Raw genomic sequence first — 72,089 nt, forward strand, 5'->3', positions numbered from 1 at the left:
ATTATGAATTTGCATCTCATTATATGTGAGGCCGAGTGGTTCTCTGTCATCGATTTGTGTCAAGCCTTCTATGCCATTGCATGAGGATAGTCAGTTTATCTTTGCTTTCCACTTCAGCAGCCATGTCTTAGCATCTTGTCGAGTCCCACAAGGATACATGGAGAATCCCTCAATCTTTATTCAGATACTCAAAACGAATCTAAACTCCTTGGTGATACCCTATCACTTCGTCCTAATCCAGTATATTGATGACCTATTGGTGGCGTCCAATACACAGTAGGCTTGCAAACAAGACACAATTGCATTGCTGAACCACTTAGCTGAGAAAGAAAATAAAGTCTCCCTGACCAAATTACAATTTTGCAAGAAAGAAGGCCTGTATCTAAGACTTCATGTTGAGAAAGGAGCAAGGAAGGTGTCACAAGAGAGGATCTCTGAGAATGATTCTGCCAACCACCCAGAAAGAAGTCAGAATGTTCTTAGAAATTGTAGGCTAATGTCGATAGTGGATTTTCAACTTTTCCCCAATGGTCAAGACTTTCCAGAGGCTTACACGCAAGGACGTATCAGATCTGGTACAATGGGATGACAACTGCATGCATGCCTTCTCAGAGCTGAGAGGTTGTTTCTGTGGCACCCTGGCCCTGGGAATGCCTGGTTATTATAAATGTTTTGCAGTGAGAGAGGGGGCTGTGCTCTTTTAGTGCTAATCCAGATGCATGACAATAGTCGTAGACCTATGGCTTATTTTTCTGCCATACTTATTTTTCTGCTATACTTGACCCTATAGCTGCTGCTTTGACTGGATGTCTTAAAGTTGTTCCTTCCACTAGTGCTAGCATTGAGCAGTGTGAGAGTATTGTTATTGGTCACCCCTTGACAATTTTCATACCCCGCTCAGTTGCGGTGCAGATAAACTGTACTCAGACACTTCACCTTATGAATAGTCGACTTACCAAACATGAACGTAGTGCCAAAAATGTATCCCTTAGGAGATGTACTGTACTAAATCCTGCTACCCTAGTTCCCCTTCCTGGGAACAAAACATTTGAAGGTGAAGTACAGCATGAATGCCTTGATGTTACTGAACTATGAACCAAGCTGAAACCTGACATACAAGATGTGTCACTACCTGAATCAGATTAGGTGCTGTTTGTTGGTGGCTCAGATTAGGTGCTGTTTGTTGGTGGCTCTTGTTTACGAGACCATGAGGAAAACCTGAGAGCTGCCAAAGCAGTCTGTACTGTCTGAGGTGTGGTTGAAGCTTCCTGGCTTCAAGGAGTATTTTTAGCACACGTTTCAGAATTGATTGATCTTATTAAAGCATGCTGTGTTTTTTACCAGCTGAAGGTGACAATTTTCACCAATAGTCAGTATAGCTTTAGTGTGATTCATGAATTTGGCCAGTTTTGGTCCCAATGCGAATTCATTACCTCTTCTGTGTCAGCTACCAGCAATGGTGAGAGTGTGAGAAACTTGTTAAAGGCTCTGCAACTGCTTGCCACAATTGCTGTGGTAACGTGCCACTCACAGACAAGGTACTGATAATGTGACAGTAACAATTATGAAGATGAAGCTGTAAGGTACTGTGCATTGAATTCATTTTGGGTGACATAAATTGCAATCTGTTGTTGTCCACAGTTTATTCCTGGGGGGAAATTAAAAGGATAGAGGAAGAAGTGCCCAAAGCAGAAAAGCAATGTTGGGTAAGAACAGTTTGTGTGAAAAGAGCTGAGGATTACATTTGTGTTTCAGGAGAAGGAAGACCTCTGTTACCAGATAGCTTTTTACCTCCAATGGCGAGACATTGACATGGCCCTGCACATTTAGGGAGAGAAGCCATGGTGTGTCTTTTCAGACAGACATGGTTGAAACCTAGATTCATATTGAAAGTTGTGTCACAGATGTATTGTGTGCCAACAGCAGAATGTAGGAAGAAGGACAGCAGTAACACTAAGTCACATAGGGAAATTAGAAGGACCCTTCAACAGGATCCAATTAGACTTCATTGAGATGCCCATCTGCAATGGATTGAGATATGTTCTAGTGATTGTGTGCATGTTTTCATAATGGGTGGAATCTTACACAACTAGGAGAAATGATAGTCTTAAAGTGGCCAAATTAGTGTTGAGGGAGTTTATATCATATTTTGGGTTCCCGACTTCTTTGGAGTTAGACCGAGGAACTCATTTTAACAATGAGGTCCTGAAGATGATATGTGCAGCACTACAAGTTGAACAGAGGCTCCACTTCAGTTACAGACCAGAGGTTTCTGGAATTGTGGAGCAAGTGAACAGCACTTTGAAATCCAAATTGGCAAATGTGTGTGCATCAACATCTCTGAAATGGCCTGACTCTTTGCCTCTTGTGTCGATGAGCCTACGCAGTAATCTGGATAGGAGAACAGGACTGTCGCCCCATGAAATCATTATGAGCATGCCTATTAGACTGCCGGCTGTGCTGTAAATGTGTTTGTGAACATTGCAAATGACATGATTCTTGATTACTGTAAGCGACTGGCTGATTTTTATTTATTTATTTAAAAAGTTTTGTATAGCACGAACAAGACCCCGAAGGGTATCAGATCGCTTCACAGTAATGGAAGAGGAGAACAAGGTAAAAAGGGAACATTGTAACGGCAGTAAAAGAAGATAACAATAATAAACTAATAAAAATATACAAGGATGTGCACAAGCATTACTAGGTACGGTAAAGTAGACAATACTGGGGAATACAGTTGTTGAAGAAAAAAGACAACCAATGGTTATTTATGGCAGGAACCTGTTCATTAGGAGTATTATGATGTGGTACTTTCTGTGTCTCATCAGTTTGGAGAGGCTACAGCCCCTCCTCAACAGGAGCAGTGCAATGACCTCAGTCCCTGTGACTGGATAATTCTGAAGAAGCATGGCGCAAGTCATGTTTGGAAACTAGATGGTGTGGCCCCTGCCAGTTGATTCTGATCACCACGACAGCTCTGCAGTGCAGAGGTCTCCCTAACTGGGTACACACTGCCCATACTTGCAGAGTCCCTTGTCCCCTTGATGATATAACAGCACCTGTCCCTGATGTGCCGGTGGTTACAGTGAGGCAGAGGGAGCAGGTTATTCAAGCTGTTGGGGTTCAGCCAACTGCTGGGACAGTACTTGTTTGGCCTGAGGGGGGTCAGAGAGTCAACAGTAGAAGTTGGTACAGGATGGTCTCATCCAGTAGTTTTGATTGCGTCAGATTCAAACCCTTGCCCAGGGCCTAGTGTAATAGCATTGCGAGTTGTACCTGGAGACCAGTGACCAAGAGGACTGGAGAGAGGGATACATTGTTTGCCTGAAGTGCATATACCACACACTATCACAGAAGATACTGAAGGATTTGGCTAAAGTAACAGTGATGAAGAAGGGACAAAAGTAAGGAGACCAAAGAGTGCTAGAGTGCCCTATCGGAGGTACTCCTCACCTGAATGGACTTGCCTAGCCGTGAATGACTGGGAGAGAAAAATGTTCACCTTTTGCTATAACAATTCACATCCAATTGAGCCTCCTTGAACTGAACTTTGTGGCTGAATTGAGTTTTGAAATTGGGTTGCCACTAAATATACTTAGTCAATTTATCCTGGATATGATCATTAGTGGGTTTGACCTTAGCATTAAATAGAAATAACTTAATAGATTTTGCTCAAACTACTAAAAAGAGTTCTAAGGCACAAGTTGGTGAAGGAGCCTAAGGTTGTCCCTTATAAGAACACGGAGTAGGGCTAAGGAAGTCTCACGAAGATCATTGTACATAATTTGCTGGTTAAGACATTTGAACTTTGCTTCGCTATCTGTGCAAGTGGAAAAGAACTGCAAGGACTGTGCTGCAATCTTTTAGTTAATGGTCTGTCACTATAAAACTCATGGAGCCTAACGCAAACTCTATTAAATACAAACACATGTGTGCAGGAGTATTTGCTGTTGCTGTAAGGCAATAGTACTAGTTGCCTTACTTATAATTTTAAATTTACCAAATCATTTACTGGTAGAAGAGTCTAAGTCTACACGTGCCCCTTTCTACTGACAATACTTTACCCACAATACATGAGAAAGAGTTACATATAGATGTTTCTAAAGGGGATTACTTATTGAATGTTCATTTCAAAGCTGTTTTCTGAATATGTTGACACTATGGATGCTAGAGACTGTTATGTGTGTATGCATTTACCGGCGTCAATTACTGAGGGGATAACATATTACCATCTTTCCTTGACATATGTAGTTACCTGTAGCTTATTTCTGAGCTTATTTTATGGAAAGGGTAATTTCCAGTACTCTTATTTGAATCATGACTTGGTCTTTTCATTAGTTCCTGTGCTGAAGTACTTGAATCGACTGCTTGATGTGATAGTGAGAAATTTATTTAGACCCATGCTGACACTGTATGCGCTTATGCACACAGACATAATCTGACTTGTGTCTTAACAGATATAGAAAAGACATTCATAAATTCAGTAGGAGTGACTTACTGGTTAAAGCATTAAATCATTCAAAAGTGCCACAATGAGCTAAAGATGAAAGTGAACACAGATTAGTTGGAAACATGGCAGCATTTGCTCTACATAGGCAACATAAAGGGAAACAATGCCTGTGGAAATCGACAACTGACAAAAATTTCGTAGGGACTATTAAATGTGACCATACACTAAATTAGGGAATTGCAAGCGCGCTACTCACCCATGAGGGTCTCAAGACACTGGGGGACGGGGGGGATACGCAGATCTGTGTAGCCGGAGAGCCAGGTCTTGAGGGTCTTCCTGAAGGTGTTCAGGGAGGGGGCACGTCAGATTTTTGCTGGTAGCTCGTTCCAGGTCCTGGTTGCAATGTGAAGTAGTGTGGCTCACTGGTTAGAGGCGGCAGACCCGAGAGCAGAGGACGGCCCGGGACCAGGGTTCGATTCCCGACGCGGCAGGTTTCTGGACCAGGGTCAGCGGACTCGATAATTCTCTCGCCTCGGAGCCCACTCTGATCAGCGTTCACACTCGGCAACTCTGGGCATTAGCTTGCCTCATCTTCACTAACGGCCCCACCAGACCGCCGGGGATGCCTGGTCTCACCCTGGAGATACCCATTAAGGGACCATCTCTCAGGGAAGCCAGGAAGGGTTTCGCAGCGGTCGCAGCGCGGAGGTACCCCTTCGGGAGTGATTCCAGCGCTATATAAGCACACAATGAATTAATTAATTAATGTGAGAGAAGGATCTTCCACCTGCTCTGGCTCTGTGGATGACATGGGTTACGGCCAGTGCGAGCTTGGAAGATCGGAGGTTTCTTTGGGTACGTGAAAGTTGATTCTATTGTTGAGGTGTTTGGGTCCATTGTTGTGTAGGCATTTGTAGGCGTGAGTGAGGATTCTGAAAGTTACTCTTTTCTCCACGGGGAGCCAGTGGAGACTTCGTAGGTGTTGGCTAATGTGTTCGTGTCGGGGAATGCCGAGGACAAGTCTTGCAGCGGTGTTCTGGATTGTCTGGAGTTTGCGGAGTAGGGACTTGTTGATGCCGGCATGGAATGTGTTTCCATAGTCCAGTCTGCTGGTGATGAGTGCGTGGGTGACTGTCTTCCTTGACTCAGGGGGGATCCACTTGAATGTCTTGTGGAGGACAAGGAGGGTGTTGAAGCAGGTGGAGGTGACGGTCGGTTCATGGTGAGTGATGAGTCGAGTGCGATGCATAGGTTCTTGGTGTGTTCTGAGCGAGTAGGTGGGCTTCCGAGGGTGATTGGCCACCAGGTGCTGTCCCATACAGAAGGGGTGGTACCGAGGACAAGGACTGCCATCTTCTTGGCATTGAGCTTCAACCAGCTGTTGGTCATCCAGACTGCAACACCTTGCATTCCTTTCTGGAAGTTGAGTTTGGCAGTGATGGGTTCTTTGGTGAGGGAGAGGATGAGCTGGGTGTTGTCGGCGTAGGATACAATGTTGAGGCTGTGTTGTCGGACGATTGCTGCAAGGGGGCCATGTAGATGTTGAAGAGGGTGGGGCTCAGTGATGAACCCTGGGGAACTCTGCAGGTGATTTTCGTGGGTTGGAGAGGAAGGGTGGGAGTCTGATCCTTTGACTTCTTCCGGTGAGGAATGATCGGATCCAAGTCCAGGGCTGTTCCTTGTATGCCTGCGACGTGTAGTCTGGCGACTAGTGTGCGGTGGGAGACGGTGTAAAAGGCCGCTGATAGGTCGAGTAGGATGAGGGCTGTGGAGTGGCCTTGGTCCCGGAGGGTGTGGATGGTTTCTGTGGCAGGGAATTGGGCGTTCTCAGTGCTGTGGTTGCTTCGGAACCCGGATTGGGCCGGGTTGAGGACAGCGTTCTCTTCAATGAATCGTGTCAGTTTCCTATTGAATATTTTCTCCGCAACTTTGGCTGTGAGGTCGGTGGGGTCATCAGTGGGCTTCTTGTGCAAGGTTCTGACTTCTACATGCTTACAGTAGTCTGGGAAGGTGCCTGTTTTGAAGGTGGTGTTGATGGTGCATGGTAGTTCGGGTGCGATGGCAGCCGTGGCTTTGTAGTAAATGTGAGGGGGGCAGGGGTCAGTGGGGACCCCTGAGTGGATGCTTTTCATGGTCAAGGCGATGTATTCAGATGTGATTGGTCTCCAGTTGGAGATGATGGGCTGGCTGGTGTTTCTGGGGGACGGGGCGTCTGTGGCACCTGGTGGATGGTCGCTGAAATTTTCATAGAGGTTTTGGATCTTGAAGTGGAAATAGGTCCCAAGCTTGTCGCAGAGGTCTTTCGAGGGGGTGATGTCTGTGGCTTCACTAAATGGGTTGGTGAATTCTCGAATGACACTGAAAAGTTCCTTGGAGTTGGAGTTGGCCAGCATTTTGTTGCGGTTGAAGTTCCTCTTGGTGACTCTGATCTGGTTGTGGTAGTCCGTCATGGCGTCCTTATAGGTGGTGTGGTTTTCGGTTGTCATGGTGTTTCTCCAGTTCTTCTCCAGGTGTCTGCAGGTGCACCTGGCTTCTTGGAGAGTGGTGGTGAACCAGGCGACTTTACTGAGGCGATGTCTGTTGGGGTTGCGAAGCGGGCGAGCTCGTCTGCTCAGTTGGAGATCAAGGTGTGGAGTTCTCTGGCTGCGTCATTTGCGTCGTTTGCGTCGGGTTCCTAGGTGTGGTTGTCTCGGGTGAGGGTTAGAGGAGCCTAGCTAACCCTACACCCAAAGGGAACAGTCCAGACCAAACTGTCAGGCCAGGTCCTCCATGGACTAGAAACAAGCATCCTAGGACTGGTTTTCAACCCTCATCAGCCAGGATTACTTGCCTCCATTGACATGGAGAGCAGGGGACCTACATCTGTCCATACTCATCCAACTCGGGGTGACAAATGCAAAAAGAACAATTGATGGGCAGAATGCAGAACAATGTCATACATTCACCCCAGTACAGAAATCTGGGCCTAAATCCATCAGTTTTTTGCTCACCATGCCATTCCAGGTTGGAACCAGCTATATGCAAATCCGTCTTTACCCTGCACCCAATGGGAACCGTCCAGCCGGAACTGCAAGGCCAGGTTCTCCCTGGACTGGAAACAAGCATCCTAGGACCAGTTTCAGGCTTTCAGCCCTCATTAGCCGGGATAGCTTGAGTCCAGTGGCTTGGAGTATTTAAAGAAAACGGTGGTTCAAATTTGGCCTAATTAGGTCCTGAAAAACGAGACGGATTACTTAAATTTGATATTGAATTAGTCTGGGTGCAAAATATGTAGGGCAGCATGTGAAATTTTAATCATTTCATATTTTCAACATGTAGATATACGTTTAGGTGCTCACATAAGTGATGTGGCATGGAGAGCACGGGACCCACGTCTGGGCATACCCGTCCCACTAGGGGTGAGAGATGCAAAAAGAAGAATTGATGGACAGAATGCAGCACAATGTCATACATTCACCCCAGTACAGAGATCTGGGCCTAAGCCATCGTTTTTTTGCTCACCATGCCATTCCAGATGGACGCAGCCATATGCAAATCAGTCTTGACCCTGCGCCCAATTTTAACAGTCCAGCCCCAACTGCAAGGCCAGGTCCTCCCTGGACTGGAAACCCGCATCCTAGGTCCAGTTTCAGTCTTTCAGCCCTCATCAGCCAGGATAGCTTGACTCCAGTGGCATGGAGAGCACAGGAACCACGTCTGGGCATACCCACCCCACTCGGGGTGACAAATGCAAAATGAACAATTGATGGACAGAATGCAGAACAATGTCATACATTCAACCCAGTACAGAGATCTAGACGTAAATCAATCGTTTTTTTGCTCACCGTGCCATTCCAGTTTGGACCCAGACATATGCAAATCAGTCTTGACCTGCGCCCAATGGGAACAGTCCAGCCCGAAAAGTTTCAACGCTCTGTCCATCATCTCCTTGTGTTTGTTTTGATCACCCTAAGTTGGCAGTGTATGCCCAGACATGGGTCACTTGCTCACTTTTCCACAGGATTCAAGCTAGCATGGCTTATTAAGGGTGTTACCCAGAATCCGGTCTAAGGATGTTTGTTTCCAGTTCAGAGAAGAACTGGCTTGGCAGTTCGGGCTTGACTGTTCCCATGAACCACAGGGTCAAGACTGATTTGCATATGGCTGGGTCTGAACTGAGGTGGCAAAGTGAGCTTAAGAATGATGATGGATTCAAACCAGATCTGTGACTGTCTGAAATGTTTCAGCACTCTGGCCATCATCTCCTTGTGTTTGCTTTGTTTTCCGTAAGTTGGCAGGGTATGCCGAGACGTGGGTCCCTTGCTTACTTTGCCACTGGATTCAAGCTAGCCTGGCTGATGAAGGGTGTTACCCCGAAACCAGTCCCATGATGCTTGTTTCCAGTTCAGGGAAGACCTGACTTGGCAGTTCGGGCTGAACTGTTCCCATGAGGTACAGGGTCAAGACTGATTTGCATATGCTGGGTCTGAACTGAGGTGGCAAAGTGAGCTAAAGAATGAAGATGGATTAAACTCAGATATGTGACTGGGGGTAAGTGTCTGAAAAGTTTCAGCGCCCCGTCCATCATCTCCTTGTGTTTGCTTTCTTTGTCCTAAGTTGGCAGGGTATGCCCACATGTGGGTCCCTTGCTCACTTTGCCACTGGATTTAAGCTAGCCTGTCTGATAAAAGGTGTTACCCAGAAACCGGTCCCAGGATGCTTGTTTCCGTTTCAGAGAAGACCTGGCTTGGCAGTTCAGGCTGGACTGTTCCCATGAGGCACAGGGTCAAGAACATATGGATGGGTCTGAACTGAGGTGGCAAATTGTGCTAAAGAATGATGATGGATTCAACTCAGACCTGTGACTCGGGGTGAGTGTCTAAAAAGTTTTAGCACTCCATCCATCATCTCCTTGTGTTTGATTTATACCATTAACATTGGTAAGGATAAAACAACTCTCCCATCTACTTCCTAGACTCACATGGAAAAATCTAACACTGGCCCTGCGAATGGCCATCTCTGTGGTGCTGGAGGAGGAGCGGCAGGCTCTGCTCAGACCACTGATCTACCTAATATCATTCAAGCCATTTAAACCTTGCAAACAGCTGTGGAAACCAAATTGGCAAGTTGCGCATAGATGTGGCACTACTCCACCAAGACCTCAGAAATGCTACAGCCCAGATCACGGAGCCTGAATCATGAATTTCCAGAGTAGAGGACAAGGTCACATCCCTCAAGGCTCAGGTCAATGGCCTTCTTTCTTGCACATCAGAGCTGCACAATTGAGCCAAAGACTCTGTGAACCGATCTCGGTGCACAATGTACGTGTGATTGGCATACCAGAAGGGACTGAGCCCCAAGAAGCTTCTAACTTCCTGTAGACATGGATTAAGTCCTAGATGCTGACTGACAAACTATGCACCTGGTTCACAAATGAGAGTGCCCGCTGCACTCTGATTCCGAAACCTCCTCCGGGCGCCTCTCTGAGACTGATGATTACACAGATCCGAAACTTCAGAAACAGGGATGTGATTTTGAGAGAGGCCCTCTCCCGACCAGACCTTAGCAGTGGAGATGCCAAAGCTCTCCTCTTTCCCCGCTACACTAGGGAAGTGCAACAATTGCACCATTCGTACACTTAGATCAAACAAAGACTCAGGGTGATGGGACTCCAATTTCATCTCCTGTTCTCAGCCATGCTGCGTGTGATTCATGCCAATAAGTCATATATTTTTGAGACTCCAGAGTCTGCTTGACTATGGCTCACAGAGGAACAACCCCTACTTGCTCATGCCGGGGCTTTGCCTTGGAGAACTGGGAATGCAGAGCTAACTATACACACACTGCCACCTAAACCATGAAGATACCACACCTGCTCCCACAAGGGACACCTCCACAATCTCTCCACATCAACCACCAGGTCTCCTCCGGTACGGTAGCCCTCGCTCTCCTTGTTGCACCCCCCCTACAGCCTTCGCAGGAGGGGAGCAGGAGATCAACATTGAGACTTTTCAGGATACAACACCCTTATTACCCAAAAAGATCCTGCCTGAGTCAGATTTTTCACAAAGTCCAGCAGTGTGATGCTTTCATTGTTGAAAGATTCGGGGATTTCGGCATATTTTGTCTGTTGTGCACTGTATCACTTAACCCAGTGCCTACCATCCATCCGTTCCTGTTGGAGGGAACCATCATGAATGATTCCCTTCCATAATTGTAATTTACTCAAAATTTTTCCTTTTTTGGGCGACAGATGCTTCAGGGTGGAAGTATGGGGTGGGAGTTGTGGGGGGTAAGATTTTGATGCAAAGCTGATATTGTTGCTTAGACTGTTTCTGTCAATTTGCTTTAATACTTGTTTTGCATTTTCAGGTATAAACCGATGCACATTCACATCCTAAGCTCTGAGACACACATCATGGTTAGTTCCCTTTTGTTACGCAGTATATCAATGCTCCCGTCCTCAAACCAAAGAAGGTGTCTTCCTTTGCCTCCCTCTCATTTTGCACTTTACTTCTATTTGCCCCCATGATGACATCTCTTCACATTTTGTCCTGGAACATCAACAGCCTCCTGGACCTGGTGAAGCACACTGCAGTTCAGATCTTTACCCACCACTTCCTCCCTGCAGTTCTCATGCTCCAACAGAAACATCTCCTGGGTAATCATTGCCCCTTCCAAGTACATAAAGGTTATGATAGGGTCTTCGATGCAGGATTTTCGTGTGGATCTCGCAAAGTGGCCATCCTGCTTCATCAATCCTTTTCCCTCACACTCTCCCAGGAAATTTGTGACCACCAGGGCCACTTCCTAGCTCTCCCAGGGAAGGTCAGCTTCTCAACCTGGTGAGCATTTACGCTGCACCCACGGCTCATACTACCTTTATTTGGAGATCTATCTAAGATACTCTTAGACCTCCAACAGGGTTTGCCATAATAGGTTGGGATTTTAATGCGTTCCCTGTCACAAAGCTGATACTACCGGAACTTCCTCGGTATCCAGGTGTTCTAGGGTCCGTCGCCTTTCTGATTGGACTACGGAAGTAGGACTCTGCGATGCATGGAGAACCTGGCACCTGAGACCTCACTTTGGTGGCATGGTCCAAGCACTATACTCCAACCCTACTGCATGGGTTCAAATTAACAGAGTCCTCTCCCATGCTTTCCCTTCAAGCAGAGGGACCAGACAGGGTTGCCCCATGTCCCCGCTCCTTTTTGCACTTGCGGTTGAGCCACTAGCAAAGCTCATCCTTGTAGGTGTGCAGATCCAACAATGGAAATGAAACGACGGTCACGACAATTGCATAGCCTTATAATGATGTTCTGCTTTACTTAGCGAATCCAGCACAGTGTGAGCCCACTGTCTCAGCTGCTTGTGTTCGTTTGAAGCAGCATCTAGTCTTAGAGTACTCCCCTGTAAGTCTGTACTGGTGCACCTGGCCCTTTCCTGAGACAGTTTTGATTCGCAGGATAGCATACCCTCCGTCGTCTTACCTTTAAGTACCTAGGCATCTGGGTCACATTACACCCCGAAATTGCATGGTCTCTCAACATTGAGCCCCTCACGCGGGAATCTCAAGCTGATCTCATTAAAAGGTATACTCTTCTGTTAAGTATAGTGGGATGTATTGCCCTATATAAAATGATGATACTGCCTTGTTTTCTCTACATCCTTCAAAACTGGCAGCTCTTGTTTCCAAACCCACAATAGGATTGGAGCCTCCTTTTTGTGGCATGGTTCCAGGACCTGCATTGCATTGTTTATTGCCAATGGGGATCCTAGAATGGCATGCAGGGAATGGCCAAACTCTACCTGTATCATCTAGCTTCACATTTCCTGGTTCTCCATGACTGGTTTGACAAGGAATGGTAAGACCCCACATATTGTATATAGCTCAGCACTAAGGGATTCCCTTAACGTTTATCCAATGTATATGGTTCGCCCTTCCCTCACTCCACACCCTTAGTGACTAACTGGCTTTTAAGTCTTAGAGGGCAGTTCTTCACTGCACCCGCTGCGATGCCAAGTTACGCAACAGACCCTTCCCTGGAATCGTACTTGGTTGGGGAAGGTGGTGTCTGTGTGGGATTTTGGGCGGGGGTACTTAATCCGGATTTCCCAGCTTGAAGATGTCTGGTTGGGGACAGACATGAGATCAAGAACTTAAAACTATGCGTGCATTGTCTGACACACAATTTTATAAATATCTTCAATTGGAACAAGGACTTCAGCCCTATCTTTCTCAGGCTGCCATAATCCCCAAATTCAGCCCACTGTAGGCTAAGGTCCAGATGGGTGACTTGGCAAAGGAGGGGTCTTCAAAATATATCAAACCTTGATAATTAAGACACCGGGTACCTCGGATCACCTCAGAGCCTGATGGGAGGAATTGGTAGGACCTCTTGAAGATGATGACTGGCGCAATGCCCTGATGGCAACAAGGACTATCTTGATCTCTTCCAGCCTATGCCTAGTCCAAATGTACTACTTCTACAGGGCTTTTCTCTCCCTAGCTCGGCTGTATCAGGCAGCAAACCATTCCCTGAGCCCCCTTGCCCTCAATGCCCTTGATGTGGTGACACTCCTGCCAACTTCTACTATGTGGTCTGGCAATGCCCCATAGTTCAGGGATTATGTTCTGCAGTGGTGGGAGAATTAACTGAAGTGCTGGGTTGTGTGGTCCCACTTTTTTGTCTAATGCTTCTGCTGTGTGTCCTTGAGGGCTCATGGGGTGCGAGGGCAGACTGGTTATTCCTAAGGACAGCTCTTATGGTTGCCAAATGTGACATTGCTGCCTAATGGAAGTCCCCTTCTTCACCTACCCTTTAACAATGTCATCAGGGGTGGATTGATGTGCCCTGCAGGAGAAACTAGTTTATGAAGCCTGAGGTTGCCCCCTTAAGCATAGCCGAGTATAGGGGAAGTGGTTGGGTCAATTAATCTATGGCACTGTTCAAGAGTGGGGATGCCACTGTTATTGTTGCTTTGCAATTGCACTATGTGATTTTCTTTACTGAATATGTGGGGTATTATACATGACCTTTCTGAGCAAATAGTGGTATACTTCTGCACGATACATATAGAAATCATATTTTTAGTGCTGAAAGGTACAGTTTGTATTAAGAGTAGAGGTGTTAAAAGGGGTGTAAAGAATGCAAAGGGTCTCAAATATGATAAATAAGAAGGGGTTGATAATTGATGTGAAGAAATAAGAATTACAGAGGTTTCCCCTGTACTGTGAGGAGAGTTCTCCTCCATCACCCAGTCCTAAATAATATAAATAAAAACACCACAAGACAAACTTGCTTTGTGGATTCCAACCAAGTTTTTTTCAAACAAAATCAATGGGCATGACTGGGGAAAAGGCATCTATGTTTTGCTACCATCAACATATAAGTTAGCTGGGTATTAACTCCTAAATTGTATCTGACTGGGTGTGTTAAAAGATAAAACAGTGAAGAGCATGATTTGTTGGACAGGTTGACCAAAGTCTATAATAATTAGTTGTTCACAAGCTAGTGATTTATCAAGGTCTCTGTTTCAAGTTTCTGCTCCATGCACTCGGATCGATTTTACATTGGTGTTAAAAAGCCTGATCTTGGTATGCAGCGTTAGGTCATTGGAGCGCCAGATCTCCTTTGCTGAAATAAGTGAGCCTTGCTATGCCAATTCTTGTCTTGACGCCAGTGTCTGTGCCGCCCTGCTTGTCTATGACACTGCCCAGGTAGATGAAACCCTCAAGTTACTCTAGTGCATTGTCTGCAAGAGTGATTGCATTTGAGCTGGATGTGTTAGCCTTCAAGATCTTGGATTTTTTCCCTGTGGATGTTGAGGCCAAGTTGTGCTGATGTGCCTGCCACTTTGTCGGTCTTCTCTTGCATTTGCAGATAAGCATTCAAGAGTAGGGCCAGGTCATCTGCAAAGTCCAGGTCGTCGAGCTGCATCCAAGGTGTCCATTGGAACCCATTTCTTCTCCTTGCTGTGGATGTCTTCATGATCCAGTCTATGGCCAGCAGGATGAGAAAAGGTGAGAGCAAATATCCCTGGTGGACTCTGGTCCTCACTTTGAAGACGTCAATGAGTTGTCCTCCATGGACTATCTTGCAGGTCATTCTCTCGTAAGAGTTCCTGATTATTCTTATGAGTTTATCTGGCACACTGTAGAGGCAGAGGAGTTTACAAATGGTCTCTCTGTCCATGCTGTCACATGCCTTCTCATAGTCGATAAAGTTGACATAGAGGGAGGAGTTCCCTTCCATTAAGTGTTTAATGAAAATGCACAGTGTTGCCATCTTGTCTGTGCAGGATCTATCATTGTGGAAGCCAGTTTGCTGGTCTCGTAACTGAGCATCAACATGTTTGTTCATTCTGTTCAGGATGACTCTGTTGAACACTTTGCCTGGGGTTGATAGAAGAGTTACCCAACTGTAGTTTGCACAGTTAGAAGGTCACCTTTCTTGGGGATCTTGATCCAATATCCCTCCTTCCAGTGTGACTGCACCTTTTCCTCTTCCCAGATCCTTCCACACATGGGGTAGAGAATGTCTACTGTAGATTCAATATTTGTCTTCAGTGCCTCTGCAGGAATGTTGTCAGGTCCTGCTGTCTTCCCATTTATCAGATGTTTGATGGCTTGCCTTAGTTATTCCTTGGTTGGTCTGCTGCAGTCGATTGGCAAGTCCTTGTCAGCTGGCTGTATGTATGGTGGGCTCTACTGCATGGGTTGGTTCAGCGGTTCTATCAAAGTGCTCCACCGATCTTTGTTGTTGGCCTTTGTTACCCATGATTGTCTTCCAGCTTTGTCATTAACATATCTTTCTGGCTTGATGTATCTGCCAGAGAGTTTCCTTGTAATGTTGTAACATTCTATCAAGTTTCTAAGGCTTGCTGCTTCCTTGGCTTCTGTGGCAAGACCATACATAAATCTTCACTTGACTGCTCTTGAGCTTATGTTTGCTTCCTCGTTGGTTTAGGTGTATTTCTCTTGAGCTTTTGCTTTTACTGCTATTGTTTAGCTGGTGTTGACTACAGCTTTCCTTTCCTTTCCTGCTTGGATTTTGCTGAGAATCTCGGTGGAGATCCATACTTTATGCTAGTGTTTCATGGGAACCAGTACCTCCCGGCAGGTTGAGGTCACTGTTTATTTGTTCTTCTCCCATTGGCTTTCTAATGGGTCTCTGTAATCATCTAGTTCTTACAGGATTTGAAACTTGTTACTGAGGTATTGACCACACATTGGTGCATTTTGTAGAAGAGTGGTGTTATATCGCTGTTGTTGGTTCTTTGGCTTAATCTGTAGTTTCTTCAGCCTAAGCTGTAGCCTGGCCATGACAAGGTGATGGTCTGATGCCACGTCTGCTCCTCTCATTACTTTCACATCCTGTAGGGACCTTCAGAACCTCTTGGTAATTATTCTCTGTTGAATGATCTGGTGACACCCACGTTGCCCTGTGTATTCTTTTGTGTGGGAATACACTACTGCCTATCACCATACTTTTCAGGGCAGAGAGATCTGAGAGCCTTTCACCATTCTTGTTCATGTCGCCAAAGCCATTGTTGCCCATGACTTCTTCGTACCCAGGGTTGACTGTCATTGAGGTCCCCCATCAGTATAGTGATGTCTCTCTCAAGGCATTTCTCCTGGATTGACTTGAGTCTGTTGTAAAACTGTACTTTTTCCTCTTCTTTTCTGCCATATATAGGTGCATAGCACTGGATAGCATTCATGTTGGTCCTCTTTTTCTTCGTGCAAAGGGTCGCAGTGATGATTCTGGGACCTTGGGCTTCACATGTTTGATGTTTGATGTTTGGGGGTTTTTGTATAGCGCTCTGTCACTCCAGGGAGTATCCTGGCGCTTTTGACTTCATGGCTGACAGATTATCAGATGTTTTTATCTGCGTTCAAGTTGTTATGTACAGTTAGACCAGAGTTTTGCATTTTGATTCTGACAATCCGTAGATCCAGGTTTTTAAAGATTTTTTGAAGATCTGTTCTGATGTGATTAGGCATCCAATCAAAGCTCTCACTAATGCCAAGGAGGGCAAGGTTGTATTTTTTCATCTCCACTGCCACATGGGCTGTCTTGCCTATCTTGTCCTTGTTTCATGTCTGATGGTGATGGTCTTTGTCGAAAGCAGGTGGATCAGCTTTGTAGCTTCCAGGGATCTCTGCCTTTCACTACAAGTGTGTCATAGCTCTATTGGAAGGAGAATCCTCTCTCCCTAATGCCTGGATGTCTTTTCATTGATGTTTTTGTAGCTAAGAATTTTTTAGATGGTGTCGTTGGTAGCTCCATGCATAACCCTTCTCCTTTCGCAACTGGGATGGAGATTGTCCATGGCGGAGTTACTACCAGGAAAGCATAGCCACCTATGAATATGCTCAGGCATTGTATGAGTGTTATCATACACTTTTTTGATTCCCATTCCTTATTATATGGATCACAAGTTTTTCAGAAGATGAATCTTTTGAAGCCTGCTATCCGTGATAAGTTTCCACACATTCCAATGACCTACATGATTTTAGGATGGAGAGCACACCAAGGAGACGCATTATGTATCATGATGGCGGTGGGAACCGATGATTACCTAAGGGCATAATTAGGATTTGTTTATGCACCCCGTGTTCCTGCACAGACCAAAATGCACCACATTGTGCATTTCGGTTCGTATAGGAACGGGCTTTTGCATTACCATAGTGCTGCCTTTCTAAGGCTCACCGCAAGAAAATAAAGTTCTAGGAGCGGGATGCAAGGCATGTAAGGGTAATGGGTTGAAAACGGTATTAATACTCAGGTATCAACTGTGATACCTGAGTGTTGAATTTGTAATCCATTTAATAATAATTAACATATTTTTAAAATAATGAATGTAAATGATTTTAAAAAGATCAAATTACAGTTTTAGGAGTGATATGCAAGGGATATAGGGGTAATGGGGGTAAGTATATTAATACTCAAATATCAACTGTGATTCCTGTGTAATCATTAAACAAATTGTTATAACATGTTTAGAGTTATACATTTTAACACCTTCAATGCTACAGCAATTCCCCATCTGTGCTGAGGAATCTTAAACACCATGGATCATGACGAGCTCAGCTCGTCATGGGCACACACGCAGTGTACTGCATGATGAGCTGAGCTCGTCATGAGCATTGAAGGGGCTAAATTAAAACTGAAAAAGCACATGGAGAAGGCGATTGTTTGTAACAGTAGTACAACAGGATTTAAAAAAAAACAGTTTTAGTGATTTTAATTTTACATTTAAAAACAAGTTTTTTTGTAATAAATATATTATTCGAATTTTAATTTTTTATTAAAAATATTCAACAAATACAATAAAATATAGTTTATTTTCTTAAAACATAAAACATACTTTAAATTTTGGTTAAACGTATATATTTATAAAATTAAAACATTTTCCAACTGTTTCCAATTGACTTCAATGAAAGAAATCGTCCTTTTTATTTTTTATTTTTCCAGCTTAACGTAAACTGTTCAGTGTCTGTTTCTACAGTTAGTGGAGCATTGCACTCAAGAGCGATAGAAAGGAGGAACTGGGGTCAGATAAGAGCAATTTAATATACTTTTTTTACCATATTAGTGTCTATATATATTGTAAGAGGAGATGAGGGTGATAAATAGACGTTCTCTATTAAAGAAATGTATGTTATGTGAGTTTTAATCAGTTTTACATCCACATAGAGTTTATTTTTGTAGGCGGACAAATGGATAGTTGTTTTTTTCCACGAGAGGTTTTAAAAACAATGCTAACAAATCATGTCTCAGACTTATTTATACATATTTGAATTAAAAGCAACATTTATTTTTTTGTGTCTTTGTTTTATAGTTCTTCACTTATGGAAGAAGAAGACTACATCTTTGAAGAAAACATTCTGGATTTTTAGATCGGTTTCCAGTTTATCTATTGATTTCATTTTGAAAAAATGCAATCATTTTTACATTTTTCAAAACAACATTTGAGTATTTTGCTTCTTGGATTATCTTATTTGTGGATTTTTGAAGAATGGAACGGGAAAATAGATTTTCTATAAAGGTTTTCTAAATGGGTATTTTTTTGATTTTTGCTCATCCATTTGGATTGTTGGATTATTTGAGATTCTTGGTAAGAAGTTTCATAAAATAAGAGATGACAAAAGAACAGAGATACAGATTGGGACTCAGACAATTCTTTAGTTAAAAAAACACTTTGATTTGTTTGTATAGTCAAAAAAAGAAAAGAGTAATTTTAGAGAGTGTTAGTTGATGTTAGTAGTGTAAAATGTATTCAATATTGTCAAGGTAGTCTGAATCTTTCATCAATTGAAACTGATGAATCTATGCCAATAGTCTTTCAGACATCTCTTTACATTTTTTAAAACCCGATGATTCAGACTACTTTACAATGATTGCACCATCCTCATTCCTGAAAACTTGGTTCTTTATTCACAATTTCCAGGAAATTATAGAGGTTGGAGTCAGTTTTTTCTATTGAGTTGTTCAATGAATTATGCCAACCCTCAATGGCATTCTTGGCTTTTGCACCTTCTTTATGCAGGTTAAGTAACAGTACCACCATTCCATAGGGAAACTTGGTTTCCTTCTATGATCTGACCTGTTTAGATGGCAAATTCATGTATCTTCAAAGTGACTAAGATGTGTAGCCAATTTTTCCACACTATGTGAAACATTTTCTGGTTATATAATTGAAGTGTAGAAGTCTTCCACACAATCAGAAGGTACAACAAAACAATGCTGTTAGTTTTTTTTAGCTCATATTGCAGTTTACTACTTGACATATAATCCTCAGCTAAGAATGTTTTTATAATTTTTCGCCAATATACCCGGGAAAACTGAAAAAACATCCACAAATTTGTGTTGGGATATATTTTATTACTTGTAGTTGTTCACTGTTTTAGACTGTACAACTGATAAAGTAACAATTCAGTGTAAGTTGAGGATTATTTGTCATGAAATAAAGCATAATCTAATAGAATAGTTGTGTTGTTAATGTTTGCATGAATAGTTTAAATTTGGGTGAATGGATAAGGAATTGATTTAAAACATTCATCCATCATCCAAATTTCATCATTCTCCAGGGTTACTGTGTTATGTAGTGTACTAAAGATTAGTATCTGTTTTAGAGGGTTCTCATTGTCGTAGAGTAGAAAAGGTTCATTAGTAAAAGAAACAGTAAGTTGAGGGGAATGTTAATGTCAAAATAGATATGATGAGTTATTCTTTGGAGATTACTCCCTGTTAAATTACAATGTCGAATAAGAGGAAATTAAGGGGCTTATTATGATTTTGGTAGTCCTCCTGCCCACCTGCTGCACCGTCAGGAGGACCGTCAAGCCTGTTGAGTGCCTGCCTGCAGGATTACAGCTGTAATCTATGGCACGCGGGTGAGCTGTATAAGGCTCATAGGTGAGCCTTCAATGCAGATGCTGCTGTGAAAGTGCCTGAAGCACATTCCTGCACGTGCAGGAACTAGGGCATAACTCCAGGGGGACACAACATGTGCGACCCGCATGGTCCCCCTGGCCCAGGAGAGCCAGGAGGCACTGTTAGAGTTCCATTATTTTCCTCTCTGCCACGATTTTCATAGTGGGCTCACCGCCATTAAAGGGGCAGTGGACAGGCAATTGCAATATGCACTGAGGTGCCCAAGTCACACCTCCAGCATATTGCTGCCCCCTTACCCTGCGCGCTCACTGCAGGATCCTGTATCCCCGGCGTATGCAGTGGTTCTGTGAGGGTCCGACCGCCACATTCTGAAAACTGTGGGCTGACCCACAGTGGTGGCAGTGGTCAGACAGCCACCATGAATATGGTGGTCCTATGGACAGCCTTACTTTTCCTAAGGCCCTAAATATTTGTTAGTTTTGTGTTCTGTAAAAAGAAAGTTGTTATTATTGTACACTTTTTTTGGTTATATACATTTCAGCTTAATGTATTCATGTATGCTGAACATTTTTAAATATGCCTTACACATTGCCAGCAGTTTTGGCAATATTAGAAAGCAACTAAAATTGTCCACTGAATGATTCTCACCTTCTGTTAAAAAATGCCAAAAGGATTTTTATATATATATATATATATATTTTCTGTTATATTCTTTTTATTCCCAGTTATCGATTTAAGAAAACAAGGGCACATTACAATAATATATGCAATCTGATCAGGCACATTAAAATTTAACTATGATATAGCATATTATACACTTTGGGACCAATCAAGGAGAATGCATGTCATCAGGGCTAGTTGTGATGGCGGGGTACAAATATTACCTCTATAGAGATTCCATTGCTCCCATACCCGGGACCATTTCCTGGGGCAGCCTGGAGTCACATAGACAGTTTTTTCACAGAACATGCACTAATCCATGCTGGTCTTCCAATCTTTCAGCGTTGGAGGGGCGGCTGCCCCCAAGCCTGGGCTATGTTCCTTTTAGCCACCATAAAACCAAGTGTGGTCCACTGTGTTTGGTGTGTGTTTAGGTCAGTGGGCTACCATATGTTAAGCAAACACCTACGGGCCTCCGGGAGCAAGGGGATTCCCAGTACCATTCCCACAACTCCATGAACCTCCCTCCAGTATGACTGGACAAGAGAGCATTCCCAGATGATATGCAGGAACGTGCCCAGTTGACCACACCGCCTATGACAGTCCCCTGTGGGTGCCCTTCCCATTAGAACGAACCTAGGTCCTGTCATGTATATTCTATGTAGGATTTTAAGTTGGACCAGTCGCAATCTTGCTGGGATAGCTACCACTCTGGGAGATGACACAGACTCCTGCCAGTCTTTGTCGTCCAGTTCAATACCATCCGACACCCATTTTTGTCGGAGCTGTGTGAGAGGGTCCTCCATGTTATGTAGTACTTTATTGTAAATCAAAGAGATAGACTTCTCAGGGAGGTGTCCATCCAATACACTACTTTCCAGTGGAGAGGACTCAGGGGGTGGAGGAACCTGCGGGTAAGGCTGAGCGCAGGGCTTCATCTTGGACTCCTCCCTCACCATGACCAGACAAGTCAACGCCGTCTCCTCGTCATGCTTCAACATCCTGCGCATCCTAAGTAAGATCTTCTGGTGGATCCCCACCAAGGCCAGGAAGACGGTCACCCAGGCCCTCGTCACCAGCCGACTGGACTACGGCAACGCCCTCTACGCCGGAACCACCGCCAAGCTCCAGAAGAGACTCCAGCGGATCCAGAACGCCTCAGCCAGACTCATCCTCGACATCCCACGACATAGCCACATCTCCGGACATCTGAGAGACCTGCATTGGCTTCCCGTCAACAAAAGAATCACCTTCCGCCTCCTCACCCACGCACACAAAGCCCTACACGATCAAGGCCCCAGCTACCTCAACAACCGCATCAACTTCTACGCTCCCAAACGACATCTCCGATCAGCCAGCCACGCCCTCGCCGCCGTCCCCCGCATCCGAAGAATGACAACGGGAGGAAGGTCCTTCTCCTACCTGGCCGCCAAGACCTGGAACTCCCTACCGACCGACCTGCGCCTGACCCAAGACCACCTCTCCTTCAGGAAGAAGCTCAAGACCTGGCTATTCGAGCAGTAGCAGCACTCCCCCCCCATGCGCCTTGAGACCCTCCGGGTAAGTAGTGCGCTATATAAATGCCTTTGATTGATTGATTGATTGATTTGTCTGTAGCGAAAATGTTCTGAGTTAGCCAGTTCATGCTGCTCCTTCAGGGAGATGAACATTTTTATATCTCCCTTTTCCCACATGTCTTGGACGCGGGAGATACCAATCATATCCCACTTATCAAATCCCTTTGTCTGCCATAGGTTTCCCATTTTGGTGGAATCCCTTAAGGGGATGGCCAATGTCAGTTTACCCTCCCTTCCCATAGAGTGGCCGGTGGGGCCTGTTGGTGAAGGACGAACTGGTTTGGAGTACAGTGGTCTATTGTAGTTCCCACCCAGGAGTAGCCATCTGTCCATTCGATAACCAGGGTCATCAGGGGTTCCGTAGGTGCCATGGTTGATGGCGGCCAGGTGGGCAGCCCAGTAATATTTTTTAATGTCAGGAAGAGCGATACCTCCATCATACCATTTCAGAGTCAATTTACTGAGAGCTATATGTGGCGGTCCATTCCACAGTAGTCCCCTCTGGAGTTGCTCAATTTCTTAAAAGTAAGCAATGGGGACAGCTTCTAGTGAGTTTTGTAGGGCATAGAGGAAGTGGGGGAGGGACATCATTTTGAAAAGAGCAGCCCTCCCTAGGAGGGACAAAGGAAGAGTTCTCCAACTGGCTATGTCTCACTGCAGACGACGAAGACAGGGAAGGAGATTTTTGTTATATCGAAGTGTGGGATTCAGGGATACGAATATCCCTAAATATATGAACCCAGATGTACTAATTTGAATTGTGCCGTTGGGAGGCAAGGCTGGTATTCCCCCATGAAGGGGATACAGATGATATTTAGCCCAGTTAATTTTGAATCCGGAGTATCTCCCAAACACTGCCAAAATGTCCGATAAGGCAACTAAAGATTTTCGAGGGTTGGTAAGATAGAGTAATATGTCATCGGCGTAAAGTGAAATCTAATCTTTCCAATATGCTGATCAGCAGAATCCTCGGATCACTAAGTCCTGCCGGATCCAAGCGCAAACGGTTCTAGTGCCAAAGCAAATAGGAGTGGGGAGAGCAGCCAACCCTGACGGGTGTCCCGGCTCAGAGTGAAGGTATCCGACTGCTTATTGTTGACTACCACCTTCCCCAATGGTACCGCATATAGGAGGTGGACCCATCTGACGAATTCTGGACCAAACCCCAGCTTCTGGAGTACAGCAAAGAGATTAGGCCATTCGACCATGTCAAACGTCATAGTAGCGACTAGGGAGACCAAGATCGCTTTGTACACTTATTTCTAATGTTAAAATATCTTACTGGTGAGTTGTTACTTGTTCATTTATCATCATAGATTACTAGATGGTATTTTTGGATTACAAGAGGTTTTCAGGCCTGGTCTGGCCTTTGTTTCTTTGCTGTGTATCTAAGGTAAAAATAATATTTTCTGTTTTGTATGCCTTTCTGGATTCTTTGTGTGTATTGTTGACTTTTGAATTACTTACTTTTCTCTTGGTGATTTTCTTTTGGTGTTGCGCCAGGATTTTGCAGACTTTGTTTTTGGCTTGAAGTAATTTTTCTCTCGTTAGAAGCTTTGCTGTTTGCTTTTATGTTAAGTTAAATGTGCATACTATTCACTGTTAAGGAACTTCCCTGTGATAAGCACTTGGTGTAGTTAGATTAGTAAATATTCCCCCAAACCACTGTCCAGCACCTTCATTAGGTAAGCACATGGAGGAGTTAGAATAGTAATTTTGCCCCAAGCCACTGTCCAACTCCTTACCTGAGATAAGTATTTGGCACAGTTAGAATAATAATTGTGTCCCTCAGTCACTGTCCAGTGCCTTTCCTAAGGTAAGTACTTGTTGGAGTTAGAATAGTAATTTTGACCTCCAGCCACTGTCCAGCAGCTTCCCTGAGGTAAGTAGTAGGTGAGTTAGAATAGGAAATGTACCCCTAGCCACTGTCCTGGATCTTCCCTGAGGTAAGTAGCAGCAGAGATAGAATAGTAATTTTGCCCCTCAGTCACTGTCCAGCACCTTCCCTGAGATAAATATTTGGCGGAGTAAGAATAGTAAATTTGCCCCCCAGCCACTGACCAGCACCTTTATTGAGGTAAGTACTTGGTGGAGTGTGTTTAGTAATTCTGCCCCTACCCACTGTCCAGCACCATCCCTGAGTGGATTGAAGTTTGTAATTGTTTTAAATAAAAATGATCGCTGTTAGTCTTGATGAAATATTATCATTAAATTGAAACTAAAAAATTGTTGCGTACTAATTTACATTAATGTTTAATTATTGTTTCATTTGAAAAGCTTCACAAACTCTGTGTTTCAATGAGCTTCACAGTGTCTGAAAAAGTAAGCACACATTTAAAAAATGAATGGTTTTATGATATATGTAGCAATTTCAAAGCATTTTAAATGTCTACGTTATACTTACTTTTATAGGTGGATGGCAGTGTTTTGTACTGTGTCTGATTAGCTCTCCTGTTCACTCTAGTGCATGTTGTCAGGTCAGAAGACAGTGTGCCACTGACTACAAATGGTGGATGCCTGTTTTTATTTGTTTCTTAAGGGTATTCTATAATATACAGTAAAATAACCGTTGAAAACGAAGTTTTCTAAGATGTAAATTCTGACTAAAGTTACAATTATTTTTTAGGTAAAATGTGTTTTTGAAATTCCTCTCAGAAATTTGTCAGCCATCTTGGTTGGGGACAGGGTTTCTGCCTATGTAGAAATAAAGAAAGTTGTTTTTTATAAGTGTAAATATCATTTAACTTCCTTAATATACGTTTGCGCCATGTTGTGTTGTGTTCCATTCATTTTTATTCATTTTTCAGAATATTTATGAATTGTTGGGATCAAATGCATTCTGTTGCGTTAATTTATAGTAATATTTGAAAAAAGTACATTCTGTTGCACTGTTTTGCATTAAGTAGTATGGTAATATCAATTTGGAGATATCTGTGAAGGGCTGTGAAGCATTTTGTTGACTTGTGATGTGTTGCGTTGTGTTGACTTTTGTTGCGTGGAGATGCACACTGTATGTATTATTTTTAATGCCTACAAATATTGTAAAAAATATGATATCTGACATATATATAGTGAATGCTTACATTCTTTTTAATTATTCATTCCACATTTATTAAACTTTTTTCAAATAAAAAAGTTGCATTGTAAAGGTTTGTGTGGTGAAGGTATGTGTGGTAATGGTATGTGTTGTGAAGGTTCATTTAATGCATTTATATGTATGTTCAAGGTAAAGACTTGAGTGGTAAGACATGCATGATAATGGTATATGTGTGGTAAAGACCATGGAGCAAAGGCGTGGATGGTAACAGCATGTATTGCAACAGTACAGATTCGAGGGCTGCAGTCAAAACAGAACCAGTCCTTCAGTCCGTTAACTCCATAATAGAAGATCGCTGCTAGCAGAATTAAGCAGAAAAAATCGGATACATTTTGCTTGCTGTTAGATTTGGGGTTCTCTAGTTGGCAGAGGTAGGTACCTTTGACCAAATAGGAACCCTTGAATCTAGTCAGGGTAAGGGGGTACACTCCTAAAATAACCCCTGCTCACCCACTTGGTAGCTTGGCAGGCAGGCTTATCTCAGAGCCGTGTGTAAAGCATTTGTGAACACATACAGTAATACAGTAACAACACTACAGATTAACACCACACAGGTTGTATTATAAAAATAATTATTTTTATAAAGACTTAACACAAGACCAAATGACAAAAATACACAATACTGTACTCAAAAATAGACTTTAAAATGGTAGAAAATTGCTCAGTTCTGTCAAGTTGTAAATGCAACACTTTACTCTCAATGTATCTTGGATACGTAACGCAAAGAAAACAAAAGGGTCACAGGGAAGTTGATGCATTGGTTCCTTACACTCAGGGGAGTGGAAACGTCGGTTCCTTACTGCTGCGCAGGGGAGTTGATGCTCGCTTCCTTACTGTGTGGGGAGGTGATGCGTCGGTTTCTTATGGCTCTCCGGTGCGATGCGACAAGACGGCACCTCGATGTGGTACTCTTCTCCGGTGCAATGCGACAAAATGATGTCTTGGTTACGGTGCAACATCATTGATAATATGCAGACACGCCTGACGGGCGTGAAGCAACTCGATGATCTTTGGAGCTGTGACAGGCCCTGCAATGGGCTTCTCCGGTGATGCGATGGCGACCTCTGCGGCAGCGTCACGGTTCTCCGGTGATGCGCCATGCTTCGGCAATGCAACAACAGCTGCTTTAGCGGCGACACGCTTCTCATTGTTGCATCGTGCTTCCAGCTCCCAGTGACATGAAGTCTCTCAGAAGGCCCAGCACAACAACAGGCACTTCAATTCCCAGCAAGGTAATTCAGGGGGAGCTGGTTGGTGAAGTCTTGTATCCCTGAGACTTCAGGCAGGAGGCAAGCTCTAGTTCAAGCACTTGGAGATTCTCCTTCAAGTTGATGAAAAGCACACTCAGTCCTCTTCTCCTTTCTTTGGCAATGACGCAACCACTGTAGGCCAACCCCCAAAAACACAGCACAGGGGTAGTCTCCTCCTTTAGCTTCCTGGTTCTTCTCCTCAGCAAAGGTTTGTCTATATTTCCAGAAGTGATCTAAAGTTCTGGTGTCTGGGTCCCCTCTTTTATACACCAAAATCCTTTGTCTCTGAAGGCAGAGAATGTATGTACCTAACCCAAACCAGTTCTGGTCAGTCCTGGAGCACTTTGTTTACAGGACTACTTCTCTTCCTTTGACAGTGTAGGCCAGGGACATTAGACGCACCACAGGAGGTGGAGCCATCATTGTTTAAGGCTGGCACAGCCCTATTCAGGTACCAGGTGCTCCCCTCCCACCACGCTACATGCAGATGGGTCTATTCAGTCCTGTGCTGACTCACCCTGTTTTCTGGAATCCCCCAGCCCCTGTCACTCAAACTCTAGACAAGGAATACACAACCTAGCAGAGGCAGGCTTGGATAGTTAGGCAAGAAAAAACTGACTTTCTAAAAAAGGTATTTTCAAACACAGAATGGTAAAACCAACTTTACTAAAAGATCTAATTTATCATTCTGAGTCCAGGCATACGAAACTCGAATTTCTACCTAGTTCCCTGAGTCAGTTAGGATTATAAGATGTTATAATCAAGCTGCCCATTCTGGCCGATGGGGAACAGGTAGCCTTGCAATAGTGAAAAATGAAAATGGCTGTAATTCACTATCAGGACATGCCACAGAGACCAGGGCATGTCCTACTTTTTATCTACAATGCACCCTGCCCTAGAGCCTACCTTAAGGGTTACCAATATGTATAAAAGGGAAGGTTTAGGGACTGGCAAGTGGGTGCACTTGCCCAGTCAACATGGTAGTACCAGACTGCACACAGGCTCTGCAATGGTAGACCTGACACACACTAACAAGCTGCTCCAGTGGGTGGAACAATCAGTAATTTACAAGCCCTGGGCACACACAGTGCACTGTACTAGGGTCTGACAAGTAAACCAAACAAGCCAATCATGGAGTCACTTATCCGTACATCAATTCACCATAGGAAGCACATGCACTGTGGCACTGTATAGCAGTGGCACAATTCCCAAAAGCATCTAAAACCAGCAGAAACATAAGAGGCAACAGCAAAAAATGGAAGGGTGACCCAAGTGAATGGTGCCAGGTCTAACACTTGCAATTTGCAACTGTAACTCTAAGAAAAAAAACACCTTGGAACAAGGTGAATGGCTTGTTAGCAAAAGTTAAAGACAATATGTTTGACAAAAGAATGTATTATCTAAGAAACAAAAACATGTAGAAACTCATCTTCATGTTCTTAAGCAGCACTGAGGGAACTTGACAAAGTTAGCGTCCAAAGTCAAAGAAGAATTTTTAACCTCCATAAAAGCAGCAGAGTGTGCTGGCTCAGGTGTTTGCAGTTAAAGTTGAAGATGCAGTTTGGGAATATTTAATAATATACACAATGCTCTTAAAAACCTGCATTTGACTATTGACAAAATCTGAGATTAGCTTGTGTGCCACATGATGCAGAAAATAGTGCTTGGTGCTCCTGCACACAGGCTCAGTTCTTGTATCAAACCAGATGCTAGATCCTAGAGTTAGAATCATGGACACCATAGTATACATTTATATTTTACAGGCCAAATCAACAAAAAGGGACATTGTTGTTAAAGTCCTAACATGTAGATTTACACCATGAAGTTGTTTGATGATCCGCTGTGTTGGCAGTGTTATTCCCTGCTTCCATTGAGTTGTATGTGATTTCCTTGCAGTACTTAAGAGTGGCCATGTGTGGACTATGACTTACTTCATTCAAGGCTTAGGGACTCCTTAAGATGTTCTTGGGACTGCCACCGACAGGCTGTCAGTAGCGGTCCCACCGGGAGACAGCCCTTCAGTCTGACAGCTGCAATATGATGCAGGTGGTTGGACCGAAACCACCAGGAGGAAGACTGCTGTCTCTGACAGGAACTACAGTCCCTTTGCGGTGGTAGTCAGAATCATATCCCTTGAGTGGTGGCGGTGCTGAGGCAGGCATGGCCGTTGGGATTACAATGTCCCTTTTCAACAGCCTTTTCATGGTGCCCCCACACACTCCATGCACCGTGTGCCATGCACCGCATGGTGCATGGCACACAGTACATGGATGTGTGCTTCTTAACCCGGCAACTTGTGCTGCAGCCCTTTCCCTGGGCCACAGCACAAGCTGCAGTGTGTAAAGGAGCCTTTTCCGACTGTCACCTTGTCAGTCATATTGGAATTGGGTGGTCGGACTACCCAATATCATAATCGGGCCTTAGTTAGAGTAGAGTTGAGCCCTTTGGGCTGGAGTACTAGTGGAATAGAGGTGCGTGTACCTTTAGTGAATTGCAATGGATGGACTCTTGTAAGTGTGTTTGTGTATGTGCAGGTATCATTCCCAGGCCTCCTTAAGTTTCCCTTTCCACCACATAATTTGTATTAGATATTCACACTTTTGGGCCTGATGCACATGCTGCATTAAATGTTTAAATATTTAATAAAAATTGTAAATATTTGCTTAGATAATTCAATATTTATTTATAAACTAAATTAGTATATTTTAAATATTGATTTAATACAATTTTATTTGATAAGTTATTGTGTTGTAGCATTATGGTATTTTATTATTTTTAGGTTAATAATCATTATCTTTAATGAATTTACATTTTGGTTTTAAAGTAAAATATGTTAAATATTTTTTAAAGAATAATTATACATTATTATTTTTCCCTATAGCTTGTTATAGGCAGCTCTCTATATACGTTAAATTTTAGTAGTAGTAATATTTCTACACTCAGGAAGTTTGTCTTTGATGTTCCGACTTGTCATCTGTTATGGGGAAGCCTGCTCTCTAAAATGTAAAATTGTGTAAAAGAGTAGACTTACATCTAGGTTCAAGAATACATTTACATATGTGTAAATCTACATGTGTAAATTTACTTTGTGAATAAGGCCTTTAGTGTCCACTTTCAGTATTTATAACGTGTGGCACCATGTTAGCACTATTCAACAGTATCACATGCACACTTGCAATACGTGGGTGGACCACTGATGAAGTTAGCACTCTGGTGAGAGTGCAATAGTTATGTACACCTTCTTTGTTGTTGGATGCAACTCAAACTATGCTCCCACACTATGCTCAATACACCCCTTTGCTGATGGCGTGTAAAAGAAAAAGGCTGGCTACAAAGATCATAAGATGGCGGGGCATGAGCTATGGTGTTTATGATGTATTACATACACTAACTGGTGAATTTCAAGGCTTATGGTATTCTAAAGCACAACCCGCTTTTAACTGGGATTGTGGAATAGATTTTGCTTCCATAGTAAATGCATTTGTTTACATTGCTAGTAACTTTGGAGCCATTGACAAATCTCCACAAAACTTTCTAAAAAGTGCTACATTGTGACTAGGTTGTGCATGAAAAGTTTGGTGTGATTTGTCAAACGGGGCTGTTTAAAAGTGGAGGGGGGCATTGATTTTTCTTTAGGAACTTTAGACACAGCTGCAGCCCAGGTCACTGAAGGGATTTACACCAAATTTGGAAGAAAGCTAGATCTTGGCCCAGAAAGAGTGCTCTGTGTATTTTGGTGTAAATCCGTTCAGTAGTTTTGGAGAAATGAAGGTTAAAAAACGACTGGCCTCATTTACATGCCAATGCTCCACAGTTGCTTCACTTTCTTTGATGCACTGGCAGCACAGTGTGCCTGTTCATTTTTACAAGGCCATGTAAAGTCACCCTGCATGACTTTTTGTAGTCTTTTCAATATGGCCCCCTTTCAGGCATTACTCTGCATAAAAGGGATGTTCCATGAGTGATGCTGTGGGTGTTTCCATGCAACATCCAGAGAACCTAACACAATCCCAGATTTACAACGTTTTGTTAAGCAGGGAATGCTTCAGAATCCTACATCGCCCAGGGTAGACGTAGGAGTTGTGCAAAGAGGAGAAATACTTTTATTTCTCCTCGTGTTTTCCTCTTTCTATGCATGCTGCATTCTGCGGCATGCATAGAAAGAGGAAAATGCCATCAGTGATTGTTTTTGAGCAGGAATTATTTTTGTGCAGCAAGGGACACTAAACTGCACAAAAACAATCATCCCCGCAATGCAGATACACATGCAACATGACACAAGGGTGCCTTGCTGGTGCATGACAGCCAATCATGCGCCAGCGCTGGGAAAAGCACACGGCTGAATCATATTGTTGTTATTATGATGCATCCCTGTGCTTATAAAATGACGCAGTTTGGCGCAGCAAAATGGCATGCAGCACTGCGCCATTTATTTGTTGATGAGGTCCTATGCATATATCACCCCACAGAGGATCCACATGCCCAACAGATCTCAAGCTGATATATGATTGGCTGCCACCACATCAACCAGGAAGAGGTGGCAGTCATCTTAAGACTTCAGACTCAGTCCTGAGTCCAAAGACAAAAAAAGAAATAGTTGCCAGAGTACGGATACCATAAAACCCTACACCCGCCTAGTGACAATTTTCATTTCGCTGCAAATTCAAAGAGGATATGTGAATACGTGTCATAATTGGGGAAAAAAACAAGCAGGCTCTGCACTTTTTTATTTAAAATTGCCTGGGGTGGGCCTGTGCTCGGTGGGGCAATGCATGTTTATTTTTTAGGGGGGGGGATGCATGTCCCCCTCCCTTAGTTTCTGAGAGGCCTGGGGGACCCCATCCCCTAAGGCTGAGGTAAGAAACAAGGATGAGGAATAAACCCCCCCTCCTGAACACTAAAAAGGTCCAGGGGGACCCATCCTCGGGGGCTGAGTAATTAATGGAGGGAGGGAGGCGAACAGCCTTAAAAAGTTCCAGGGGACCCGATCCCTAGGTACATGCCACTTTTTAAAAGGAAAATTTCACTAGGCCCTGGGGACCACACCCCAGAGCCTTATGTATTTAAAAGGGGAGGGGGGACCACGTGTCCCTCCTCCCCAAGCCATTTTTGCCAGGGGGGCCTCATCTACCAGGGCACAATCAATTTAAGATCAGTTTTTGGCCCAAGGACCCGTCCCCCTGGGTCCAATCAATTTAATAAAGGGAGAGAGGTATGTGGGCCCCCCTCCCTGAGCCATTTCCGGCACTGGAGACCTCCTCCCCCGGAGTTGTGGTTTTTTTTAACAGGGAAGGGGACAAAGCCCTCATTCCCAAGCCTTTTTTGGCCACTGGTATACCCTTCCTCTAGGCCACTATTTTACATTGGTGGGTGTCGCGGTGCCCACCCAGGGCATCCAACATACACATGCTGGGGCCTGATGGGGGAGCCCCGGGAACCCTACAGCCCCAGCCGTCTCCCCATATGCTCCATGAGCCAGCATTTCTCCTGCCCACAGGAGGTAGCTATTTATGCTTCTCCCTCAGTGGTAATATCTTGATCTGTTTCCCTACCCTTATCAATGCTGGCAGGGAAACTGATCTCAAGACTGCTCCCAGCCGGCGGGGCCATTTTTAAAGGTTTTGCCCATTGGGAGCAGACTTTGTGTTTGATCCGTTTGGTGGGAGTTTTCAAAATGCTCCCTCCAGATGGGAGAACACATAAGTTTCCCTGCCCATGCCGATGAGGGCAGGAAAACTGCTGTGTCCCGTGGGTGAGCTAACAGGGACACGGCAAGTGAGCGGCCCCATGGGGATGGGGTCCTGAGGGCCTTTAAAGGCTCAGGAATGGGGTCCACGTGGTCCACCCTCCACTTAAACAAATTCATTGGTTCCCAGGGAACGTTGTCCACGGGGCTGAATCCGGCTCTGGAAAGAGGGCTGCGCCCCCTCTTCCTATATTTAACGGATCAGACCCCAGTAGATGGGGTCCCTGCAGATTTATCCTCCTAGGGGAAGAGGGCCACACACCCATTTTCCATATTAATAAATTGGGCCTCAGGGAGTAGGTCCCTGACCTTTATTAATTAACATGGCCTTGGGCCGCAATTTCTTTTTAATTTTGGCCCGGGGGGGTCCCAAAGAGGACTCCTGAAGGTCTGATAGCTGTTGTTTTATGTCCTGGTGATGGCAATGGTTTTTGACTCTGAGTGAATAAATTTGAATTTCATACACTGGAATGGTCCCTTGCTGGCCAGAAACTTTTGCAGCATTCCCTAAGTCAAGTTTTGTGGCTGTAGTGTGGCTCACTGGTTAGAGGCGGCAGACTCGAGAGCAGAGGATGGCCCGGGACCAGGGTTCGATTCCCGGCGCGGCAGGTTTCTTGACCAGGGTCAGCGGACTCGATAATTCTCTCGCCTCGGTGCCCACTCTGATCAGTGATCACACTCGGCAACTCTGGGCATTAGCTTGCCTCATCTTCACTAACGGCCCCACCAGACCGCCGGGGATGCCTGGTCTCACCCTGGAGATACCCATTAAGGGACCATCTCTCAGGGAAGCCAGGAAGGGTTTCGCAGCGGTCAAAGCGCCTTGGGACCCTACGGGTAAGTAGTGCGCTATATAAATGCCTATACATTTACATTTACATTTACAAGTTTTCTTCATTCTCACTTAATCACATTTTTTGAAGCTCGGATTCCTCCAACAGGCCAAGACTGCATACTGTAGCCAAAAGGGCTCCATAAGGCTATACACCATCTCCACAAGGTCCTGCCAATGATGATTTGCTGTTGTAGAAAATCTCAGAGTGAGGAAACCTAAATTTTCGGCCCAGGGGCGATGCCCTTGGTCAGACTGGCTTGGTTGGTTTGTCCTTGTCCTCCAGAGGTCATTGGAGCCAAACAGTTTCCAAGTTCCGGATTGCCAGGGGAGGTCGGAGAAGACCAGCCAGAGACAGCCAAAGGTTCAAGGACCTCAGAAACAGCACATGGGGCCAGAGCTCACTCCAAAGGAGGCAAATTGCAGGGAGCAGAATATGTCCAGCTGGAACTGCCTAGTTGGGAAGTTGCAGGAAAGGCCTCCTATAGCTTGCTGTGACCCTGTCACTGAAACAGGAGATCAAGCTTATGACCCTTGGAGTCCAATTATTTGTCCTGGGTAGAAGAGGAGGTAGGTCCAGTCCTCCAGGGATCTTCTCAGTTCTCAGACAGCAGTTTCAATCATCATGATTTCCTCCTCGGTTCCAGTAGAGTTCTAAAAAGGGTACTGAGGATACCACATTTATACCTGACATCTGCTTGTGGGTGGGAGTGACTCCTGGCTCCTCCCTACCCACTAGATTAAAAGTTATTAAAGGTTACCCTACCCACGTTTGAACATTCCCTATGTACCCTAATGCAAACTATTCAACAGTGCCCATCTCTGGCCGAATTCAAGATGGTAAAACCCTTTACTTGTGTTCAGAACCTGCGTGCCCACCCCAAAGGTGTGGCCAGGAAAATGAGCAGCCTCTTGTCTGTGGTCACTCCAAACCATTTCTGGGAGCAGCTCCCCTCTACATTTTTGCTGCCTGCCTTACTGGGAGAACAAAGGAAGGGGCTTGGCCTTGTGTCATTTGACATCTGCTTATGAAGTGGAAGACTCTTTGAAGTACATTAAGATGCTGGGCACATCCCAAATGGTCATCTGGCCAGAAATTAAAAATACACCTCTTAACACAGAGACCTTTGTCTCTGCTATGGGAAACATTTGTGCAACTCATTTATGGCTTGAGCACTTAGAGGGCTACAGCTGGATCCTAATGCAAATTAACTTCAGGGGCTTAAAGAATGGAGAAGATAACTTGCTAAAAGTACCTTTTCCTTACTGTTTATCAAAAAATCAGCCCACCATTTAATTGGGTTTTTAATAACTATCACAAAGAGTCCCGGCATTATATATCTAGGTATTTCATACCGAAAGAGCATTATTATATTTAATATTGCACCCCAATGTTTCTCTATGAAACAACCAGCTTGCTAAAGTGCAAAATAGCTTTCAGGTGTTAGTCACTGTGAGGATATGTTTAACACCAATATTGCACACGTCCAAGTTTTAAATATCATGCACCCTGCTTTATGGAATATAAGGCCTACACAGGGGTGACTGATTAATATTTAAAAGGAAGGCTTCGACCTGCTAAAAGGGTTTCTTTTGACAGGTAGAATTGCATTTTTTACACTAATACAGTCAGGCTACAGTGAAAGGTCTGAAGCCCTCTTTACATGGCCACTGTCCTGGATGTCACAATAAGGGCTGCAATTCATGAGTGCCGTTTAACCTAAAGGCCCTGAGTGCACCTGGTGCCATATACTGGGGACATATAGGTAAGCTAAATATACCAATTTGGAATATATCAACTTTAGAAATATTAAATGGGGGAACGCAGGCACTGTACTAGTTGTTTGCTGGGGTAGTGTGAAGAGTTCTAAAGCCAACAATAACAGCAAAATTCTAGGGGTATACCATGCAAAAGTTCATAATCTCTTACAGCCAGGGAGCATTGATGAATAACTCCTTACAAAACATAGAGGGCCCAAAGCTACAGCTCACATATGGTTATAAATATTGTTTTGAGAGGACTACCAGCGGTTACCCTGAGGGGTGGGTGCTTTTACAGTTGTAAGAACTCAAAGGCTCCCCTGGTGGTCTCTTGAAGCTCTAATGACATAAAATTAGGCAAGACCCTTCCTCATCTAAGTTGTATTCGAAGCTAAAGGTAGGTGCCCTCAAAATGTAGGACTGATGCTAACAAACACCCCAAAATGCATTGTGAATATGCGCACATTGCACATTAAAAACCATATTTCATTGATTTTTAAAGCTTTATGTTCTGGAATTTGTGCACGTTACAGCAAGTGGCATTAATAATATAAATTATGCAGAAACAGATACTGGAATATTACTAACAAAACTCGGAAAGTTGATGACGCAGCATTACATAAGCAGACCTGTACAAGAGGGTATTGCATTAATTGTTGCTATGGATGTGTTATCTCTAAGAGCTTCAACATATTATGTATCATTAAATATTAAGTGGACAGAAAAGAGCCAGACTGATCCAGAGATGGTACATAATAGGTTGAGATCTGAAATGGCAAAGTTGACTCTTTACACGAGTTATTGTCCACATATACTTACATTTTATTGCAAAGCGTGCAATAAAGTTAGAGTTAAAAATAAAAAAAATAACTGCATTGGCCGCATTAAAATTGAATAGACTTCCAGCAACACTGTGATGGACGCATCCTCTCACTAGAGTCTTCTAATGAGAGAGCCAAGGCTCTGCATTCAGTTTTCCTCTAAAACCCTTAACTACTTTACCAGGGCAGCAACATACCAAGAAGTAATTACGTTGCAGGGACCAGTTTCTCCATGTACCCCATCAGCTTTTAAAAATGTGGATCATAAGGAGAAAGAAGTGCAGAGAAAGCAGAATAGAAAAACGGCATGCAATGCAAAATACTAGTTAAGTTCTGCAACAATAAAATTAAATCAGTTGTATTCACAACATTTTACAGAAACGGAATAAGACATGTTTAAAAAGAAAAGTTGTTCAAGGCAGCAAACAATTTTGAGGTGGAATTCAACTAATTATTTCTCTATCAAACATTAAAACAGGTTGGAGATGAGGAGCAGCACATGGACAGTACACACCACCGGCTTAAAAAACTCCCCATCTCAACCACCACAGACACCAAGTAGAACAACAGTATAAATGACCGGATTCTCATTATGGCTGCCATTGTTTATAAAATGGCCTGAAAAAACGTCATCATGTGTCATGTCAATAATTGGGTTGATGAGAGAAGGAGGAAGCAGTAAACATGATTGAATTGTGGAGCACTATCCTCCTCCCACCAAGTGTATACCTTAATCCAATAAAATAAGTCATACACTTGGCAGCATATATTTAGCAAATAATCACGCAGCACAGCAAGCCACTTTGCTGAGCCGTGCTGCGTGATAGGGAACGGGTTGAAATTCACCTTACTTAACTTTATACAGCGCATTCCTGTCATTTCCCAGGTGCTCCTGCCTCGGCTGCGCACCAACAGAGTATCACTGGCTCCCGGCCGAGGCAGGAGCTAAAAAGAATTCAGGGCAGCTGGGAATGGGCCCCACCCACTGCCCCAAACTGAAAAAATGCTTCAGGTATCCCGGATGGGACTGGGGCACCACCTCCCAAAAGAAAAAAAGAAAGAAAAATAAACCAAAAAATACGTTCAAGCTTCTGAACAGAGTATAAGACCCTCTGTTCAAATATTCACTGTTTTGTTGGAGGGAGCTCTCCATAATGTCTGATGGGGAGGCTTACCTAGATATTTGTCTTGCCTAGTGGTGACCCCCAGGACGGCAGGGGCATCACCAACGTTAAAAAAACAGTGATGTAGTTCCTCTCCACAAATATTATATCCACTGACCTTATGTTTGCGGGGCCCTGGAAATGTAGACTCCCAGGATCTTTATCACTATCAAAAGCAGTCCCAAGACTGGATATTTCGCTCTTCAGCTGGGAGTGGAGCACCCTCTTGAGACTAGTTCTTTGGCTACAAATTATTGGGTTTGAAGGTGTATAAAAATATACGCACACGGAGTGCAATGCTTTTTTGGGGCTGTTTTTATGGTTGCATTTTATGTGGCCTGAAAATATATAAAAAGGACACGGGCACATGTTATGTTCATTACAAGAAGCTTTATTGATATAATAATACTGACAGTGATTTTTGATCAATGTTAAATTGCTTTATTTACATCAATAATTTCATTTACACATCGTTAATATTGATTACTGCATTTACACAAGGTTATTATCGATTTCTGCCCTTGCAGATCAAATTATGGTGTTTTTAACATGTGGTTTGTTGGTCTTTTAATATGGTGAAACATTGACAAAGCTGGTAGGATTGCCTTATATGTTGTGATGACCCTTGATAAAGCTAATAGGCTTTGTTTATTTAACGTCATACTCCCCTATATGGTGATGTCTATCTTGTATAGGTTGGGGAGGGTACTGTGATTTTGAGGCTCATAACCTTTTAGGGTTCAAATGTGATTGCAGAATATTACTTAATGTATTTTCTATCTTCCTTATCTGTATATTTGTTTTTTTTTTGTTTAAGAGATTTTTATTAGCATTTTAGATTTTAAATACAATACATATGTTATACAAGAAAATTGGAACAATGAAATAAGGAAGAGAGGAAGGAAAACATATGCATGAGCAATAGGAACGAAGAAAGAAATGAGCATATAGAGAAGAGAAAAGGAAAAAAGGGGAAAACCAAGAGTATGGGAAAGAGGAAAGAAGAAAGAATGAAAAGAAAGCAAGTACAGAAAAAGGGAAGAAAAGGGAGAGAAAAGAGAAGGGGAGAATAAGCGGGAATACTGAGCATCAGTCAAGGATGAGATTTGGAGGAAAGATAAGCGGTAAAGGGGAGCCAAAGGAGATCAGATTTAATTTTAAGGGGAATGGAATAGGACGAAGCGATAGCGATTCTATGTTCATCACAAACAAAATTCCACCAGGTGTGTATAGAAATTTTAGAATTATCTTTCCAACACAATAGGATAACTTTAAATGCAAGAGAAATAAACAAATCCAACAATCTCTCAGAAGAAGAGATAATATCTACATCAGACGATAATGATCCTAGAAAAATAGCCTGCAAAGTGAACTGGGCAGAACAATCAAAGATTAACATACAGGTTTTCCAAACTTCTTTCCAAAATGATGAAACATGAAAACACTCAAACAATAAATGTTTAAGTGACCCAGTTTCACTAGCACAGGACCAGCATATTGGAGATGATGTTGGGGACAACTTATGAACAGTTACAGGAGTGATAATAACTCTATGATAAATGAACAACAACGATTGGGTAATGCGGGCAGCAGGAGATATCTTAAACAATTTGGACCATAAACGTTCCCATAACAGGACAGAGAGAGACATATTAAGGTCCGTTTCCCATGCAATCTCAACAGGTGATTTAGAACGATCTGAACTAGGTGACAGTAATAATGAATAAACAAGGGCAGCCTGAGGTTGTTGAGAGGAAAATAAGGAATAAAGGGAAGAGGTAGGATCACAAGATGGGGAGACAACAGGAATGGAAAGGGAAGCTAAGTGCGACTGAATTGCAGATGTAGTAATGTTATATTCAGAAAGATAAGACAAAGGTAAATTAAATAACAGTTGCAGGTTTGAAAAAGGAATGAGAGAGTCATGATCAAAAAACTGATGAACAAATACAATAATCTTCTCTTTCCAATGCTTAAAGTAAAATGATTTACCCTTGTAACGAAGAAATTTGTTATACCATACAACAGATAATAAAAAACATTGCAATGTTTAAAGATTAGTGGAGAAAACATTGTGTAATACACTTCGGGAGTATTTCAAGATAGGGTATTTAGTCAGAAATGAACAGTTTGACATAAAAACAACATTTTGAAATGAAAAATCTTTCAGGAAAGAGCGTTCCAGAAGAACCCATGTAGGTACAGGAGTGTCATCAAAAATATATGCTAAAGAAAAGGCTTGTTTGATCAGGAAAGCAGAGTGCTACATTTTAAAGTTAGGATATCGAACTCCACCTTCAGATTTAGGGCGAATCAGCTTCTGTAGTGCTATTCGGGGATGTTTGTCATTCCACAAAAATTTAGTACATAAAGAGTTTAAGCAAGAGAAATATGAAAGGGGAATTTTGAAGGGAAGCATAGACACCGTATAAAGAACATGAGGTGTAATCATCATTTTAATTGTGTCCAATCTACCCCACCAGGAAAGAAATAATGGGGACCATATTTGAAGAAGGGAGGTAATTTTCTTTATAAGAGAGTCAAACGTAAATTTAAGGGTATCTTTTAGGGAGGGAGCAAACCAGATGCCAAGGTATTTAATTTTTGAGGGGCACCAAGCAAAATCAGTATCGTTAAACATGTATTGGTAGCAAAGTGGATTAAGAGGAAGGACTTCCGTTTTGGATAAGTTCAATTTATATCCTGAAATAGAGGAATACAAACGTACCTCATCCATGAATGGCGGGAGGGAGGTTTCAGGATTGGACATATATATTAGTACATCATCAGCATAAGCGGACAATTTAGTTTCAATAGAGGCCAATGTCAAACCAGTGATGTTAGGATTTGAACGAATTCTTTCTAAGAAGGGCTCAAGACAGAGAATAAACAGTAGGGGAGAAAGAGGACATCCCTGACGAGTGCCTCTAGACAAGGAGAATGATTTGGAAAAGTGGTTATTGACAAAAAGACTAGCACGTGGGGAGGAATAAAGAAGTTTAATCAGAAATAAAAGAAGGGCCAAAACCAAACCAGCGTAGGGTATGAATGAGATATTGCCAGTTGATGCGATCAAATGCTTTCTCAGCATCTAAGGATAGAGCAGCTAAAGGGACTTTAAGATGTTTGCTGTGAGCAATGACATTAGAGAATACACGAGCATTGTCCGTAGCAAGTCTACCCTTTACAAAACCCACCTGGTCTGTCTTGATAAGACGGGGGATAAGGGAATCAAGACGGGAAGCAAGTATTTTAGCAAAAATCTTGCAATCATAGTTTATCAGGGATATAGGACGATAATTTTTGCATTGGGTGTGATCTTTATCAGGTTTCGGAATGAGGATAATTAATGCTTCCAAAAAGGACCCAGAAGCTTCGCATTACCAATAAAAGAGTTAAAAAGCTGTAGAAGTTTAGGGGCAAAAAAGGTTTGAAACGAAGAATAAAATTCCACAGGAAGGCCATCTGGACCAGGAGCCTTCGAGCGCTTGAGGGATTGAATGGCTCGGGTAACCTCTTGAAGTGAAATTTCCTCTTCTAAGGTCGCAATTTTATCTGGTAGGGATGGGGGAGGGGAAAGACCCTCAAAAAAGGAGGATACGTTTACATTAGAGGGGTGGGTGTCATCAGTATATAGAGAGTGATAGTAGGAGTGGAAGACATCAGCAATATCTTTATCAGCTGTAACCAATTTGTTTAGAGAATCATTAAAGATGGGACCAATATTTTTGCGTTCAGATTTGATTTTTAAATAGTTTGCTAACATCTTCCCGGCTTTATTTTGGCCACCATGAAATTTGGGTTTAATTTTGAGGAGGGTATTACTAGCTTCATTGGTAATAATCTTGTTAAGGTCCGTTTTAGCTAAGATCAAATCATGAAGAGAGGAGAAAGGTTTAAGAAGAGAAATATTAATGTTCGAGGTTCTTAATCGTACGAAGTTGGTTGTCGTACTTTTCCCTATTGAGTTTCTTCTTTTTAGCCACATATGAGATGGTAAATGCTCGAAATGCTGCTTTAAACGCATCCCAATTGTTGGGAATGGAAGTATCAGAGGGATCATTAAATGTAAAAAATTCAGTAGAAAATTCCGCACTTTCCTTTAGAAAAATTTCATCAGAGAGAAGAAAGGTGTTAAACTTCCAGCGACTAAATTTAGAGGGTATCAGGGACAGATCAAGTGAGGTAGAGACAGGGGCATGGTCAGAAATAAAAATGGATCCAATGGTAGATTTGTGAATGGAGGGGAGTAAGGATTTACTAATCATAATGTAATCAATTCTAGAGTGGGTGTGGTGAACAGAGGAGAAAAAGGTATATTCCAACACATCTGGGTTACATAATTTCCAAGAATCATATAATGGACGTGAGGCAATGGCAGATTGGAAACTTTTGTGGGATTTGTCCGGTTGAAATTTACTGGAGGATAATCTGTCCGAAAATGGGTCCAACCATTGGTTAAAATCACCAGCAATGATAAAATCAGGACAGTCTATGGAAGAAATCAGGGATTTAATAGCACTCCAAAACTTAGGGTCAGGACGTACTGGACCATAAATATTGAGTAAAATCATTGTCTTCTTATGGATAACAACCTTAGCCATTGCCCAACGTCCTTCATCATCATGCTGAGAGGATATAATCTGTACATTCAAAGCCTTATGAAATAGAATAGCAACCCCTCCTTTTTTAAGACACGCTGGAGAAAATACAACTCGACCGACCCACTGTCTCTTCAATTTGATTGATTCAACATCGGAACAGTGCGTTTCCTGAAGAAAAAAAACTTGAGAACCAATTTTGGATAGATGAGACAATACCTTTTGACGCTTGACAGGGTGACCAAGACCTCGGACATTCCAGGAGACAAAATTACACACCATTGAGGAGAGGGGTGATGGACGACACGTGAAGAAGACACATGGCAAGGGAAGCACTACAAAAAAGGAAATAACAATGACATAAAATACGAATAAGGGCAATTCTTGAAATACTCAGAACGCACATTAAAAACGTGGTCAGAAGGACAAACGACATTGCAAAGGGAAAGATTCGAAGAAGAAATTGCAAAGGAGAAGAAATGAATGGAACAATGAAGAAAAGGAAAAGAAATGTAGGAAGAGGAAAGGGGAAAAAAGAAAGAAAGGGAAAGCTAAAAAAGAGACAAGAAAAAAGATAGAGAAAAGTAAACAGATCAAGGCACAGACGCCTGATCGGAGAGTAAGCGAGAAACAGAAGCATTAGGGGCAGGGATACACCTGGCAGCTGAAACGTCCCCATGAGCAACCGAGAAAGAGGACATAAGTATACGGTGAGGAAAAAAGTGTAAGAGCGGAAAGTAGAGGAATAAAAAAGTACAGATGAATAAGAAGAAACAAACAAAGAAACAGTAGGTAAGAACGCATTAACAGTGGGAGAAAGACAGGAAGCGACATGTTAGAATTTCAAGAGTAGACACAAGAAGAAGGATTAAGGCACAGTTTCCATCGTCGACGGAGAAGCACTTTGGAGATATGCATGGAGCTTTTGAGGATCATCAAATGAGCAGGTTCGGCCGTTATGAGTAATCTTGCAGAAACAAGGGTGCAGAATGCCATATTGGATGTGAAGTTGTCGCATCGAAGGTCTAAGATTCAAGAATTCTTTACGTCTAGCATTAGTCGCAGTCGAGAGGTCTTGGGATATGAAAATGTTGTGACCAGACCACTGGAGACGTCGTTTTAGTCTTGCAGCACGCAACACAGCCATCAGCTCTGTGAATTACAAAAAAAGCATAATAATGCCACGCGGTTTGTTAGATGCAGAGTTCAAGCGGCCAAGTCGGTGGGCTCTTTGAATGTTCAGAGGAGATGACGTAGGTTGGAGGTCCAGAAGTTCTTGTAGAAATTTTTGTAAAAAAGACACCATGTCGGAACCTTCCAAATTTTCCGGCACACCATAAACGCGTAGGTTATTCCTTCTATTGCGATTTTCCAAATCCTCTGTATGCAGCTTAAGTTTGTGGATTTCTTGCTCCAAGAGAGGAATTTTATTCGAAACATCTTGAATGTCGCTAACCTTTTGCTCCAAGTTCAAAACTTTGCCTTCCATAAGTACCCAGCGGTCTTCAATCTGTTTGAGCCTGTCATTAGTCGCACTCATAAAGGGTTGGAGGCCGCGAACCTCCTCAAGAATCGAGTCGAGGACAGGATTAGAGGAAGACTTGATGGGAGAAGGCGGGTCATTTTTAGGCCGCTTAGGTTTGGTACGAGTCTGAGACAACTTGGAGTCATTAGCCGTGATGATAATGTGAGCCAGCAAACGCTGCCAGAGATACTCCGTCAGAAAGATATTGCACCAGAGGGGCTATCACTGAGAGGAAACACCGACAGTAAGTCAGGTGTAAACAAATTGCAGAACGCTGAGAAAGGATAGCACTGGGGTATGTGGAAAAATGACACCAGGCGCAGCGTTATAGTACACAAAAACAAGTGACCATCCTCATAAATACCACTGAAAATGCGCAGAGCATACGAAAAGTAGAGTGATGAGGTAAAAATAACAATCCTCGATGTATATTTGATAGGAGAGACAAAATCCAGTCAATTGAAGCATTAGGAAAATGGCGTCATGGTTTGGTTATAGAGACAGCATAGAGTCATTTGCACGCATGAAACAAGGGCATAAAAAATGGCCAAGAGCAACCAAAATGACGCCATAGTGGTGAAGATTATGAGCTAAGCAGTGGAATAATGCCCAACATATAGAAAAAGCTTAAAGCAGGTAACGAACCGACGACACGGGCTCAGCGCACAAAATGGCGGCCGCCCCCGTCGCGTCTGAAGAGAAAGTTACCGCTTGTCATTTAGAGCCTTCGCCGCTTGGAAATCCGTTCTGCCGGTAACATGCTGGTCGCGGAGCCTTCCGCCGACAGTAGACCTGTTTCGAAGACCAAAACAGCAGAGTACAGCGCTCTCACGGCATTTGATAAGGAGTCCAACACGGAGCTCACGGGAAGCGCGTCTTCACTGCTCGGCGCGCAAGCCACGCCCCTTATCTGTATATTTGTAAATTAATGCTTAGGGGCATATTCACAGGTCCCTTGCACTGCGCCACTTTTAAAATGGGAAATAGTGGCACACCAGCGACGCAAGGGGCTTGTAAATAAGCCCCTTAGTATTTAGTAGTGTGTGTGTGTGTAATAAATGCACTTTTCCGTTTGCTAAAGGAAAAGCACTGACTGGACAAAAACTTATTGAGTATTATTATTTTGTGCCAGTATGGAAACTGCCTTTATAATTTGATACCAAATACCTACTTTAAAGGCCGGTGGAACGTTGACATAAAATAATTAATTAAATGTTTCTGAAGTTGTTGTAAGTAATGCTGCCCTTGCAACGTAAGGCTTGCTCAAGAACCACATTCAGACAGTACATGATGCTAGCTTAGCCACAAGCGTTTTTGTACACCATATTTGGAAGTGTCACAGTCTACACGCACTTCACCAGAACAGATGTTGCAAATCCCTTCTGTAGAAGTTACCGTTACTGGTACATTGCATTAGCTTGGGCAGTTTCAAAATGTCAGGAACAGAGAACACCTAGGTAGCAACAGTGAAAACACCTCAGACCGTTCAGGCATCACACAGTTTTGGTCTCTTCTGATTGGCCTAGTGTTCTATAGTTGAGTAACTTGCTGAAGCTACTGATGGGGAGAAGCTTTCCCTTTTGATCAATACCTTAAGAAATGTAACAATATTGTTCTTTTACTGAACATTTTTGAATGACTAGTGAGGCTTGTCCCTCGTAGTTTGCACCAATAAAATACTTTTGAAGACTCCTCCTTGTTGGACATTCAGCCACATTCCTGTCTGTTCCCATGCTGCACGTACTATTGAATTGTATCTTGTCTGGTAATACATTCTTTCTTTATCATATGTGCTGACAGACCGGTATTTCTTTTAGTAGGCTTCTGCACCAACGAATGGTGATTATTAGCCCACACCACCTCCCTTTATGAGCCCTTGGACTGCTTTACATTTCTACCCTGAGAAAATCAAAGGCTAAGGTGTGCTGCTTTGTTTGCAGTAATGCTGTTATGTAGATTTGTGCGGTATAGCTTATTACCAGTGAATGTATCCAGGTCCTGGAGCAGGAAAGTAGGCCCAACAATTCTCCCAGATGAACAGCCAGGTCTTCAGCTTCTTGCGGAAGTTGAGAAGTGGAGTGCCAATCCTGATCTTTTAAAGATGTTTGCTCCAGCTTTTGGCACAGATGAAGGAGAAAGCACGCCCTCCTGACTTACTTCTGTTGTTGCAGGAGACTTGTGCGAGGGAGAGAGGGGTGGAGTGTAACTGTTTGGAGGGTTAGTAGAGTTAGATTTAGTCTTTGAGTTACGCTGGTTCTGTGTTGTGGAGTGCTCTGTACGTATGGAGGAGCAGCAAGGGGAAGTTGTGGAGCTATTAACGCACAAGTCCCACATCCTGCAGAACTCATAGCCAAATTTCCTACAGTTGTTATGTGTTTCACTTCTCACGGTTGACGTTTGGTATCTTTGCTAATATGTTTCCCCAAACATATTAGAGCAATCAAAGACTTACATGAGGTCCCATTAGATAAAATACCATTTAAAGCAGATGCCTTTCTAGACCAATGCATGCCCACACTATTCAGTAATAATTTCTCTGGTCAAGACATGACCTCAACAATAAGGGAGAGGCACCGGAAGCCAAATCCAAATCCAAAAATTCTTTATTTCGGTCATATAGACCATAAAAGATACAGTACAGCAATTATAAAAACATTGCTTAAAACAAATAAAAGCACATTTCATACAATCTTACAATTAGTTTCCCCCTATACAAGGAAAAAGGAGGTTAAAAACAAGCCATATCAATGTCCACACATGAAAGAATTTTTTTCCTAATCTGCCAAATTGCCATTAGATATTTGGCTACTGCAAACACAATATGGGCCAGAGTGCTGGGTTTCATTATTCTAAATGCATGGGTATAGTCACTGAACCCCAAATTTCTGCAAAGGGGCGCTAGCCAGTACTTTCTGGGTTTGCTGTAGGCAGGGCAGACAAACATAATGTGGAGCTCATCTTCCTTATAAGTATTGCAGCTTGGGCACATCGTATCACCACCATTGTGCCACTTGTGGGTAAATGTTCTGGTGGGCAGAGTACCTAGCCTCCATTGTACATATAATTTCCTCGCAAGGATGGGAAAAATAAGGTCCATGAAACTTTCAAAAACATAGGAGTTTTTGGATTCCAGAAACCGATTTGTGAGGGTGCCGCTGTTTTGCGCATTCAGCAGGAGAGAGAGTCTTTTTTCTTTGTACATTTGGACCAGTTTTTTTCGTGGAACCCTTCGACAGCCCTGTTCGGGATCCTCCCAGAGTTTGGATAAATTCATGAGGTGCAGTTCCTTTTTTATAAAAGCGAGCCAGGGAATTTTGTCATTTTGATTCAGGTTCATGACATGAATAAGGTCCTGCCTGTAATGCTGGAGTTCATTAGTGGACCATAGCCTATGCCAGAACCTCACCGGCTTTGACTCTAACTCCTCAGTAATAGAGGGGAGGCCCAAGTCTAATCTCAGTGGCAAGAGCGGTGTGCCTCGCGGGAGAGCCAAGAGGCATCTGACAAAGTTGTTTTCCACTCTTGCTAATTCTTGGCCAGCTTTGTGCCCCCATAATTCACTCCCATATATCGCAGCTGCCTTAGCTTGGGTTTGGTACAGTTCAAGTGCCGGGCTGATGGGCTTATAGGTTAAGGTGTTTGCTACCTTCAATATTGCACCCGATAGTTGGGACAGTTTAAGGCGTGATCTCATTATCTGGGGGACCCAGGATAAGTTTTCCTGCAACGTTATTCCCAGATACAAAAAGGTAGTTACCCTCTCAAGGATGGCAGTGCCCAGGGTGGGATTGGGTCTGGCTTTTTTTGGAGGATTAAATATCATGAATTTGGTCTTTTCTGTATTGATCTCAAGACCATGTTGGCTACAGAAAAGACCAAATCCGTCCAGAATCCTCTGAATTCCCATTGGGGATTTGGAGAGGAGGAGGGTATCGTCTGCAAACATAATTGCCGGAACCCTCCTTCCTGCCAGACGTGGGGCATCATTGTCCTTAACCCTTTCTAAATGAGATATAACATTGCTAATAAAGAGGCAAAACAGGGTCGGTGCCAGGACACAGCCCTGCCTCACCCCTCTACGAACAGGGAACCTGGATGACAGTCTTCCGTCCCTCCCACAACTGACCTGTGCATAGTTGTTATCGTGGAGCCTGATTATAATATTTAATATCTGAGCAGGTACCCCTAACTTTTTCAAGACCTCCCAAAGTTTCTTACGTGGGATTAGGTCAAAGGCAGACTTCAGGTCTATGAACACCATGTACAGCCTTCCCATCTCTATCCTTACCGTCTTCCAGTAAAGCAGGACGAGGCGGAAAATCTGGTCCATGGTGGACATATTTTTCCTGAAGCCAGCCTGGAGGGGACTCAGGATATCATTGGCCTCCACCCAATCCAACAGGTGGATCAGGATGAGACGAGCGAATAGCTTTTGGGGGACATCTATAAGGCTGATCGGCCTGTAGTTGGCTGGGAGCAGAGGGGAGCCCTTTTTAAATATGGGGACAATCTCTGCCCCCAGCCAAGTACAAGGGATCGCCATACCTCCTAAGATGGTGTTAAAAAGGATAAGGAGGTACGGGCCCCAGATCTCAGGATGGTGTCTGAAGAGATCCCCCTGTAGTTTATCTAAACCAGGGGCCTTCCCCAACGCTAGTCTCTCCATTGCAGTCATCACCTCACCAAGGGTAAGTTCTAGGCCCACTTCCGAGGGAACAAGATCCTCGGACACCACACCATCAGACACTAGAATAGAATCTTGATAGAGTGTCCCGAAATGGGCCTCCCAGACAGAGGCGGCAATATTGGGCTCCACTGCTGATTTAAGTTCCCCTGTCCCATTGTTCACCAGAGCCCAAAATTTCCTGGAATCTTTGGCATCTAGGGCATCATACAGATCATGCCAGCGGTTCCAATCCCACTCTGCCCTAGCTTTTTTCATCGCCACTTTATACTCCCTTCTGAGTTCTGCAACCATGCCCTTGTTGGACCCATCTTTTATAGTGGCAATTAGCTCAGACTTAATCTTCCTGCAGGAAGAATTATACCAGGCCGGGATATGAGTCTTTTTCCTACGCGACGGTACCCCAGGATAGAAAACATCCGCAAGACCACTCACAAGTTCCACGTGGATTTGCGCTAGTTTCTTGTTATAGTCTATGGGTCTCGGTTGGTCTATAAGATCATCCACTTCTTTGAACCTGGGGAGTGCTATTTCATATAACTTATTCATGCCACCTTCCGCATTAAGCAGCTTCCCCCATTTAACACGACGCCTATTTGTAGTGAGAACCAAGTTCCCAGGGTCATCGCTAGAAGTGGAAGTTGAAGGCCCATCTACAGGTGCAGGATGTTGCACCTCCAGCAGGAGCGCATTGTGGTCGCTATCTATTCTGGGTAACACCTTAAAATCCTGAACTTTGGGCCACATGCTGATGTCTATGAGAATGTAATCTAACCTAGACTCATGCCCTTTCCTGTTGAAGGTACACACTGAGGGGGTATCAGACGGGGTACACCCGTTACAAGCCCTTAATGCAAAATTCAGGGTGAGGGACATGATCTGTACTGCCAGAGGGGACCAGGTTTTGGGGTGTGGAGATGAGGATGGTGGAACTCCCCAGAAATCATCCTCAGTAGTGAGGGCGCCCTCCTTTAAATCTGCTAGGGGTTCGAAGTGGCAGTTAAAATCCCCACCCAACACTATCTTGTAATCACCTGGCAGTTGGCCCAAAAAGGATGATAGGTCGTCTAAGGTAGATGACTCCTTTGCCGCGGCAACGGGCCGTGAATATACATTAATAATTTCCCAGGTTAATGGGCCAGACCATCTGAGCAGCACACACTGGATTCCTGCGAAAGCGTAGCCATACTTACCGCCTGACACCCAATGTGAGTTGCTACCCATACCGCCAGGCCACCCGAGGGCCTTCCTATACCACTCCACTTATCCGGAATTTCGAAAATTTCATACCCCGTTCTACTCAGGGGTTCCCTTGCCCATGTCTCCTGGAAAAGGCAGACATCACTGCCATTTATCAGGAGATCCCAGTCAGTTGTGTTCACCTTATTTACAATCCCCGCCACATTCCAAGAGAGGACCCTCAAAGGTGGGGTGCATGACGTTCCTGCCCCATCAGATGTAGTGGATTCAAAGGCTATGGGAGGGTCGGGGATATCCGGAACAGTTAGAGGTACCAGTGTCAAGGGCGGGACACACACAGCTGCCGGAGACAGATTCGTACCCGTCGGTCTCTTTAAAGAGTTGACTGCTTGTCCCTTGTGGCTTCCAAATGATAACATATTTTTATTGGGGGAGTCCTGCAGCCAGGTGTTAGTGTTGCAGGCTGGTCTCATCACCCCCCTGCCTACCTCCCCGGTGAGAGTTTTTTGGGGGGACTGTTGGATAGGGCCCTTTTGTGGTCAGTCAACTTGATCAAGGCAAGAATATCTGTTTGGGTGGATGAAGTTACCATAGTTAGGGAGTGCATTGTGCCTAGGCCTACATCATGAGCCGTCCACTGCAAAGCCAACTCTAGTCCAACCCTCATCCCTCCTCGTGGCAGAATTGTATGCATTTGGATAAAAGTATGAAAGGGCCACTACTTCAATAGAGGTATTACCAGCACTACCGAGCCAATTACAAATATATGGGGCAACCTGCGGACTTTTAAAACTAACAATTATGCAATCCCCCACACATTTTTTAGGAGTAGACCGAATCCATGGGACCCTTCTGACCATAAGGACGTCTCCTTTTAGATTGGGTGGGAGTGGCCTATGGATATTTAGCCAATTAATTACCTTGTTGCGTAAGGAATCCTGCGATTCCGTTACGCCGCCGGTAAGCTCCGGTACTCCCACCAGAATCGCGGTATAAACTACTGCCTCAGGGGGCAGATTGACTGTTCTACGCCTGGTGTTGAGGCTAATAGGACATCCAGTTTGCCCACCGGGTGGTCTCTCCTGTCTAAGTTGTTGTGACGGAGCAAGTTGCTTTGACCTTCTAGGTGCAGGTACCGGAGGCCTCCCTGTTTGGGGCGCTGGAGGACCCGGTTGGGGGATGGGAGCAGTACAATTCCTAGAGGCTTCCCCCGGCTGAACTGCTGGGGGGTTTAGGGGCTGAGTAGTTGTTACTAGGGACAGATGACTGGTTCTAGCACTATCCCTTGGGGCTCTTTGAAAATCTGTGCCCAACCCAGAATCAACGCTATTGGCCGTACAGAGTTTTTCTATGGCCGTCAACCTGGCCTCTATAGAGTCTAATTTTACAGACAGAGGATTCAAAAGATTTTTTTTAAATATCCATAAATGAGCTAGTGAGCGAATCTGTGGTGATGGAAGGGACCCCACCAAAAATAAATGGCCCGGTACACACCGGTAAGGATGGAACTAATGGGGAACTTGAAGGTTCTGTCCTATTCCTCGTGAGTGGAAACCCAGGAGAGGCCGTAATGTCTGTGTTGTCATTTTGAGCGGGCATTATTGAATCAACTTTAGCCCTTTTGGCATCTTTTGGCTTCCTTGACCTCTTCCTTTTGGACGGATGGTCCCCCCTGCTGCTCTTATGTTCAGATGAAGCTACATCTGATCCGCCCTCCTGCGTCTCTATCTCTACACAATCAGCTTCCGGGGAGTGTTCTACAACTCCAGAGAGGCGTAATGGGTCTCTATCTCTATGGGGGGTTGAAGGTGTCCTCAGTTGTTGTAGGACTGATTCAATAGTCTGATCAATACTGTCCATAAGCGACAGGTGGGTGGCATCAAGCAGTAGAGGTGTGCTAGCATTGATTGAGGAACCTGGAGAAGCCAACAACAAGTTATCTGTACCCTCTTCTGGTTGGCTTTCTAACACGGTAAGTCCTTTGTTGACCACAGCATTGGTCTTCGTGAGAAATTTTTCCATAGTGCCAGAGATCTGTTGGGCGGCCTTACTTCTAGATTCTCTGGTAGCCATGTATGTAGGGCGCCTCTGGCACACGAACTGGAGGCAAAGAGAGAAGAGTGGTGAAAGGGCAGGGCATCAGAGGGGTGTCCCGGTCCGGTCTCTGCCGGCCTCTAACGGCCTAAAACAGCCCGCCCTTTGCCCGGGCTTAGCCCGGCGACCGCCCGCGCGAGTCCCGCGATGTGCGTCTGTGTGATTGGTTTTGAGCAGGTCAGGTCGGGGGGCGTGCCCAGCCGGGAAGAGTCTCCAGGTGCGGCGCTTACTCTGCCGCTTAGGAGCCTGGGACTCGCAGTCCCGCTGGCTGCCGGTGCTGTTGAAGGTGTCCCCGCTGCTGTCTCCGCTTCCCAGGGCACAAAAGAGGTCAGAGTCCTTTTTCCACCTTGCACGCGTCTACGAGCGGCTACCGCGAAGCGGGGGCCGCGAGTCGCGTTCTTAGCTGCTCGGGGCGGGGGGGGCGCGCCCAGCCGGGAAGAGTCTCCAGGTGCGGCGCTTACTCTGCCGCTTAGGAGCCTGGGACTCGCAGTCCCGCTGGCTGCCGGTGCTGTTGAAGGTGTCCCCGCGGCTGTCTCCGCTTCCCAGGGCACAAAAGAGGTCAGAGTCCTTTCTCCACCTTGCACGCGTCTACGAGCGGCACCGGAAGCACAAAAGGTCACCAACAAATGGTATGTCGAAGAGTTGACAAAACTGAAAGACCCATTCAAAAACTGAAGTGGAAATGGTGCTCAACTATATATAAAGGGGAGGCAAGTCTCTGAAAGATCCACCTGAGAGGTCATCAAGTGCTAGAGCCTGTGGGTCTCTAAGGGCACTATTGTATCAAGTGGGAACCTACAAGGGTGACTCTATAAACAATCCTAAGCGGGGCTATTCAATAAGGCAAATTTGACTGCAAATGTGTTTACTGACACATTTATATTTTTATGCTTGTCAGAAATTGACTAAGGGATTCAAAGCAAGCATAAATAGTTTTACCACGATGGAGATGTCAACACTATTAAATCCCATTAAAGGAGAGGCCGTTCCAAGGGGTGATTTCTCTTGAAACTTTGGAAACATTCACAACCATATACATTTTTATGATGTCAAACTCCTCTCCCTCTGTTCAAGTCATGTAATTGGTCAGGAGATTTGCTCAATCACACTGCTGTAGTCACTCACTTTCCATTGTAAAAAAGGTAACGGATGACATCAGATTAGAGGGAGGGGGGAGTAGAAGAGCTTTCTCTACAGGGAAAAATATATTTCCAATAGAGTAAAAAAAGGTATGTGCGTTTCAAAATAGTTTTCTATTTTTCCTGTGTGGACTTCATCGCTATGGAGAGCGCCACTCAGTGGGAGGAGGGGGACATGGGAAAAGTCACCTGATGACCCACCAGTGCGTCTGGAAACCTGCACCTGCCGCAGCTTTCCAGTCATGCACCCATTAATGTTAGTGAATAGGAATGCATGAAAAAATGGGTTTAGATGAAAACCGAAATATTCACGTTTTTATGTCTAGATTTATGAATAAGCCCACTAAGTAGTTATATAGGTATGTATATTCATATCACCATATAACATTTCTACGACAAATTTTGCAAAATGAGGCATATATACATTTGGGATATACAACTGTAATTGGATCAAGCAAACTTACAAATACCAACACAGTTGTAAATAATATGTTTTCAGAAAGCCCTTGCATGAGAGCAAGTAACACTCAGACAAACAGCCATCTAAGTCCAACATAATGCAGAGAATAGCTCCACCATTGCAGTACATACAGACAAAGCTGTTAGAGCTGTTAGGTCTCTCTGTAGGATAGGTAGCCATCTTTACTTTTGAGTTACAAGAGGTGAGTTTTTAGTTTGAGTTTAAAATCGTGTAATGATGGGATGGCACGAGTGGTCAGTCGAAGTCAGTGGAAGTCTTGTCCAGTGAGTGTATCATATAAGGTGGAAAGGCCAGAATATAGAATGTGCACAGGGTGGTCTAGGTGAAGTTGGCAAGTACTAATTAACTGAACTGAAGCTGCAGGAGCAGATCATCTGGTCAATGTATCAGAGAGGTAACCTGGAGAAGTCCCATGAGCATCTTTGACGACTAATGTTAGATGTATTAACTCGTTCCATGCTGATGACGGAACCGCTCCGTCATCAGCCGCGGTGGTGCTGTGCTGATGACGGAGCGGTTCCGTCATGGCCCGGCCGCCGCGCCTGCGCGGCGTGTTCTATTGAGCGGGCGGGGCCATGACGGAACCGCTCCGTCATGAGCACAGCTCAACCGCGGCTGGTGACGGAGCGGTTCCGTCACCAACATGCGCCCGCCGCGTGGCCCCCTCGCCCCCTTAGCGCTGCGGCGGAATAGCCGCCGCAGCGAAGGGATTAATATATTCCTGCTTGGCAGAAAATGAGCAGGTCTGTTGATATGTGAAGTAGGGGTGTTTCTAGGGAAATGGGATAATGCTCTATGAAGTTTAAGACGTTGTCAAAATGAAAGAAAGAGTGGCCGGAAAGTCTATCATATTAATCTAGTTTGCTGATCATTAATTAGTTGATCTGTTTCTTGGCAGCGTGAAAGGCAAGGAGAGGCCTTGGTGATTGATAACTAGGTGCAGTGGGTGAGTAGATGCTGAAATGTGTCAATTGATTAGAAATGTTGATATGAGAACCAAATGTTCCTGCAGAAGAGACAAAGGTCAGTGTATAAGCAGGAAATACACAACCATGCCTAATAATTAAGGAGACAGCAATAGTAAAAGTTGGGCAGTACTGGTGTACGTTTACCCATTACATGTAGGGGCTGCAAGGATCATTAGGATGTTGTGACAGATGCAGTTCTCATGTTGGGCCTTTGGTGTGCTGGTAGCTGTAGGGCCCAAAAGAGAAGCCTGGGGACTTGGAAACAGAGCCATTCATCTTGATTGTCATGGGAAGGAGTAGCGTCACTCATTCTGCATCTTCATCTAAAACCATGTAAAGGGACAAAGATAGCAAAATCCAAGTGTGAGATATGAAACACACACCAGCTATTAAATTTTTTGGGTGGTGGGGTCACATAGTTGAAAAGACCATTGTAGGCATATGGATACGACACTAGAATTAGCTGCACCAGGAGGAGACCTGAGAAATGTGCAAAGGTCACCATGAAGGAAAGGGGGCAGCAGAGCCTCTGTGTAACAATTTTAAGTGAAGGGACCACCTTCTACCAGTCCTTTGATGTTATTTTCGTAAACGTAATTCTACAAACATGTCTTACAATGCACAGGCTATTGTATACAATGAGTTGCTGTTAGCTACGGCTGTGTGTGATTGTTATCATGCCAGCGTAATCTCACATAAACCTCAATTATTATGCTATGCATAACTTTTGTTTTCGTCATGTATTTGTTAATCCTGTAATTTTCTCTTATGGGAGACTGAGAGGTCTAATATTATGTAGGGCGGATCAAACCGCCCGCATGGCGGTTGCGATCTGCCCAACATCATCCCCCGCTGCCTCTCATTTCCCCCTGCCATATTATGATGGGGGAAGACTGTCCGCTGCTTTTCCGCCCGGTCGACGAGTCGACTGGGCGGAAAAGGGTTGAATATGGTGGCAGTGTCTGCTAGACACCACCATCCACATTACAATGCCAGCAAGAAGCAGCCTTTCTGTGGCGCAACGGGCCCCCAGGATGTTGGAGGCTTGGGGGGCACATGGTAGGTACCTATGGTACCCCCCTGCATGTGCATGGACGACATGGCAGGCACCACGCGGTGCTTGTCACTCTGTACATCCAAATGCCTTTTTGGTATTGCAGTGGGTGCTGCTGACAGCACCGCCCGCAGCAATGCAAAAAATGTAGAATGCACCCCCAGTGTGGCGGGCGCATCCTAATTGCACATGCGGGACTGCCCTACACATAGCAGGCTGTCCTATTTCCCTTGGCGATGTCGGGCAGATAAAGTCCGCCCACCATCGTAATAGACCCCTTAGATTGATCAGGAATAATGTCTTGTAAGACCTGTGAAACTGGATGTTTGACACAGCGTCATGCTTTGTACTAACAATATTCACCACATGACTTTAGAAACTAGAATTGCAATATATTGAAACTGATATCTGGTATGACTTTCGTATGTGATGCCATACTTCACTTATGATTTTCGTACAGAAGACCACACAGAGGTAATATGCATGAACACATCATTCTTGCAAGCATCACACATGTTAAGAGTATGAAAAATTTTCCCAAATGTGACCATTCTCAGTGGTAACCAAATATATCGCAAAGACGAGATTCCAGAATGGCAACCTTTACCTGAGGGTCTATAAAGAAAATTGGACCGATGGACAAAACCAGGTCCAACACCTGGTGTTACCAACATTTCCTCATATCATCTGATAGAGAATCATCCTTTATATTTCTGCTGTGGAGACTCACAGGAATGCCTGGAGGTGCAATAGAAACAGTGGTACGCCACAGTGATGTGTGTTTTGGGGTTGGGTTTTCGGTGAAGTGGTGGCTACGCATGCAATGCTGAGAGCTCAGAACAGATTGCCCTCTTAGTTGATTATGCAGGGAACTTGTAGTGACTGGTGACATGTGTATCAGTACTTCGCCTGCAGTCTTTCAGTAGTGGGATTTCTTCAGTACAGCCTGATGCAAGTGGCATGGTCAGAGTTGCGAGGTCATAACTCAGGCATAGAGGTTCTTTTTCGGGAAATGTGTTGTGGCTGTTGATTTATGTGTACCAGAAGTTGAGGGCTCATGGATGGCTCATCATAACAGATATATAGGGTGCCTAATTCCAAATGAATTGCTAGTGAGAGAGCATGAAACGTGCCCGGAGGTCAATCTGGTTGACTTGGTGCCAGTGTGAGATCCGTATAACTTGGTTTGAATGAGAATGGTCTCTGCTGAAAGCAAGCGTTGGTGTCTGTGTTGGTTCAGCAGTTTTCATCCAGAGATCACATTACTGCAGGTTAGAAGGACTGACTATCCATTGAGTGAATCTGAGAAGGCCTGCTGTAGACGTGGCAGGTCATACATCCTGAGAGTGGGTAACTTTGGATCATCACGCCCTGATCTACTTTTGTGTGATTTTGTGGTGTAGATCTCATTATGAAGATAGTGTAACATAAGAGATTGAACAATATGCATTTAATGGTGTGTTTCCTAGGCTCTTTAGGGACTGTGGTATCTTGGCTAATCTTTTGTAATTAGAGAGATGTAAGGTTGCAATCCAGATGTCTTCCACACCATAACAGAGGGATGACAAGTTAACACTAAAACACAAGCAAGGTGCTGGAGTTTCACCAGTGACACATTGTTAGAAACTCTGGCATTTAAGGGCCAATGACCCCACAAAAAACTGGGTCTTGCTGGTGATCGTAGGTAGTGGAGGTAAGGTGGTATTAGCTAAGAAAGGAGAAGGCATCTTTCAATCTTGAAGAGAAAGCCATGATGGAGCTAGAATGGAGTAGGTTTATTTATAAAGACAAGTTCCAGTATGCTGGGGACACTTAGGTAACAGCAAGAGCCGATATGCCACTTAGAATCTGAGGCCCTTATTTATGAGGTCTTGCGTCAGTTTTGCGCCGCCGGTGCGTCACTTTTAGTGGCGCACCAGCGGCGTAAAAAATGCGCTTTGTTGCGCCATATTTAAAAGGTGATGCATCTAGGTAGATGCGTCACTTTTTAAACCCCTGCGCCACATTATACCTGTGTCAGGTATGATGTATGCAGAGGGGGCGTTCCCCCGCAAAAAGCCTCGTAATAGTGACGCAGTGAAATCTATGAGATTTCACTGCGTCACTTTTAGGATGCTGTTGCGTCAAAATCTTGCGCCTGCCTCACAGCAGGCGTAAGACTGACGCAAGCCCTTTCACATGGGGCTTTCCCCATGTGAAAGGACGCATTGCTGGAGTTGCGTCACTTTTGTGACACACTCCAGCAATGCAACACTTTTGCGCTTACAGATACGTCAGAAATACTGACGTATCTGTAAGTCCTTGCGACATGATGCGTCATACATTAACTATGACGCATCATTGGTGTCGCAAGGAGTGCGCAGTGAAAAGTGACGCATCGCTGTTTTCACGCAGCGATGCGTCACTTTTCATAAATGAGGCCCTGAGTTTGGGAGTATCCCATAGTGCACTTTGCAGTGTAGGTTCAGTAGTAGATTTTCGCAGTGGCTAGAAGGTATTGGAAGGTGTGTGTGGGATATAATCTTCGTGATATGCCAGGTGCGCTGTGGGCAATGATGGAGGAAAGTGGCTAAAATTCCCATCCCGTATCGAGTGAATGTCAAACAGAAAGAAGAGGACAGGCAGATTTGCCGTTCTTTTCATCCCTGCCTCCTTCCTTGATAATTATTTTCCTTTCTCTTCTTCCTTTTTTTGCTTTTCTTTCTCTTGCTCTGGGTCGAGCCCCACAAATGGTAGCAGATGCCCCCCACGTGCAACTACAGACACGAGTTAAACATTGACTCCATCTCTGTGAGAAATCGACTCCTAAAAATGCGAAGCAACGTAAATTCAGACAGCCTAGATAAGTGTGTTAACACACCCTCGAGAAAATCCCGAAAGTGCTTCCCTGCAGAAACGTGACAAATGCACAGCAAACAAATACAAGTAACAAAACATAAAGCTAAAGTAGTACTCTCAAGCAAAAATAGTACTCCCAGGCAAAACCTTCTAGTTATCTGGGGTTCTGTGGTACAATCAATATTTTGTACATCAATGTCAGACATGTAGGTCTCTGATTAGCAAATACAAAAATAATTCCCCTTGCAGACGTCCAATGTGCTTTGCATAATCTGTTTATCTTTCATATTACACACCATCATGAAATTCACAATTACATGGTAATTGTCTTGAGTTCTCAATGTCAGGCCCCGTTATTGGGGCGGATTTACAAGAAAGGGACGCATCTGTAGAGATGAGTCACTTTCCCTGCGCCACCATGCAAAGCCCTTGCTTCACCATGGATGCACCGTATTGACGAAATTTCACGCATTGCTGGAGTCGTGATGCAAGCACAACGCAACTCCAGCAATGCGTGTTGCTGCCTATTCCCAATACACTGCGTCACTCCTTACGCCTGCTTCAAGCAGGCGCAAGGTTCTGAAGCAGTGACGTCCTAAAAGTCACACAGTGAAATCTTGTAGATTTCACTGCATCACTGTTACGAGGCTTTCCTGTGTGGGATCGCCTACCCTGCGACATTATACCTGACGCAGTTATAATGTCATGCAGGGCTTTACAACGTGACGCATCTCCCTAGATGCGTTACATTGTAAATGGGCCGCAACTTTTACGTCGCTGCTGCGCCATTAAAGTGATGCAACAACAGTGCAAAAGTGACGCAAGGGGCTTGTAAATGTGATCCATTAGGCTCAAAGTGCTCTACTATTGAGTGCATGTTTATTCGGAGCCTGGTACCAGGGGCCTCATTTATGAAAAGTGACGCATCGCTGCGTGAAAACAGCGATGTGTCACTTTTCACTGCACACTCCTTGCGACACCAATGATGCGTCATATTTAATGTATGACGCATCATGTCGCAAGGACTTACAGATACGTCAGTATTTCTGACGCATCTGTAAGCGCAAAAGTGATGCATCGCTGGAGTGTGTCACAAAAGTGACGCAACTCCAGCAATGCGTCCTTTCACATGGGGAAAGCCCCATGTGAAAGGGCTTGCGTCAGTCTTACGCCTGCTGTGAGGCAGGCGCAAGATTTTGACGCAACAGCATCCTAAAAGTGACGCAGTGAAATCTCATAGATTTCACTGCGTCACTATTACGAGGCTTTTTGCGGGGGAACGCCCCCTCTGCATACATTATACCTGACGCAGGTATAATGTGGCGCAGGGGTTTAAAAAGTGACGCATCTACCTAGATGCGTCACTTTTTAAATATGGAGCAACAAGGCGCATTTTGTACTCCGCTGGTGCGTCACAAAAAGTGACGCACCGGCGGCGCAAAACTGACGCAAGGCCTCATAAATAAGGGCCCAGGTGCTTGAATGACACCGAGAGTGCGCAATTTGAGCCCAGGGTAGTTGGTGGGGCACGTCAGCATTCTCATTTGGTTACCAGCATTTATTTTTCTTCACCAGACATTGAGTGAGAGCAAGAGAGGGAAAAAGAAACACTGAAGAAAGACGGAGGAAGAGAAACACTGAAAAACAGTTTACAGAGCAGGAAAGCGGGAACTTGCAGGAGTTAGATAAAGAGCCATGGAGCGTCTGGTAGGGGATTAAAGGGGCATGAGATGGGTTCAAGACGATGCAGCTGGCCAGGGAGGCCACCAGCACTTATTATTTTAGAAATTTGGCACTGAACACAGACTAGTTAAAACTTCTCTGAATTCTTCCCTTGTGGATTGCATTAAGGGTGAAACGTTATCCCCAGGTGAGGTATTGAAGAAGCTTCTATTAAATATTAGCAAAGCTTCCTCACGTTTAAACGTTTGAGGTGCCATTTGATATAATGCACTTGTTATACGCGAGACAGGCTCGTTTGTGACAAGTAACCCATCAGCGGACCTCTAAATCAGGCCCTTTGTTGGATAACCATTATCAAGAACATGATGATATTTTTTGGTTTTTTTACCTTCAATGCTCCATCTTTAAGTCATAGCTATTGATGGTCTGGGAAACTTGAAATACAATTATATAAATATATTTTAAATACAAATGTTAGAAGTTGGAAGTGTTTAGTTATTCAAAACCCTTACTAAAAGGTAATATTGGTGCCTGTCAGTTAAGACTTATTGAGTATACTGAAAATTGACGATCAACTGACCGTATAATATATTGTAGTGCATGTGGTTAAAGTTCAGTGATCGACCAACACATGACAGCACCTGAAATTTGCAACTGGGCTAATGTTTTCTCCCATATTATCAATTCTGCCAATCATTTATATTACTTTTGTGAATGTCAAGTTGACGCTATGGATCAATTTCACACTCAACTATGAGAATTTAAAAGGTCATTGAAAACAGATGTTTCAGTCTAATCTTGAAACTGACCCTGTCCTTTACGAGAAAGTACCAGGGTAAACAAAGGCGAATATGTTGATTGTCGGTATTAACTGCATCACATGAATTTACGTCAAAAGGCTAAGCACAATTTTTATATTAAACCACTCAACGTTGTGCTTTACAACAGGTAAACAGTACAGCATACATGGATAACTTTGGTAAAGAACGTGCATACATTCAAATATTTGAGCACTGTATAAGGATATAAAGATGAAATAAAAACATAATGGGTCTTATTCACAAAGATACATTCATATGTGTATATCTACGCACGTGTAGATCTACTCCTATAACTTATTGTAACTGCCCACTTTTTGATGTTCGCCATTTTTGAGTGAAGATTTACACCTAGGTGTAGACTTATATGTTTTCACCCATGCAAATGAGGGGTTACAGCCTGTTATGAATAGACGTATGCGTATAAAGTTATTACAAGTAACGTTTCACCTGTTGGTATAGAGTTCCCTACGGAAAAGTATAGGTCTATTTAATAAAAATGCATCTGTTTCAAAATAAAAAATATATTCAAAGGTAAAACGTAATTGTAAAATAATGGAAAATAAATAACATTAACATATAACAAATACAATAAAATGTTACAGCATATTAACTCTTCAAATGTGTGTATAAAATAATAGTATTTCAATATATTAATTTAATGTATATGTATTTATTATTAAATCATTAAAAATAATATTTAGCCTAAATAACATTTTCTTGTTTTCTTATTTGTTGTGAACTTGCTTAAAAGATATGCAAATCATTTAAATAATTTATATATTTAAAAAAAGTCTAATGGGGGGCATTGAAATTACACCCTTTTTAAAAAACAACTTTTTTATTGACAGCACAAGCAGACGTACATTTAAAAAAAAAGCATTTTTCAACAAGAGAAAAAAATAAAAAATAAAATTATAATACATAAATTCCTTGAAAACTTAATCATATAGAAAATAGGCAAAGAGATTTACAATATAGTAAAGAAAAATACATCAGTTACTTCTGCATCAAATAGGCTCTGACCTTGAGAGAAATAGGAACTATTCACAAATCTAGTACTGCAAAGATAAAGTCGTGCATTCGTGAATAGGGAACAAATTACCCCAAATTTTATCAACTTTCTTCAAAGAACCAATCCCTCGAATTTTGGCAGTAGAAAATTCCATATCATATATCTCGTTTACCAGAAGCCACCATTCGGTTACCAGTGGTGGTTGGTCTGAGATCCAAGCCCTAGCGATTATCAGTCTTGCACAAGAAGTTAGAATAAACATTAGGTCCTTGTAAGTAGCAGTATTTGGTTGTATTCCCACAAGTATCATCTCGGCAGAGAATTTACCAAAGAACATTTTATTCAGTTTCAGTACTTCTTCAATTTCATCCAAAAATGTTTGCAGAGCCGGGCATGAAAAAATTATATGTACTATATCTGCTGCTAGTAGGTCGCATTTTGGGCATTTTGTATGTTCGGATAAAGCATTATTCCCTGACCACTTAAAGAAGTGAAGCGGCGTGTAGTAAGGCTGGCATACAGTCTTGTAAGATTGAAGTTTTAAGCTAGAAGAGTTAGTTAAAGAGTTACTGTTTTGAAGAAAAGTGGAAATGTAATTTGGAGAGATGGGCATTCCTAAAGTAGTAGTCCATTTCTGTGCGATTTTAATGCAATCATCAGGTTTAGATTGACAAAGACATTTGTACCCCAGGCTAATTATATCACTATTTGTTTCCCCGTAAATGCAGATCCATATTTCTGAGTCTAAAATTTCGCTTAGTTTCATTTTATTCAGGAAGAAATCACGTATCTGTGTGTACTTGAAAAGAGAATTTACAGGTAGTTTAAATTACACCCTAGAGAAAGGAGTGTCCGGTTTGAACTACTGGCTGAGCGCTACGACCAGCCCGGATCCTGCATCAGACAGCACAGTTCAAAGTAGTGAATAGACTCTTATGGGTCGATTTCGATTTGGGAAAAACCGCTCTGAATAGCCGTTCGGAGCGTTTTTCCCGCACGAATCGTACCCTGCAACGTCCCCCGTACGTACGACGAAGTACAATTCGTACCAGGAGCTGGACTCCGTACGAATCGTACAAAGACCGTACAATTCAAATCCCCGTACAAATCTCCTTCGGAACCTGCTGTACGCAACATCTGTGCGGTTTGCGGCTGCTTTTTCCGACCCGGCGAATACGATTTGTGTCGGGTACGCACCGTACGACCCTTTTTATACGGGAGCTGAAAACAGCCGTAAAAGCAGAGTTCGCCCCGAAACAGGTACGGAACGGCCCCCTCGGGTATGTGGCATACACCCTATGATCGTAGGGGTGCGGTGCGTACCCCTGCGATCATGGGGTGTATGCACCGTACCCCACGATCTTGGGGTGTACGCACCGTACCCCATGTTCGCTGGGTGTACGGTGCGTACACCCTGCGATCGCGGGGTACGGTGCGTACACCTCATGATTGCAGGGGTACGCACCGTACCCCTGCTATCATGGGGTGTACGCACCGTACGGTGTGTAAGTGATTGTGTGCTTTTACGTATGAATCGCCATTACCAGACATGGACCGTACGAATTGCGTCCTCATACCCCGGTCCGGATCGTACTCGTCGGGTCGTACGTCATGTGTACGAGTCGTACGGTTCACTGTTTCAGCCTTGCAATACGTACGGATTGCGACGATTCGGACAGATTGACGGAATACGGATCGTACTACGCGACTCGGACGGACGGGTACGAATCGTACGGCGATGGCTCCGGATGAAAATCGTACGGACGTTTTTTTTCCCGAATCAGAATCAACCCCCTAGTATTCCACAACCACACTAGAATGCTTAGCAAGGGGACTGAAAAGGACTGAGGACTCAGGCGATCTGCTTAGCAGCTTGCAGTAAGCAAGATATCAGTCATCAGGCCATGAGTGTAGAATACCTATGCAAGCCAGGGATGAAGACAGCCAGCACAGCCCAGGACTGAGGGCAACAGAGTGGTGGTCAAAAACCATCATTGACTGAACATGGTCTCAAGCCCAAACGCCCGCACAAGAAACTCTGCTACAAGCAATAGACCAACCAATCAACTGTGGGTACTCTTCTGGACCACACTTCACTGGGCTCAGCAAATGGCCTAGAAGCTAGGGCACAGAGTCCCCTCCAAAATAAAGCATACCTGACAGCTCCCCTGCATTCAGAGATTGGAGGAGCAGTACATTTGGGGGCACAAAAGTGGAAGGCAGAAATTGCCATTAATAAAGACCAGGTGTTAACAGATGGAGAGCGCCCAGTACAGGATGGGCACTAAATACTACACCCCTTTGTTACTAATTAAGCTTTATGAAACCCTGCTGGAAGTCCATACACAATCTGACAAAGGAGATTGAGGATAGAGAAGAAATCATCATGTTCAGCACAGAGCACAATGACAACTTCTTGAAGAAGGTTTCGCATTGGCAGAAAAATTACATTTCAAATTGAGAGAATCAGTTATCCCCCTCCAAAGTTAAATCCTAAGCATTGAAAGCTCAAAGGAGAGAGCATAGAAAGATTAATAGGACATTTGGTGGCTGCAATTGAGAGACATTTGCATCATAGGAAGAGAGGTGAGAATCCTAGAATATAGTTACATATTTCCAGAGTATCACCAAGAACTATTAGTGCCCAAACAAGTGATCAACTGTAAAAAAAAAATAAACCTTAAAAGGCCTACGCCACCACTGACTGGTAGTGGATCTGGGACAACCAAATGAAAGTGGAAAAATGAGTAGGTAAGGTAGAACTAGACATAGCAGAACTTAAACCTGCCACAGAAGACCTGCAGATGGGTTCCATGCTAAAATATAGATTGCAAAAATATAGTTGAAAAAAATATTGATGTAAAAATATTGATTACAAAAATATTGAATTCCAATACTTAAACAGGTAAGTACAATAATATCAACTTAAAAATATCAGTGCAAAAAATATAGATGTAAAAAATATTGACTTAAAAAAATAACATTAAAATAAAATAATTAAAAAATATTAATATTATTAACAAAATAAAATCAATTTAATATAGATTTAAACTAATTATAACAATTAAACTTAATTTATTAAATATAAACACATTTTTTTACCTATATGTATTTACTTAAATACATTTTATTAACTATTATCCTTATTTAATTTATAAACATTTCTAATTATATAAAAATAAAAACATTAATAGTTAAAACGTTGGATAGTGAAGGGGTAAAAGTTACTATTCCCACTCCAATGAGTGCAACAGTGGAAAAAGCGCTGGTTAGCGGAGGGGTAACATTTACTATTCCCACTCTAGTGAGTGCAACAGTAGGGAAAGCGCAGGATAGCGTAGGGGCAGAAATGACTATTCCCACTCCAGTGAGTGCAACAGTAGGGAAAGCACTGGATAGCGGAGGAGTAAAAATTACTATTCCCACTCTAGTGAGTGCAACAGTAGGGAAAGCGCTGGATAGCAGAGGGGTAAAAATTACTATTAAAACACAAAGGAGGGTCCAAAGTTCCCCGGGACAGGTAAAAAGTGTTGTGATGCTAGGGTGGAAGCAATGGGGGAAAAAAGGGGAATTCCCTTTTTGGAACTAAAACCCTCACACACCTAGCAAGCTAGGTGTCATGCTTCATCATATGGGTTCTGCTCCTCGTCAGACTGGCACTGCAATATCTGACGGGCACCCGCGAAGGGGCTCTTTACCGGAGATCTTTTGTTCCTGCCATATGTTGCATGCGGGTAAGAGGGTAAAATTTATCGTAAGTGATTGTGTAGTCATGGTGTGAATGTGAGGTTATTTTTAATTAATCAATTAAAACATTAAGTAGTCAATACATTTTATAAAATTTAATTACTTCCCACCCTATTCCCCTATAAGCCCACAACCCGTGACAGAACTAAAAATGCAGAATTAAACTTAAAATAAATTAATAACTAGTAAAACTGTAAAACATATAATAAAATAACAAACAATTCACATTACAAACACTAACATTAATAATAAATCAATATTTTTGTAAACAATAATTTTGTAAACAATATTTATTACAAAGATATTTTTGTAATCGATATTACTTACCTGTCAGTCGATATTCTTGTCAACTATATCTTTGTTCTCGATATTTCTTTTCCACAATATTTTTGCGGCGATATTTTAGTCCCACAATATTTTTGCGGCAGTATTTATACTCTGCACCCTGCAGAAGCAGGTGACTATCTTGGCTGAACCGGTTGGATTCCTGGAGAACAGAGCAGATGACTCTGAGGGTAGAGCCTGAAGGAATAACATCAGTGTGGTAGCTGTGCCAGAAGAAAATGAAGGGAGCTGTTTCCTCATCGACTGGGAAACAAGGATCCAAAAAACATGGGTCCTTTCTTTCACTGGAAAGGACTCACATGAGGTCAGCAGGGCCACATTCACCCAGATTGGTCAAGGCTATTGCAGTTCAGAGGCCACAACTATACCCTGCAGCAAGAATGCATGGAAGGACATTACACTGTAAAGAACTGCAAAATGATGCTCTTTTCCAACCTCAATGCCACAGTGCAGCATCAAAGGCCAACTTTCACTGAGGCAAAACCAAGGCTTCAAGAAATTGGAATAATATATGTTCTGTTCTTTCTGGCAAAACTCAAAGTCATGGTGGGAAGGAAGACCTGCTTTTTCACCCATCCCAATGAAGTGTGGGACTGGACTGAGAAACACCCCACCAAGGGAGCCCAGAACATCGAGATGCAAGAGATCACGGGAGGAAAGAGCTGGACTCAGATGACTAACACGCCATCAGGCACAACTTGAGAGGGACCTAGCAGTTGCAGTAGCACATGTCAATAAAGATTTCTAGGTGACCCAGCTCTTAGAAACCACAGGAGAGGGCCAAATCTTGACTCAAATCAATTGCACTACACAGAAGATGACCTGTAGAGCCAAAAGTGACAGTGAGCAGTGCTGACATACTGATCTAGCTACAAAATGTCAAAAACTGTCATTGACTGAACATGGGCTCAAGCCCAAAAGACGGCACAAGAAAACTTGCGAATGGAGAATGGTGAACATAAAGAGACTGGATGAGGAAATGGAAGTTTGCCGTTCTAGTCCCTGACTAACCAAATAAATATTGTTTGAATAGACTGCTGGGATTGACTGGGTTGGCAGCATTGAATAGGTTATCCACATCCCACAAAATCTGCCTGAGGTCAGAGACAGATATTGATGTTGGATGAAAATTATGATTTGAGTTGTGTTTAGATAGGGGTTCTTTGCTAGTCACTCTGGGGATGGGAAGTTTGGGGTTATTCCTTGAGTTTCATTGTTATTCTGACAGGAGCATGCACCTGGAGGATAAAGGCTGAAAACACTGAGGATCTGTGGAATGCGTTGCTTGGAAGTGATACCTTTACAAACACAAGCAAAATGAGTCAGAATCAAGGGAAGATAAGTATAATTGCCTGGAATGTGTGGGGGCTCAATAGTACAGTGAAGAAATGCAATAAAGGAGTGTAGAATAAATAGTGCTCCTACTGGAGACACATCTGGTGAAATCAGAGGGAATTGCTTTACTGAAGCGCTGGACTGGGCAATTGCAACAATTACTCTGCCTAATCTAGGGGAGTACTATCATGGATCAGGCCAGGATTCCCATTGCAAAGATGACAGAGATCAAAGATGTGGAAGGGAGATATTCAATATTAGGGTTAGTCTAGGTGGGAAAGTTATACCCCTGGTACTGTACACACCCTGATCATAGAGCAGCCCACATTCATTGACACAATGTCGAAACACACAGCTACCATACTACACTATTAATTAGTGATAGGAGGTGCCATTAACTGTATCAGCTGTGTGGAATTTGACAGACTCCATCTACGCCTTCCACATCTGTGACATGCAAGATAGCGAGGGCCCTTAGCTCCTGCGTGACACAGGGAGTATTCATACAACTCTGGCATGCATGATATCTGTGTGAAATTGGACACATTTGTAAGTTCCCCAAAATGAATGCTGGGCTAGACCATAAGTAATACTTGACAAGAACGCATTCTAATCACAACCAACTGAGCTTAATGATGAGATAGGTCAAGCAGAGAGTGAATTCCTGAACTGACAATTGCAAGTCACTAGAGGACCCGGTGTTTCACCAAGCAATTAGGGACGCTAGTCAAGCATATTTCATGGAAAAGGACACACCTCATCCATTTTAATGGAGTGGGACGCCTTTAAGACTGTAATAAGGGAAAACTGTATTAACACTGCAACTGGGGTCAGACTGACACTGATCCAAAAAGTACTCAGACAATATCAGGTACTGAGAAACATATAAAAGAAGGCCTGGACACTCTGAACTGCAAGAATGACTGATCATAGTGTGAGAAAAGTTAGCACACCTCACAGAGAGATTAAGCAGCTATGGCAGCAGGCAGCCATCTGACTGGAAATCATAATGAATGTGGTAAAGGAAGCAAACTCCAACCCAGGTTACCAAACCCTGAAAAGAGAGTGATCCCCATACTCAAAATTTGGAAAGTTAGCGGAGACTTGGTATATTACCAGAATTAGGTAAATGGTGCACTCTCTGAATACTAGGAAGCTGTCAGTGCAGACCTGAAGGAGAATAACATACAGTTGTAGCAAAATTACATGATAGATAAAACACATCTACCTCCAGATGAAAAAGCAATATTAGGAGAGGATATCACAATGCAGGTAGTAAGTGGCAAAGTGAAGGGTATGGCAAGAGAGAAGGTTTCCAGAGTAGAAGGCATTACCCTTCGAATTCAGTGCATCAGATTTTGATCAACTAGCCACAGTCCTAAAGGAAGAGTATAAAAAATCAAATAACAACCACGGTCTCCACCTACTGTCAGGTAAGGCATTAGGTTTACTTCCAAAATAAGGTAGAGACAATCTTGAAACAGGCTCCTCACAAGGCTTAATAATGATTATTTGGTGCTCAGCAAACTCTGAGCCACTTAGTTTATTTAGTGACTTTTGTGGTTTACCCTGCCAAGGATTGTGTTTATTGTTATCTGAGTGGGGCTTGCACTCAACTAGTAACTCAATTTCTTAAATCAGAAAATAGGGTATGCTACCACCATTGATTTGTATGCTATGCCTAATACAGGAACAGTAGAACTCTGTCCAGTATGAGGGCATTTTAAGTGTGCCCCACCAGGTCACAGATTATGTCTTGGACCTGATATCACATATAGGCTTAGGCCTTTGCACACAAGGTAGATTAGTGTGACTTTAGGGCTAACATAAAAGTGAAGATTCTGGTTTTAAATGCAGTCAGGGTCTCCTGGGAGGGCTACATGACCGTATATATTGCAGGTGAAATTCCCATCACAACAGGATGGCTAAAATGCTTTAAGTAAAATATCTAGTGGCTTAGACACAAACTAAAATTCATACAACAAATATTTTACAACCAAATTTAACTCAGTTATGCCTTCAAGGAATTCATAATGATATTCCTAGCAGGTGCAAAACCATTAACAAGTGCTGATATCTCTACTATGATTGTGTAGATCGCCGTACTGTAAATCCCATTCATGGGGTGAGATTGAGGGTATTGCAAGGCGTAGTTGGCCTTTAGAAGTCTGTGAACACTGTCAAACTATAACAGTTGCCGGTATACACAAACTATTCACATTCCTCTTTCCTGTAAAAGGTCAGAGATATACTCAAGCCAAGTGCTAGCATACATCCCTTTTTATAATGGAAAGTGGAAATTTGCTCTAGATGACATGCCTACTTGATGTTGACCGCAGAAAAATTATATTTTACATGTGATCAAATGCAATCAAACACAGACTAATGGTCACAGAAACAAAAACCTGAACTGAAGATGTAAAAGTCTTGGACATTTGTGGTCTCTGTTTACTGAGTTGAGTGTATAATTGGATCACAGTTAGTAGCAAGATAGGTATGCATGTAGACTCAAATATGATAGAGTCACATATTCTGGAGTGAAACCCATTATGCCAAGGTGGTTCAAAATCTGAAACCACTAAGCCCAAGGTCTTTCACAATATTGTCAAGAAAGGAAACATTTTGCCAGGGACACTATTGTACAGAAAACTGCCAAAATATACTGGGATTACAATTAGAATGGCTGGCCATCATAATGTTAGTAGGGGCACCAATTATGCCTAGGGTAGATCACAAAATGGCCAGGTCACAATTATGCCAGTTGTGGGCGACCAGTATGTCAAGGAAAGGTCCAGAGGGCCGTGATCATGTGTAGTGTAGTTTCTATATTCTCAATAGTCTCTGCGCATTGGAATAATATATCCTATAGATCTGATGTAGGACTTATGTCGACTAGGTCTCTATCAAAATATATTAGACTTAATTGTGAGTGCCAGCTAGCTCAGAGGTCACTAGAAACTTTCTTGAGGTCACAAGATGGGATTTAGTTTTTGACAACCGCATAAACATGACAACTTTGTTTCCCCAAGATAAAACTGATCTTCAGAGTTGTGGAAACAATAGATCGATGTTTCACTCAGTCAATCATGCATGCTTCGTTTCACCAGCGGTGCAGAGAAATAGATAGATGGGCGTTTTTAATAAAAGGATTTATGGAACAGGCTTCTTTCTCAATCATAAGAAATGAACTGCTACAATCGTAAAACTGGTTGCAAGATATAATGCATACTGTAAAAAGAGTAGAATAAAATAATACTGTAAGAGCATTGTATGGTGCCTAGACCATAGATAAATACATATATAAATAACAGAGGCTAAAAGTACTCAACTGGTGCTTCTAAAATACGCCTACCCCGATGTACCTAACCTAAGCTTAGTACGAGGGAAGAAGTAAGTGAAGTGTAGCATAAATGTAATATTCTTCGCCAAGAATCTGTCTGAGATTTCTCTTAGGGTCTAATCAGCACCGTACCTTGATTTGGAATGAAGAAGGTCAGGCTCAGGACTCGATTTCTCAACAACCCACAAGGGTAGCTTGGAAATACTGGAGCTGGATTTCTCGGCAAGAAAAAAGACAGCGTCTCTCTCAGTGCGTCTGCTGGAGGGTCGGCTTCCTTCGGCACTTGCAGTAGCAGGGCGCGTCGGGCAAGTAGATAGTCGAACTGCTCCAAACCACTGTGTGCTTGCTATGGCAAGTGTGGGCATATTTATACCTTGAAGGTACCGAGTCTGACATAAAGGTGGACATAATAACTTCATCAAAGAGTCTCAGTTCTTTGAAAACTCCATGAGTTCTTGGACAAGTCAGTATTTGAGCAAGGGGAAGTCCCTAGCTGCTGAAGCCGAGTTTTCCAAAAAATTGTTGTGGATTTTCGAAACTTGTGGAAGTAGCCCTGCCGTATTTGGACTGCATGAGCTATGTCTAAATATGGTTATGATTCTTATGCCTATATAAGGATATGGTAATTTATACCTATATATGGGAATGAATTGGGAAAATTACAATAGGGTCCTAAAATGTTATACAACACATGATTACATGAGTCATATATAACCATAATATCCAAGAAGGTCACATGATTCAGGAGGCACGAGTATGCCAGGTGGGCTAACACTATTTGGAGGAGAGTATGCCAGTATCACCATTGCATAAAGGATGGGCCCAAATAATCCAGGACCACTACTAGACCAAACATGGGCTGCCATTATGTCACGCAGATCAGCAAAACCAAGAGGTGTTTAAATTAACACTCATGCATCGCATTACAAATAATAAAGCCTTGGATGGTTTAAGGACAGGTTCGGTGTTGTGGCTATGGACAGAAAATCCAGGTTAGAGGTTTAGGGAGTTGTAGGAACTGTAGCCCATGTCTGGAATGGCAATAGGGCAAGGCAGTGGGTCACACTAATTTGAAAAGCATTCCAAGATAGCAACCTCCTTTTTGTAAAGCAAAGACTGGACCTAGAAGAGCCTCAATTGGGGACCATGAAAGAGGGTCTGAAATTCTCCTATTTTTCCTGGATTATGAGTGGCAGAATAAAAAATCATAGAACAGAGAAGAACACTGACTGGCAACCTTTTCCGAGCATCCCTTCTCTTAGGTTAGCCCAAGCTAGGACTATTTCTTTTTTTAGGTGTGCGTTTTTTATTACAGGTCCCTGTTGTTTCCAGTCGGACCAGTCTCCTTCACGGATCACTGACATAATATCGAGGGACAGAATATCGACAAGCAAAAATATTGATGACAAAATATCGACAGACAGAATATCGAGTTTGTATCTACAAACAGGTAAGTACAAAAATATTGAGTACAAAATATCGTTTACAAAAATATAGTTTATGAAAATATCGACTTTATTAAAAACAGTGTTAAATTAAAATAATATTAAAAATTAATTACTAAAATATACTTAAAAATACTTAAATTAACTTATAGTAATTAAATAATTAATGAAATTAATAAAAAAAATTACAATCATATTTGTTAAAACATATATATATATAGTAACATAATATAATTAAATAATATCCTATATTATTACCATACGATAGCAGAAGTGTAAAAAATAATATTCCCACTCCAGAGAGTGCAACAGTAGGGAAAGCGTTGGATAGCGTAGGGGTTAAAATTACTATTCCCACTCCAGTGGGTGCAACAGTAGGGAAAGCGTTGGATAGCGTAGGGGTAAAATTTACTATTCCCACTCCAGTGGGTCCAACAGTAGAGAAAGCGTTGGACAGCGTAGGGGTAAAAATTACTATTCCCACTCCAGTGGGTGCAACAGTAGGGAAAGCGTTGGATAGCGTAGGGGAAAAAATTACTATTCCCACTCCAGTGGGTGCAACAGTAGGGAAAGCGTTGGATAGCGTATGGGTAAAAATTACTATTCCACCTCCAAAGAGTGCAACAGTAGGGAAAGCGTTGGATAGCGTAGGGGTAAAAATTACTATTCCCTCTCCAAATAGGGCAACAGTAAGGAAAGCGTTGGATAGCGTAGGGGTTAAAATTACTATTCCCACTCCAAAGAGTGCAACAGTAGGGAAAGCGTGGGATAGTGTAGGGGTAAAAATTACTATTCCCACTGAGTGCAACAGTAGGGAAAGCGTTGGATAGCGTAGGGGTAAAAATTACTATTCCCACTCCAGTGGGTGCAACAGTAGGGAAAGCGTTGGATAGCGTAGGGGTAAAAATTAGTATTCCAACTCCAAAGAGTGCAACAGTAGGGAAAGCGTTGGATAGCGTAGGGGTAAAAATTACTATTCCCACTCCAAATAGTGCAACAGTAGGGAAAGCGTTGGATAGCGTAGGGGTTAAAAT

The 72,089-nt window shown here is 43.3% G+C and overlaps 1 pseudogene; it reads right to left on the reverse strand.

Annotated features, from left to right (window-relative positions):
• Positions 1 to 13,969: 13,969 nt before the first annotated feature.
• Positions 13,970 to 48,300, reverse strand: LOC147707805 (uncharacterized; annotated as a pseudogene).
• Between the last annotated feature and the right edge of the window lie 23,789 nt (positions 48,301 to 72,089).

Source organism: Lissotriton vulgaris, chromosome 6 (assembly GCF_964263255.1).
Source record: "Lissotriton vulgaris chromosome 6, aLisVul1.2, whole genome shotgun sequence".
Taxonomy (NCBI): Eukaryota; Metazoa; Chordata; class Amphibia; order Caudata; family Salamandridae; genus Lissotriton; species Lissotriton vulgaris.